This window comes from Salvelinus alpinus, chromosome 28 (genome assembly GCF_045679555.1).
Source record: "Salvelinus alpinus chromosome 28, SLU_Salpinus.1, whole genome shotgun sequence".
NCBI lineage: Eukaryota > Metazoa > Chordata > Actinopteri > Salmoniformes > Salmonidae > Salvelinus > Salvelinus alpinus.
The window spans coordinates 35192480-35263970 of NC_092113.1; the positions used below are offsets into that span (position 1 = coordinate 35192480).

The 71491-nt window shown below is 43.5% G+C and overlaps 4 protein-coding genes across 10 annotated transcripts in view; 2 read left to right on the forward strand and 2 right to left on the reverse strand.

Moving 5' to 3' along the window:
• Positions 1-1218, reverse strand: part of LOC139557751 (probable E3 ubiquitin-protein ligase DTX3) — a 17662-nt gene extending 16444 nt beyond the window's left edge. Inside the window, exons 1-3 of one of the 4 annotated variants that reach the window (XM_071372907.1) lie at positions 1024-1218; positions 690-774; positions 478-519 (exon numbers count right to left, since the gene is read on the reverse strand). In XM_071372907.1, coding sequence (XP_071229008.1) covers positions 478-490 — 13 coding nt within the window. In that variant the 5' untranslated portion in view covers positions 491-519; positions 690-774; positions 1024-1218. Of the gene's footprint in view, positions 1-477; positions 520-689 lie in introns of all 4 variants that reach the window. The other 3 variants (XM_071372908.1, XM_071372906.1, XM_071372905.1) reach the window with 3 other exon arrangements.
• Positions 1219-13879: 12661 nt separating this feature from the next.
• On the forward strand, positions 13880-24341 carry LOC139557752 (nascent polypeptide-associated complex subunit alpha-like). Of its 2 annotated transcripts, XM_071372909.1 has the most exons (9): positions 13880-13997; positions 14932-15000; positions 16434-16904; positions 22036-22115; positions 22488-22565; positions 23102-23248; positions 23564-23695; positions 23836-23958; positions 24140-24341. In XM_071372909.1, the coding sequence occupies exons 2-9, from the start codon at positions 14934-14936 to the stop codon at positions 24152-24154; spliced, it is 1113 nt and encodes a 370-aa protein (XP_071229010.1). In that variant the 5' UTR covers positions 13880-13997; positions 14932-14933; the 3' UTR covers positions 24155-24341. The 2 variants fall into 2 exon arrangements, with proteins under 2 accessions (XP_071229010.1, XP_071229011.1); XM_071372910.1 differs by lacking the exon at positions 16434-16904 and having other exon boundaries at positions 13884-13997.
• Positions 24342-37641: 13300 nt separating this feature from the next.
• Positions 37642-41403, forward strand: LOC139557755 (prostaglandin E synthase 3-like). Of its 2 annotated transcripts, none has more exons than XM_071372914.1 (8): positions 37642-37919; positions 39181-39294; positions 39549-39618; positions 39772-39870; positions 40093-40182; positions 40278-40349; positions 40520-40538; positions 40738-41403. In XM_071372914.1, coding segments are annotated over exons 1-8 (486 nt in total). In that variant the 5' UTR covers positions 37642-37917; the 3' UTR covers positions 40758-41403. The 2 variants fall into 2 exon arrangements, with proteins under 2 accessions (XP_071229015.1, XP_071229014.1); XM_071372913.1 differs by having other exon boundaries at positions 37712-37937.
• A 3070-nt stretch (positions 41404-44473) lies between these two features.
• Positions 44474-50015, reverse strand: LOC139557753 (lens fiber major intrinsic protein-like). 2 transcript variants are annotated; one of them, XM_071372912.1, is made up of 5 exons: positions 48295-50015; positions 46975-47139; positions 46456-46536; positions 45779-45978; positions 44474-45593 (listed from the first exon to the last, which is right to left on the reverse strand). In XM_071372912.1, exons 1-4 carry the CDS (start codon positions 48652-48654, stop codon positions 45793-45795), a joined length of 792 nt encoding a protein of 263 aa, XP_071229013.1. In that variant the 5' UTR covers positions 48655-50015; the 3' UTR covers positions 44474-45593; positions 45779-45792. The 2 variants fall into 2 exon arrangements, with proteins under 2 accessions (XP_071229013.1, XP_071229012.1); XM_071372911.1 differs by having other exon boundaries at positions 44474-45978.
• Positions 50016-71491: the final 21476 nt, after the last annotated feature.

Here is a 71491-nt window from a genome sequence, read left to right on the forward strand (position 1 = left end):
TCCTGCTTAGCTTTGCCCACCTCCTTGCTTGTTCTGCCCACTATGCTTCATACTCCCAAAAATGACACACATTAACTATCTTGGGTTAGTTATAAATATCTTTGATAATACTTTTATTTCCCTTTTGACACACTATTGTTTGCATGAGAAAATGAGAGCTAGCGCCAAATGATTCGCAAACCGTTACAAAGTAACAACTGTGTAGCTAACATGTTTGTTTCCATATGGAGCGCGTGTGTTTAGTGTCAGTGGTCGCAGCACACCTCAAAGCTACAACAGGCTGGCAGACAGTAGTTATCGCGACACTGCTGAAAGGAACGTATCCGCTGTTCTGAAATGCAGACTGAGTAAACAAAGGAAACTGCGCCTACCTCAATCCGATCCTCTATCCATCAACACGTTTAGCTGTTAGCTGTATTTTACCTCTGACAGTCGTATGAAACAAGTGTAAATAAATATGATTTATTAGATGGTTACCTTGCGATCCCATATATTCCCTTCAATCGAGAAAATATCCCCCTGTTGAACACAGAGAAAAACTGAAGTAGTAAACATTGACACACGTCAGATAACATTCGCTTACTTTAGAATTCAGCAGCGAGGAACCAAACGATTCTGTTCAAATTCCTAAGTGGCACGTCCATAATCATTTTACTAAATAGAATGCGGCGTGGGGTAAATTGTCTCACCTTTTGCCGTAGCTGTCAGATGAGTTTTAGAGATTATGGAACTAGCTACACCATCTTCCATTGGACGAGGCCTGAAAATCGTGTACTGCAGTGGATATGTTGATAAGTATTTTGTAGTCAAGACATACTTAATATCCACTCTAAGCTATCCGTAACGTTAGCTAACAATTCATCCGAGTCCCCTGCTCGCTCGCTACTGGAGTTTGACTTCCTATTTCCACGTCCTTGAGACAGACTACTACAACATCAACCCCTACTTACAGACTAGGCTACGATTCCATGTTAGCTGTTTCATTCGGCTTGTGACAGCTGCATACTCAAGACAAATACTTACAGAAATTGTTTGCACTTCCAACCATGTCTTAGCCTTTAAAGTCCATGGCCGTGTTTGAGAGCATCATGTCCACGATGCATTGTGGGTAAATGGTGAACGATTGACTGATCTACAAATAATAATGAGTGTTTTTTTTATGAAGCAAGGTGATTTGTAGACCAGTCAGTCGGTAGTCTTCTGCAATGTCGATCGAGCTCAATGTCTGACAGTTTAATGACGAGCCAAACATAAGCAGGAAGTTCGTCATAAGAACCCTCTGTGATTGGTAAAAAACATTTAGGCAAGGGTGTGATGGGACTGAATCATCTTCTAGAGCAATTCAGGGAAATCCACAGACGCACTTCTAAGCACACATAATGTATTTGTAGCACATGCATTACCTGAGTGAAACGCCCTATTTAACAATGTAAGATTGGGCAAGTCCATGGAGTGGAATTCTCAATTCAATTCAATTCAAGGGGCTTTATTGGCATGGGAAACATGTGTTAACATTGCCAAAGCAAGTGAGGTAGATATTATACAAAAGTGAAATAAACAATACAAATTAACAGTAAACATTACACATACAGAAGTTTCAAAACAATAAAGACATTACAAATGTTATATTATATATATACAGTGTTGTAACAATGTACAAATGGTTAAAGCACACAAGTTAAAATAAATAAGCATAAATATGGGTTGTATTTACAATGGTGTTTGTTCTTCACTGGTTGCCCTTTTCTTGTGGCAACAGGTCACAAATCTTGCTGCTGTGATGGCACACTGTGGAATTTCTCCCAGTAGATATGGGAGTTTATCAAAATTGGATTTGTTTTCAAATTCTTTGTGGATCTGTGTAATCTGAGGGAAATATGTCTCTCTAATATGGTCATACATTGGGCAGGAGGTTAGGAAGTGCAGCTCAGTTTCCACCTCATTTTGTGGGCAGTGTGCACATAGCCTGTCTTCTCTTGAGAGCCATGTCTGCCTACGGCGGCCTTTCTCAATAGCAAGGCTATGCTCACTGAGTCTGTACATAGTCAAAGCTTTCCTTAAGTTTGGGTCAGTCACAGTGGTCAGGTATTCTGCCACTGTGTACTCTCTGTTTAGGGCCAAATAGCATTCTAGTTTGCTCTGTTTTTTTGTTAATTCTTTCCAATGTGTCAAGTAATTATCTTTTTGTTTTCTCATGATTTGGTTGGGTCTAATTGTGCTGTTGTCCTGGGGCTCATTCTCTCTGTCTCTCTCTCACACACACACGGGCCGGTACAGGTACACCATGCCATTAGGTTCCAGACCGCAAGGTAGAGGTTGTGGCATGAACCAACTACTATATCTATTGGCCTTCAGAAAGGTCTTGTTAGGGTTGCGTCAATTCAATCTGGTATAAGGACAAGTATGACGATGAGTCACCGATTGTATACTATATACTTTTTATTAACTAAGCAATAAATGGCAAATGCAACTTTCGTATATACGGGTTCAATATAACATCACGCAGGATGAGACACAGAACTGGGCAACACCCCAAAACCCCTCCCCTATATACTCTAACAGTGTTAGTTCCTGCTTCAGAGCAAGCCTGTTAGAGTAGAGGTCCAGTTTGGTTTAGACTTACTGGCCTATCGCTGGTGTTGGCGCTTAAGCTAGTCCAGCCCCTTAGCGCTTCGGAGGGTCCGCTGATATCTTGATTGAGTGTTGCTGTCTGTCCCCTCATTCCTGTTGTTGCACTCACAGTTCCTGTTATCGTGTCTTTTCAGTACTTTCCCATCCCTGCTACCCCTCGTGATGTGCACCCCTCCTCTCCCAAGATTAGTCAAGTCATGCGATATGTCTAGCCACACTTTGTTGCACAATTATAACACACACACACATATGTTCAATGTACTTATCCCCCCCCCCCCCATACAATCAATAAAACTCAGACCTCACAATCCCCCTTTATACACCCCTATGGGGTGTATCCAACTTAAGTATCTTTATACTGGGTTGCCGTTGAACCCAGGAACTTGAAACCAATGACTTTGGAAAGAGTGTTGTATGTTAACATGTGTTAAGACAAGTACACGTGTGTTTTTTTTTAGATTCCCCCTTTTGACACCCACAAGGGTGTCATCAAAACAAGATTAGTTAACCAAAAACACACAGTATAGATAAAATCCCTCTATACAACCTGTACCAGGTGGGCTCGTCACCACCCGGGAACTTTAAACCCTCCTGCGAAAGCTTGATTCCGTGTCAGCATCTCCCACTGGAACCTCAAGCAATGGCATCATACCAGAGGCCCTTGCCACATCTGTAACAGACTTCTTTAAACAAGGTATGATACAGGCAGCACAGCACATGAGCATAAGAAAAACAACAACTAGGGTCAGAAATCCAGTAACCATCATTGCAGTGTACTTACCAAACCAACCACCCAGCCAGGGGAACAGTCCACTCTCCTCCACACCTGCAAGACCCTTCATCTCCACCGATAACCTTGCCAACCCGCTCAGAGCTTTTGAAATGCTCCCATCCGGACTAGTATTGTTAGGGACAAACGTGCAACATTGTTCTCCGAACATTTTACATACACCTCCCTGGTTGGCCAGAATCATGTCCAGTGCTAGTTTATTTTGTCTACTGGTTCGAGAGGTGGCATCCAATTGTTCAGCCATCCCCGTGAGTGCTGTGTGGGTGTAGTTAACAAATCGCTGTTGATTATAGTAGATATAATTGATCCAGGCATTTTGTTTAGCATCAACAATAGCTGGGCCAATAATGGGCATCAAATGCCACAGGCCATCATTCCTGTTTAATGCCTGGAATTCGTGGGGGACCCCTATTGGGACCCCCAACAGGTTGGTGAGGATGTTATCTGTACCCTCGGACCAAGGAGCGTCACGGTTCTGCCGTCTCCTGGGTTGGTCCCGAGCCTCTGTGTCATGTGTAGCTCCCAGGAGTTGGTTAGCTGTAACCTCAATAATAGTCAATGGTGTTATCAGACTGGCCAAAGCACATGTGCCCTGCCAGTCTCTTTTCAAAATAGGGGTCAACCGCCTGACAGGTTCACACATCCACCATACATCAGCAACACCTCTAGTTTGGTTCAGCCCTTCAACGGGCCAGGTGGCATTAATAGTAACATTAGTGATGCAGTCAGCAGTAGAGAGCCTCCCATAGTCTATACCCCTACCTGTACCAGTGATACAGCTGTAATATCCCCCATACGCCTTAACCCCCCATGGTGCCTTCTGGGGAGGGACTTCTGGGAACACAAGACTCAGAGTTTTACACAGGGTTGAATTTAGCTTATTATGATAAAAACTTTCCAATATGCACATCCAACCTTTCCCATTGCTAAGAGCAAATGGGTGAGTAGCCAGAATAGGTCTGGCATGTCCACATACGACACAGTCCTTTCTATGAAGTGTTTTGGCTGTTTACCTCATATAGGCCAACCACATATTCTCCCTACCCTCTTAACCAGTTTCGGTCCCCAATTGGTCACTATCTGAGATGTCTTTCACATTTATTACCTGTACCGGATTGGAGAGCTTAGGTGATGGTGTGGGACTTGGTCTTGAAGTGGTGGAGGAGTTCGGCTGAACCTGGACCTGGCCTGTTGGAACTGGTGGTGGTTTTGGCAGTACTGTGATGGTAACCATCCCCATCGTATCCCAATCAGATATGACCAGCAGTCCTGTAAAGCCCCACCCTCTCCCAGAGAACACATCATCAGCCAGAGACCAAGCAACACTTTCACTTCTATGAACGCTCACAGCGGGGAAAGGGCGGGTATAAGGGGGTAGGAGTTGGCCCCCAGTACCCTGTTGGTTCTGGTTCTGCTCCTACCCCTGTGATTGTTCGACAGTGTCAGTGTGTCTTACCCTCCTACAAGTGTGAAATGCTCTCAGGTAGCTCTTTCAGCTATTCTCACTGTGAATGCAGTCACAAGGAGTGCTTGGTATGGCCCCTCCCGATGGGGCTGCATTCCATCTATTCTCCTCAGGGACTGGATTGAGTGAATCACCTTCTCCTTTAATTCACCTGTAATGCATAAAATCTTGGACATACAGGTTTGGTTAACAAACAGTTTCTCATTTGTTCTAACTGATTATATCTTTAACTTCTATGCCTATTTGTTTGCTAGAATTTTTTTTTTAAATTAGTTTATCATCCAATAGGCCACATCCTATCCTAGACCACAACTTACCCCTCCCTAACCCTAACCCTAACCCTAACCCACCTTGCCTAACCTAACCAATGACTTGGTAAAATTAGTAAATTATCCTTATGTCTGACATTATCATGTAGGAACGCCCCTTTCATTCGCCGCATGTCAAATTCTCCCTTGGGCGTCCATTCATATCTATCCTTTTCCAATTCTCTGTCAAGTGACTTATCTATTTTAAAATGTATCTGTGCTGCTTATATATGTTAACCCTTTTCTCTCCTATCTTATTTCACAGCCTACCTTGCTCATTTCCTGGTCCCCCCTCTCCACTATGCTCTCAAACCTTCAAGGTCTCAACAGTGCGGGGTAGACCCCTCTGTCTGCCTTTTTCTCATAATAGTCAATAACAACTATGTGTTCCTTTCAAATATTAACTAAGTGTCTCACTGTTTTGGCTTTATCTAAAATCATGGATAAAAATAAATAAAAAAACATGTCTTATAGTGTCAATCTCTAAAGTCCTTACATAACCTTAATCAACCTATCTCCATCCTATCAATAATCTTAAATCATCACATATGTCATATACCCCTGTCAATTTTAATACTATTTAAATAAAAATCTTCTAATGGCCAAAACAAATGCTAACCATATCAAATCCTTTCTTTACTAATAAGCTCTCTCCCCCAAGAGTCCACTATATTTTATTTAACAATAACATTGGTTATCCTTAAACTCAGTCTCATAAATAATTAATATATGTTTTACAGTGTGGATACCTTATCCACAGTAAAATACCACTCCTAAGAACTGAAACTTATTTCTTTTCATTAATAACTTTAATGCTTATGTATTTTCCTGCCCTATTGGCTTAAAATATCTCCTGTTCAAAGGGATTTTTTCTGTTGTAATACCAAATCAATAATAGCCAATTCAAAACCTTCATAGCCAATGTTTAAAAGCAGAATCCTGAACCACTTCCTCTTTCTCCCTAGAGTTTATTCCCCTGCTCCCCATAATTTGTCCTACCTCAATTCCACTTTTTCCTCTGTGGTTCAAACTATAATTATGTCTGAGAGCTATAAACTCCATTATAATTAATTTACCTCAAAACTAGTATCCCAAATGACCACAAATTCATTATCTTCATTATCTCCCCCCCCCCCCCACTGTGGCTGATCAGACCACCTGGGAATGCAATGAAAACTGGTCAAAGGTTACACCACCCCCTTACATTCGTGTTCCATACCATGTCTAGACATACTAAAGAACCCTTTATCTTAAAAAAATTCCCTTGTCTAATTAAAACTCAGAAAATAAAACTCCTAATATTCCATATATGAGTGTACCCCTTTAAGATATCTTGTCTCTGGGAACATGGAAATCCCCTTAACCCAAACGTTTACTACAAAAACAAAACCTAATAATTATGATAATACCCTAAAATCATTCCTTTTAAATTTCCTCGATGTTTCATGTAACTCATTCAGTCTTTCTCCAAATTTTCTCCCCAAAATACTTTATACCCTGCCATTACACTCACACAACTGTGATAACCGTGTACTGTCCCTTTAAAATAAAACACTCCCAGCCAGCCATACCAGTTTGCGGGCCGTTCATTGTTCCCCATAATGAAAACAGATAATGTTTAGAATACGTTTACTTCTTGTTCGAATTCCCTGGTGTTACCTAACCAAAAACCAATACCCGGGAAATAACCACAACTTTTTACGATTCAACTATTCTTACCTCCCTATCTTATAGCCAAATATAGCCCAATGAAACGCCTAGCAATTCTGTTGTTAGCTGCAGCATCTTTTCAGACTATCCTTACAATATTCAGCTACTTAAAAAAAAAAATGTATTTGGAACTTTTAATAACTTCTGAAAAGTGGCTCAAAGCTATAATGCACGCATTCGGGTATTTACCACTCAGGCCTCCATCCGCCATCAAGTTTTTACATTCCTGGTCTCCCATGCACCTGTTGATGACAGCCACCATGTCTCCCATGGTGAGTTCATCGGAAGCGGTTAGACTCTCAAAGGTCTTTACCCACCTACATCCAGACTCTTCAGGTAAAGGTAGGGCCTCCACCAGGGTCAATAGATCTCTGTGGGCCCATGGTTTATAAATGGGTTGTCCACCAGGTTGTTGTCGCAGGGGCAGCATCAGTCCTTTCAGCCCCCACCCCCTTTGCTGCGTGTGTTATGTGCAGGTCCAGTTGGTGCATCACAGAGACCGCCCTCGAATTTTCCGTTCAAGTACCATATTCCATCACTTTGGCAGCTGGGCTCTTCTTGTTCCTCTGCTTCATTGCTGTGGTGGCCTGTATGCAGTATCCCTCTTGTCTTATTGCTTCATCCTGTTGCTTCCTCTTCTCCTCTCTTAGTCTCTGTTCCTCTTTCTTCTGTTCATTGTCCATTCTATCCAGAGTGAATTGCATCACCCTCAGTTCCTCCTGGTCTCGTCGTGCCTTTGACTGCATTATTCTCAGTTCCTCCTGGTCTTGTCGTGCCTTCGACTGCACTTTATCCCCGAGAATCTTCTGCTGCTTTTCTCTCTCACATGCTCGAGTCAGGCTGTCTTCTGACCACTCTTGTCTCTCTCTCAGCTGCACGCTATCTCTATCCACTTCCATGCTGCATATACTGTTCCTACTTCCCTCACTTTCATCACTTACGTGTATCTTGCTTAGTTCAGCTATTCCTTCCCTGATGGCACGGGCTGTTACCAGTAGGGCCTCAATCTCGTCCTTCCGATCCTGTGATACTGGGACCCAATCTGTGTCTTGACTACCCTCTGGTCTCTTATTATAATTAACTGTGGCGCTCAAATCCAGAACTGGTGCCATCATCTTGGGTCCGTCGTATGGAGGAGGTGCACTGGGTTTGGGCAGTTCGGGATAGAGCCTCATCGATTTCTGGGTTCGGTGTGTCTTCAATACACATGTCACGCAATTTTTCCAACATAGCCAGACCGATCCTTTCTTTCAATTCATTGCTCCCTCGCAATTCAATATTGTAAGTCCCTCAAGCAACTCTGGGGCACAGGCACCTATCCCACTCTAGCCTCAACCAGGCTTTTACCTCAACTTCGGGATGAAACAACGTGAGAGAGGCCTGAAAGCCGAGGCTGATCCCACTAACAATAATGTAGAATATGAAGGAGGGCAGCTAGTCCCGAAGTGGCGATGCTTTACATTGTGTATAGCATAGCCATTCACATATACACAGAAAAAAATAACACAATGTCCCTTGTCTGTCACAAATGTTGAATAAAATGATATTTGAACTTACTCTACAGATTGTCCGCGGGGTTGGTCCTTCACCTGGTCGAAATTTGAGACAAAATATCTACAGGAAAGTATTATTAAACCAACTTCAAAACCATTGGTGTAAAGTACTTCAGTAAAAATAATTTAAAGTACTTCTTAAGTCGTTTTTTGGGGCTTCTGTATTTTACTATTTATATTTTCAACAACTTTTCCTTTTACTCCACAACATTCCTAAAGAAAATACTTTTTACTCCATAAATTTTCCTTGACACCCAAAAGTACTATTTACATTTTGAAAGCTTAAAAGGACAGGAAAATGGTCCAATTCACACACTTATCAAGAGAACATCCCTGGTCATCCCCACTGCCTCTGATCTGGCGGACTCAATAAACACAAATACTTCATTTGTAAATTATGTCTGAGTGTTGGAGTGTGCCCTTGGCTATCTATAAATTTAAAAAACAAGACAATTGTGCCATTTGGTTTGCCTAATATAAGTTATTTTAAATTATTTATACTTTTACTTTTGATACTTAAGTATATTTTTGCAATTACATTTACTTTTGATACTTAAGTATATTTCAAACCAAATACTTTTAGACTTTTACTCAAGTAGTATTTTACTGGGGGACTTTCAATTTGACTTGAGTCATATTCTATTATGGTATCTTTACTTTTCTCAAGTAGTATTTTACTTTCAATTTGACTTGAGTCATATTCTATTAAGGTATCTTTACTTTTCTCAAGTATGATGATTGTGTACTTTTTCCACCACTGTTCAAATTGCGGGTCTTTGTGTGTGTGGCAGTCAAGATGTGTTTATTCATTTTTTTATTTTCTATTTTTTTATTTCACCTTTATTTAACCAGGTAGGCTAGTTGAGAACAAGTTCTCATTTGCAACTGAGACCTGGCCAAGATAAAGCAAAGCAGTTCGACACATACAACAACACAGATTTACACATGGAATAAACAAACATACAGTCAATAATACAGTAGAAAAAAGTATATACTGTATACAGTATGTGCAAATGAGGTAGGATAAGGGAGGTAAGGCAATAAATAGGCCAATAGTGGCGAAGTAATTACAATATAGCAATTAAACACTGGAATGGTAGATGTGCAGAAGATGAATGTGCAATTAGAGATACTGGGGTGCAAAGGAGCAAGATGAATAAATAAATACAGTATGGGGATGAGGTAGTTGGATGGGCTATTTACAGATGGGCTATGTACAGGTGCAGTGATCTGTGAGCTGCTCTGACAGCTGGTGCTTAAAGCTAGTGAGGGAGATATGAGTCTCCAGCTTCAGAGATTTTTGCAGTTCGTTCCAGTCATTGGCAGCAGAGAACTGGAAGGAAGGGCGACCAAAGGAGGAATTGGCTTTGGGGGTGACCAGTGAGATATACCTGCTGGAGCGCGTTCTACGGGTGGGTGCTGCTATGGTGACCAGTGAGCTGAGATAAGGAGGGGCTTTACCTATTAGAGACTTGTAGATGACCTGGAGCCAGTGGGTTTGGCGACGAGTATGAAGCAAGGGCCAGCCAACGAGAGCGTACAGGTCGCAGTGGTGGGTAGTATATGGGGCTTTGGTGACAAAACGGATGGCGCTGTGATAGACTGCATCCAATTTGTTGAGTAGAGTGCTAGAGGCTATTTTGTAAATGATATTGCCGAAGTCAAGGATCGGTAGGATGGTCAGTTTTACGAGGGTATGTTTGGCAGCATGACTGAAGGATGCTTTGTTGTGAAATAGGAAGCCAATTCTGGATTAAATTTTGGATTGGAGATGCTTAATGTGAGTCTGGAAGGAAAGTTTACAGTCTAACCAGACACCTAGGTATTTGTAGTTGTCCACATATTCTAAGTCAGAACCGTACGGAGTCGTGATGCTGGACGGGTGGGCGGGTGCGGGCAGAGATCGGTTGAAGATCATGCATTTAGTTTTACTTGCATTTAAGAGCAGTTGGAGGCCATGGAAGGAGAGTTGTATGGCATTGAAGTTCGTCTGGAGGTTAGTTAACACAGTGTCCAAAGAAGGGCCAGAGGTATACAGAATGGTGTCGTCTGCGTAGAGGTGGATCAGAGAATCACCAGCAGCAAAAGCGACATCATTGATGTATACAGAGAAGAGAGTCGGCCCGAGAATTGAACCCTGTGACACCCCCATAGAGACTGCCAGAGGTCCGGACAACAGGTCCTCCGATTTGACACACTGAACTCTATCAGAGAAGTAGTTGATGAACCAGGCGAGGCAATCATTTGAGAAACCAAGGCTGTTGAGTCTGCTGATAAGAATGTGGTGATTGACAGAGTCGAAAGCCTTGGCCAGGACGATGTATACGGCTGCACAGTAATGTCTCTTATCGATGGCGGTTATGATATCGTTTAGGACCTTGAGTGTGGCTGAGGTGCACCCATAACCAGCTCTGAAACCAGATTGCATAGCGAAGAAGGTACGGTGGGATTCGAAATGGTCGGTAATCTGTTTGTTAACTTGGCTTTCGAAGACCTTAGAAAGGCAGGGTAGGATAGATATAGGTCTGTAGCAGTTGGGTCTAGAGTGTCTCCCCCTTTGAAGAGGGGGATGACCGCAGCAGCTTTCCAATCTTTGGGAATCTCAGACGATACGAAAGAGAGGTTGAACAGGCTAGTAATAGGGGTTGCAACAATTTCGGCAGATCATTTTAGAAAGAGAGGGTCCAGATTATCTAGCCCGGCTGATTTGTAGGGTCCAGATTTTGCAGCTCTTTCAGAACATCAGCTATCTGGATTTGGGTGAAGGAGAAATGGGAGAGGCTTGGGTGAGTTGCTGTGGGGGGTGGAGGGCTGTTGATTGGGGAAGGGGTAGCCAGGTGGAAAGCATGGTCAGCTGTAGAAAAATTCTTATTGAAATTCTCAATTATAGTGGATTTATCAGTGGTGACAGTGTTTCCTAGCCTCAGAGCAGTGGGCAGCTGGGAGGAGGTGCTCTTATTCTCCATGGACTTTACAGTGTCCCAGAACTTTGAGTTTGTGCTACAGGATGCAAATTTCTGCTTGAAAAAGCTAGCCTTAGCTTTCCTAACTGCCTGTGTATATTGGTTCCTAACTTCCCTGAAAAGTTGCATATCACGGGGGCTATTCGATTCTAATGCAGAACGCCACAGGATGTTTTTGTGCTGGTCAAGGGCAGTCAGATCTGGAGAGAACCAAGGGCTTTATCTGTTCCTGGTTCTATATTTTATGAATGGTACCTGGTGGGTTCATTGATCATTTGTGTGAGATTGAGGGCATCAAGCTTAGATTGTAGGATGGCTGGGGTGTTAAGCATGTCCCAGTTTAGGTCACCTAGCAGCACGAGCTCTGAAGATAGATTGGGGGCAATCAATTCACATATGGTGTCCAGGGCATAGCTGGGGGCAGAGGGTGGTCTATAGCAAGCGGCAACGTTGAGAGACTTGTTTCTGGAAAGGTGGATTTTTAAAGTAGCTCAAATTGTTTGGGTACAGACCTGGATAGTAAGACAGAACTCTGCAGGCTATCTCTGCTGTAGATTGCAACACCGCCCCCTTTGTCAGTTCTATCTTGTCGGAAAAGGTTATAGTTAGGGATGTACATTTCAGGGGTTTTGGTGGTCTTCCTAAGCCAGGATTCAGACACGGCTAGGACATCCGGTTTGGCAGAGTGTGCTAAAGCAGTGAATAAACAAACTTAGGGAGGAGGCTTCTAATGTTAACATGTATGAAACCAAGGCTTTTACGGTTACAGAAGTCCACAAATGAGAGCACCTGGGGAGTAGGAGTGGAGCTAGGCACTGCAGGGCCTGGATTAACCTCTACATCACCAGAGGAACAGAGGAGGAGTAGATTAAGGGTACGGCTAAAGGCTATCAGAACTGGTCGTCTAGTACGTTCGGAACAGAGAGTAAATGGAGCAGGTTTCTGGGCGCGATAGAATAGAGTCCAGGCATAATGTACAGGCAAAGGTATGGTAGGATGTGAGTACATTGGAGGTAAACCTAGGCATTGAGTAATGATGAGAGAGATATTGTCTCTAGAGACGTTTAAACCAGGTGATGTCACCGCATATGTGGGAGGTGGAACTAAATGGCTGGTTAAGGCATATTGAGCAGGGCTAGAGGCTCTACAGTGAAATAAGACAATAATCACTAACCAGGACAGTAATGGACAAGACATATTGATATTAGGGAGAGGCATGCGTAGCCAGGTGATCATAGGGGTCCAGTGAGTTGTTGGGCTGGCTGGAGACACGGCGATTCAGACAGCTAGCAGGCCGGGGATAGCAAGCTAGCAGAAGGGCCTTAGAGGGACGTCTCGACGGAGGAAAGTCTGTTTTAGCCTGTTTTAGTCTGTTTTAGCTCATGACCTAAGGCACATGCACAATATGGAAGTATATGCATGCAATACATGCATACTAATCAGTCTTGCAGGCGTTTACATGGTTTTGCCAAATGTCAGGTGATTGAAATTTCAACGGCAGTCCCGGTGCTCTAAAAAAATAGCGTCAATAATACTTAACTGTGTCTATTTTTTCTCAAATTTCAACTAGTTAAAGGATCAAACGCTCAGAAAACTGTTAGAGTAAGTTAAAATGGAATTGTATTCAACATTTTGGCTTGTCGGGGACTTTCCAAGTTTTTGCAATGCTTTGTTTCAGACATGTATACCAAGAACTGGTATCACAGTCTGATTTAGGCAAGGTGGTAGCCAGCCATGGGGCCCAAAGGTTCCACAACCTGGTGCAGCAAGGGCTCAAGCCCTTTTGACTTTCTTTCAAGGGCCCACCTCGTAATGAATCTTACCAGACAAACGTTATTACAAACACTTGAATCTAAAGTTAGTTTAAGGTTAATCTCTTGTGGACAAACTACCACAGGAGGTGATTGGTGAGGACGGGCTCGTGGTAATCGCTGGAGCGGAATCTGTGGAATGATATAAACTACATCAAACATGGTTTCCAGCCATTATTATGAGCCGCCTCTCCTGCTGAAACTATGTAAACATAAATGGTACTGACCAATTACACAATACTTTAATTCTGGGTTAAACCGATATTAGGGTAATCGTTTGTGGGTGGGTATAATTTGTGGAACATTCCAACAGGAATCTGGTTCCAAAAACTTCATAAATTACATTGTTGCCAACAAACAACGCATGATCAATTCAACTAGCTGACGAATAGGCATCAACTCACCACGTAGCTTATTCTTAATGTTTGTCCATAGGCTAACATAGTGAGGACAGACATTTTCCAGAATAAAGTGGTAAGTGAAAAACTTAATGAAATCGCCCACTCCCTACCTGGTATCTTATTCTTCCGCTATACAACTTTATATGCGTTATTTGTTGACAACCTTGTTATTTACAAAAAAAATTGAACCGATTCCTGTTGGAACGTTCCACAAACTATACCCAACCGTAGTTTGTCGCTGTATTCTAATTCCAAGAGGGTTATTTGCATAAATCCGGAAGTTGAGTCAGTTATTTCTTGCAGCCAGGCGTTCTGGTACTTGTAGTTCTTTTTTACACCCATCTTAGCTCTACACTCCTATCACAGTAAGTATTTCTCGTGACAATCTGTCGACATCTAACTTAGAATTGTGTGCCACTATATGTGTTAGTTATCGTAAATAGGTATTTTTAAGTTTGGTATTACTGAGGAATTCACATTTTATGGTTATCATCTCGTATGATTTCGCTAGCAAGCTAACTAACAACGCCAGTCTCTTGTCTCGAAACCAACGTGAGCTAGCTGTGTCTCTTTTAGTTAGTTTCCAAATAACATTTGTACATAATACACTATTAAACATTCCATAGGGTGTGAGATGGCCATCTACTTAAATGTGCAACAAGAGTGTGTGAATAAAGTGGGATAGCTAACTAGCAAGCAAACAAGTCAACTTGTTAACAAGCCAGTTGGATAGCTAACGTTAGCTAGCTAAATCAGCAGTATGCCCCATACCTTGTATTGCATCATGAAATTCTAGGTTATATTCCAGGCAGTTCTAACAATTTTCATTTAGAAGACCTCAAGTTACTGTAGTTAACCTTTTTAGTTATTACTTCTGCAGTGTCATATCGTGTTCATGTATGACACAGTTACTTGTACTGTAGCTCAAGTTACACCGATTAGTTGTTCCATATTTCACAGCTTGTCATGTCTTGGCCCATCCAAACACACCTTAGCCAAACCTGTTACCCATTTCAGTCACATTTAGACATTATTACACCCTTTACTCTGACCAGAGGTTTTGCTATTGAATGACTATTGAATGACTAACGTTACCTGCCTGGCTTTCCACATAGCTGTCTGTGCAAGCCTAGCCAATAACCTCTAAATTGCTTATGTTTGTTTAAATTGACCAATAATTTTGTGTGGATGCTAGGTTTTTGTCTTGATTAGAAGGGTTGGTGGTGGTCGACCACACATTTTGTTTCTTGTTATTTGTGAAACTACACAACCAAATTGACTCAATGTTTTTGTTGACAGACATGCCAGGTGAAACCACCACAGAGACAGTCCCAGCAATGGAGCTGCAACAGTCACAGGCAGACACTGGTTAGTATCTTATTTATATTTCTCAATGTGTCTGTGCAGTCCTCGAGGCTGTCTCTTGACCTGGCATGATGTGTTTTTCCACATATGGGGTCCAGGAACTCAACAGCAAAATTACTAAACAATCGGTTTCTCTTTTCTTAATATGGCATTTCTTTACTCTGCTCATACTAGACCAAACCTTGTGTGTGTAATCTCACGTAAACTCTAACATAGAATCCAACAGGGTTTGTTTTGGTTTCCTGGACTCTTAAACATCTAGTGTACTCACCTATACTTTATGAGGTTTCTTTGTACTGTACTCACCTGCACTGTATGAGTTTTGTCTTGGGACTGGGGTGTAATGGACAAACTAATACACCATGATACTTTTTCTTGTGGTGTCTTGCATGGAACATAATCTGTCTCCAAAAAACAGACTGCAAAATGTCTGTGGCGAATACCTATTCAAAAAGGCAATGAGAAAGCATAGTGATGTCCTCACGAATTACAGTTTTCAGAATCTGAGCTATTAAATTTACCGGTAAGAAATATTTGCTAAATTACTGGATTATTTTTATTTTCAATGGACAATGTGCTATATACTTGGATTACCAGTGGTCATTATCCATTCACAATAGTGTAGGCCTAATGTTAAATATAATCTGTAATATTTATTGTAAAATGGCTTGTGAATCACCAATCTACTGGACTTGTTCATGCTAAATAAAAATGCACAACTCAAAGGTTCCTCAACTGCTCTACATTCAGCTACATCTTTCATCAATCTTACTTTCCGTACACTTTCTGGCTGATCTAGCTGAAATATTACACAAGGTAAAGCATGTTCGTTTAATTTCCTCCTTCACTTTCTTCCCTTACGATGAGTAGTTATCACATCTTTTGAACGATAAGCCTAAGTGACCCTATATTTAGTGCTTGTTTCTTCAGTCTGTGTACTGAAAGATGATGGGTCCCAAGGTGTTTCACTTGAATGCGGGGCACTGCATGATAAGACTGGTAGGGGAATACAAAATATTCATTATCTCTGTCACAAACACTCTCACAAAGACTCATGGTTTATACTGTCACCGACTAGACTAACATTGGGCACAACTTGGTGGTCTACATTTTACCGTTCTTCTGTGTGTAGAAACAGTACATGTATTGTAGTTCCATTAGTACATGTTTCAGGAGTTGTTGTTGTCAACAGGAGTATTGGTTTCTCCAATTTCTTGTTAAGATGAATTTGGACTAAATTCAGCCCCAGTTTTGATTCCCATATGGGTATTCTTAAGGAGAGAGACTCTCACTCCATCGTTTGGAACAGTATCCCACTTTACATAAAAAAAAAAAAAATGTTTCCCACCATGGGTTGCAGCTTTTAATGTCGCTGTGACTCCCCCCTACTCTTTCTACTTCCCCTTTCTACTCCTACTCTTTTCCTGGATTCCCAGTGTTGAGAGTCGATGGGAGTTGTATTGACAAACCAGTTTCACTACTTGAGGTTACCAAGGAAATGGCTGATCCAAACCCCACTGTAGCTGCCGAAGCAGTTCAAGATTACACTGAGAAGGTTAAGGACAAGCTGAATGAAGAAGAGATTGTAAGCCCTGTTAAAGAAGAACCATCAACCCAAGACCAACCTACTGCTGTGCCAGAGGAAGACGGAGGGACCGCTGAGGAAGATGTGCCAAAGGTTGCTGTTGAAGAACAAGCTAGGCAAGTAGTGCCAGTTCCTGAAGCCACCATGGAAGAGCAAGAAACTGCTTCAGAATATCTGACGCCACCTGAAGTGGTTAAAGCCCCTGAGGTTGTGAGCGTTGCAGTCCAACAAAACGAAAAGGCCAGTCAGAGCGAGGAACCCAAGGTGAAGGTCCAGACTAATGATGTTAATGGTCATTCCAGGTCATTTGCTATTCATTCAGGTGGGTTATATTTATTACAACTTAATGAAAACTGTCCCTCTAGGTGCTTTTCTTATGCCAATTTGGTTGGTTAAAATGTTTAAGAGGCGTTTCCCCTTTAGCACTAAGGAATCAGCAATGTTCTTTCTGAAAGGGTCACCTTTTTCGGTCTAAACTTGGGACTTTCAATGATCACCAACTACACAATTTCTAAATGTATTGAATGACACGTACCCCTTTGTAAATCACCTCAACCATCAGTCAGGTTTTTTCCTGTCTGGCACAGAGAAGTTTTGACTAGTGTACTGTGGCTGCTGTGGGTCTGTCTTTTAGGAAATGTATAACACTTTTTTTTTTAGAAGCTGGTTGTCCTTGCTAGTAGTTTGCTTAGTAGTTTGCGTTGCACAATAATCTGTATGTACCTCCATGTTTTTTGCCTGTGCTTTTTTTTTACTGTTGTATGTGAGTTAAGTGCATCTAATATGCGTTGCCACAGAAACCACTCCCTTTGCCACTCCTCCTCCAAAAGCCTTTTGTGAACTAACACACACACTTAACTTTGCCCCCCTTACTAGCTCTGACTCTACATCTGCTAAATGTGAATGTTGTAGTTCTTGAGATTGAACATTCTCTTATGATGTTGTCAATCGCTGTATAGTGTGACAATGTTTTTGCACCAACTAGTCGGATTTTGTCCTTGACATTTTGAATTGATTATGGATTCCTGTTAGCTGCTGTTAGTCTACTAGGGCGAACATTCAACATTCTCTTATGACATTGTCACTGTCGTCCAAATCCAACTGACATCCTGTCTTCCCTTTAGACTCTGCTTCCAAGGTGCTCTACTCCTTTACCCTGTGCTCTTCTACCAGACACCCTAGCCCCCTAAACTAACAAGACTTAGTGGGACCACGCCTCCTCTGTCCTCTTCGCCCAAAGCTGTGCCTTCTTTCGACACCAAGCGCCCATCTCCAACCAACCCTACCTCCTAAGTCTCTCGCCATTCTTTACTGCTCCTCCACTACCCCCTCTTCACACTTGGCTTCGCCCCCTGTCGGCTCTCATTTTGGTGGCAAGGACCAGGCCACCCCACAACCCAAGGTAATAAAATCCGGGGAGCCAGGGAATACTGAGAGGTTTACTAGGTCTAATGTTCTTCTAAACCTGTCCCTCTGGCTGACGCTGCTAACTGAATCTAACAATATTGCGCTGTTACCTGACGCTCTACTACCAGCCAACTCTAACCCCGCTGCCCCAGTTAATGCCAGACCATTGCCTCCCACCATGTCTGAGAGGGCCCCAGACACCACTGGAGCAGCTTCACACATTCACAAACCCCCTGCTATTCCTATCCTCACCGGAACTATCCTCTGCCTCGTACGTTCAGCAAGTGGATGTCACTGCCGCCTCGTACGTTCAGCAAGTGGATGTCACTGCCGCCACCCTCCTAACTGAAGACGCTGTCCTCTTTTCCCCAGCACCTCCTGCCATAGCTGTAGTAGCCTCCAAGGCTGAAGTTGTCCATCCAGAGAATTCCACAACCACTAAACCTACTGCCTTTCCAGTTCAGGTCTCATTGTCAGAAGTGACGGCTGTTCCATTGGCTACGTCGCCTGTTAAAGCCTGCCCTTTCTCTTTTCAAAGTGTTTTGCGAACATGCTGCTCCTGCACCTATGTCATTCTCCACTGCTTTGCCCCGGAAGGTCAAGCGAAGGACCAGGTGCATAAGGCTAGAGCTGTATCTGCTGAGGCTTCTGTTGTGAAGAATGAACTGCCCTGTGAGTCTGCAGCAGTTGACGACAGAGCTGAAGAGGTGTCCGTAGACGTGGCTGCTGAAGAACCAGCTGAGAAGCAGGTTGATATGCCTGCTGTTGCCTCTCTCCAAGCTTCTGCTACTGAGCCTCCTGCTTTTGAAAATATTCCCACCACTACTCCAGTTTCCTCAATCTCCATTTGATAAGGAAACTCCTTACTGCCCCCGCTGGTGTGGTGTTTGTCCCTCCTAAACCACCAGCACCTCAAGCGTCTTTTCCCAGGCTGTCACCTGTCCATGTCACCCCTCTGATTCCACTAGACGAACCCGGCGGCGGCTCACCCGTATTCCCCCGTCGACCCACACCAGTGGAGTCTCCCTCCCGTCACCTCCATCTTTATCACTGAACCCTAGGGCTGGGCGGTATACTGTATTTTATGATATACTTACCTTCTATACCGGTATTTTAATGTTTTTGTTTGTTAAATGTGATACGCCAAGTGTAATGTCAATTTGTATAGTTTACTTGAGTCATCTCTCTCCGCTCTTTCTCTCCGTGCCACTTTCCACATAGACCTAGCCACACCCCTGTCACTCAAGGGGCGCATTTGATGTTCCTCATCCACGGGACACTTGCGTTTAGTCTGCATGGCCAATGCAGCACATGCAACAATGCTGTTTTCTATTTGCTTCTTAATATAAATCCACTAGAGTTCTATAATGACACTTAGTTTGTGTTTCTTACATCAGCAAACAGCAAGTTTATTTTCTTAGCGACTTGCCCTAAATCTTGTGAGACGCTAATTGTTAGCCACTAATAGCTAGCTAGCTAATAAATGTACTGAGTAAGAGCAAACGTAGCAAGCTAATACAGCCTGATTAATACCAGTGATGGTGTAGACTTGAATCAGCATGTTTGTGCAACAGTATCTTCTAAATCAAATAGGAAAATGCAAAGCAAATGTTAGCTACAGGAAGTAGCTAAGAGAAAACATGCAATGTAGCCAGAGCTTATAGGGTCCCCTCGGAAACACTTATCAACACTTTAGCTCCTACCCTGTCGCAATAACTCCTCCCTGGCAATTTTAATTCATTGTCATCTCAAACAACACTGTATTAAAGTGCCCACTATTGTATTCTAACTATAGAATTAGAATAGTCACTCTATTTCCATGATTCCAACAGTTTTGCTCTAATTCGCAAAGTAAAATCGCAATTGCAACATTTGGTTAAAAATAAGTCCTAGATTATTTGCCCATGTCGTGCAGCCCTACGTGGTAGTGTGGAAATTCTCAATTGAGCAGAGGTGTAAAAATACTTTAAAGTACTTTACAAAAAAAAAATTGGGGGCAACTTTTACTTCACTACATTCCTAAGGAAACTGTACTTTTTACTCCATGCATCTTCCCTGATACCTAAAACTACTCGTTACATTTTGAATGCATAGCAGGATAGGAAAATAGTCCAATTACGCACTTGTCAAGAGAACATCCCTGGTCATCTATTGCCTCTGATCTGGAGGTCTCACTAAACACATGCTTTGTTTGTAAATTGTGTTGGCGTGTGCCCCTGGCTATCCATAAATAAATAAACAAGAAAATGGTTTGCTTAATATAAGGAATTAGAAATTAAGTACATTTTTATCAATTTAACTTTTGATACTTAAGTATATTTTAAACCATGCTTTTTAGACTTTAACTCAAGTACTAATTTTCTGTTAACGATTCTTTACTTTTACTCAAGTATGACAATTGGGTACTTTTTCCACCGCTGCAATTGAGTGCAGGAAATGCAGAAATTATGAAAGTGCTGAAATTCCTTTTGGTTGAATTGAACAGTATAAAATAATCAGAATGGAGAAAGACTCATCGAAATCACTTAGAATGTATGTGTCGCCACATTTTAGGATAACTCACTACTCATAAAGAACCCTGGGATCACTCACTACTCATAAAGCACATGTACAACTTTTATTATTCAAAAACTAAAAATACTGTCAATTTTTATTTTTTATAAATACCGTGCTATAATATTTAGTCCATATCGCCCAGCACTACTGATTCCCCCACCAGATCCAGAGCCCATTGTGGTCAACAACAAGAAGGGTATAATGAATCCACATTGGCCTGCTTCGCATGGCAATTTTAAAGTGTCACTAACAATATTAGTTTGCATCATTTAGGGTCCGGTCATTTCTATAGGTGAAGTTTCTTCATTGAATACATCGGGGTAAAATGTAAGGCTTTGTTCAGTCACTGACATTGTACAAACAGGATTATATATATATTTTTTTTTATAGCCGATAAAATATAGACAATTCTGACTTTGTGAGGGTCTCTTATGCTGAATTTAAAAAAATATATATATAATTTTTTTTATTTTTCCTCAGACCACACTTTCTGTCGTAGTGGGATGTATTAATGCTTATGTGAATGGTTGTCTTAACTACCTTTTATACCTACAGTCTATGTTTGGTTCATCCTCACTCTAGAAAATCCACCCTTTGCTTGGCTTCTGTAGTAGCAACTATTTAGTGCTGACCAAAACCTGACCAATGGCAAAATGTGTATTTGAGTTGTTTCCCTACACCCAGGTGCCACCAGGGGGTGGTGTTCTCCTACACCCAGGGGCCAACCTCAAACAGTTTTTTTCGTCCAGCAACCCCATTTTTATATAATTTCATTTTATTAGGGCTATGACCGTTTATTACGTATCAGTCTGATATAATTATTGACAGTACTTCAATTTGAAGGAAGTATAGTTTGAAGCGAAATGCATCAGAAAGGAAATAGGACGTTTTGTATGATTGGTGTAGAAAATAATGTCATTGATGGTCTTTTTTCCCCCCAGTCTGATTAAGTGCCTGGTCTTGTCCACTCTGTTCTGTGTCCTGCCGCTTTTGGGCATTGTAGAAGGAAACAGAAGACGTGTCCGGGTTCCTGAGAGTCTCATCTTTCATTGATGGGGTCATAATATTTTGTAGCTTAAACCGTTCAAAACAGAGCCATGTTTTTCGGAAGAAAACAGAAAACGCTCTGTTTATTACAACCATGCCTAGTGGCCATCGGAGGTTACTGACGTAACCGCAGTTCTATGAACCAAGCGCAATGTATTTTATTTCAGTTTCTCTCGCGGCCTCATTTTCAAATCAGTGAGACCTCTGTATTTGTGCAGCGTTTCCCGAACTAATCTCCTGCAACTGTCCCGGGGAAGTTTATAAATGTATTTTGATGTGTTTGTAACCAGGTTGACTCTTTATATTACCACATAATTACGTTCCCTTATAGATGCCTTTTCTGCTTACGTAAATTGTTTTGTTTATGTTATACTAAAGAACTGATTCTGTGATATGTTGTGAGATGTTACATTTTCTAATGGAATGTATCTGGTGGTGTCTAGGGTCTGGCACAGATTCTGACAGTGATGACTCCGTACCAGACTTGGAGGAGCAGGACTCAACACAGACACAGCAGGCACAGGTACAGTATGGCCATTGGCCACCAGGGGGTGCTGCTCCCCTACACCCAGGGGGTCAAGTCGAGGGGGGTTGTATTCGGTGCATGTGACAAATGACAACATTTGATTTGAACTGAGCAATTTCCGCTAGATGGGCCAGCTTCAAAGTCTAAATTGGCTATCGAAAAAGTAATGTTTTGGTCTTAATTTCGGGTTTAGTGTGGTTAAGGTTAGGTTTAAAATCAGATTTTATGACTTTGTGGTTGTGCCAGCTAGTGACCCCTCTGCAGAGGTGCCTCTAGTACGTGAGTCATGACGATAAATGACAACCTACTGGTAAATGTGTCCAACTTACAGAATAAGTGATTTTTAAAAACCTGTTGTTCTCTCCTCAGCTTGCTGCAGCAGCTGAGATCGACGAGGAGCCAGTCAGCAAAGCCAAACAAAGTAGAAGTGAAAAGAAAGCTAGAAAGGTCAGTTATGTTCATTCACATGTTCCTATAGTACATTGAATTGGCCACAAGTACCACAACAATCACTTTTTTTACCCCAAAACCCATTTGAATACCTCAAAGCCCTGTTCTCAACTTTTTCTCTGTGGACCAGCTACTTCTAATGATTTTTATTAATCGGATTACTTTTTTTACTCTGAGGTGCTGAAAATGAGCTGCTATACGACACACAAGTACCATCATAATGAAAGCATCATTCCCCAAACATAAGAAATAATGACCTAATAACTTTAAGTCTATGGGGAAATAATTTTTTTACTCAGTGTCAAAACACTTGTTTTTCAGTTGTAATGACTTTCAGTTCAGTTTCCTTTGGACAGTGTTTCCTACAGACAATCTGTTGATTAGCTACTGTAGTTTTCTGTGGACAGTGTTTCCTACAGACAATCTGATTAGCTACTATAGTTCTCTGTGGACAGTGTTTCCTACAGACAATCTAATTAGCTACTATAGTTCTCTGTGGACAAAAATGTAGTAATCTTCTCTGTCAACACCAGGCCATGTCCAAGCTGGGCCTCCGTCAGGTGACGGGCGTAACCAGGGTTACCATCAGGAAGTCCAAGAACATCCTGTTTGTCATCCCCAAGCCAGACGTCTACAAGAGCTCCGCCTCCGACACATACATCGTTTTCGGAGAGGCTAAGGTTGGAATCTACGCCATTTTATAACAGACATGTGCATTGTCTTTGGGGAAGCCAAGGCACGTGATGCTATTTTAAGTGGTAACCAGAAATGCTAGAAGAATCATTCATCACTTTCATCTTGGTTGGCTCTGACAGTGCAGCTTTTCATTTCAGATGGGACCTGCTATACTTTCTAATAGTTTATAAATGCCTTTTTAAAGCTGTTGTAAGCCATTTATTTCACAAGCATGTTAAGTTCTCTATGAATTACACCAAGATATGCTTGAAATATTCTTGCAGTTCTGTTTTCTGAAAGTTAATTTCTGTTTGTTCCAGATTGAGGACCTGTCCCAACAAGCTCAACTGGCAGCAGCAGAGAAGTTCAAGGTCCAGGGAGAAGACAGAATGTCTAGCATCCAGGAGAACACACAGACACCCACCGTACAGGAGGAGAGTGAAGAGGAAGAGGTGAGGGTCAAGGAAAGCATTTATTTACAATGACTGTGATGTGTGATTGTCTCACCTAGCTACTTATATACATACACACAAAAGTATGTGGATTTGGCTATTTCTCCCAATTCACTTCTGTGTTCCATCATGCTTTGCAGGTTGATGAGACTGGCGTGGAGGTGAAGGACATTGAGCTGGTGATGTCACAAGCCAACGTATCTCGAGTGAAGGCTATACGAGCGCTCAAGAACAACAACAACGACATTGTTAATGCCATCATGGTAAGAATATTTCATTGGTTGTCACTTGTGTTGTGAATGTAATATCAGGTGTAATTGACATTTTACCTTTGATTGCTATGTTCTGAGGTGATGACAGGCACATTTCCATCTGTACAATAAAGTTGTAGATTCAATGTTGACACCTCCTCCTAAAATACAAACCACTTTTTCTTTTTTGCAGGAGCTGACCATGTAGATGCCCAAGAACCTCGAGGACCAGGTCCAGTTCAGCATTAAACACTAGTAGATGTGGTCTATTCAATTAATTCCAAGGATAAAAATAAAAGTTGTGGATTAAAGGGGATGGAAGATTTCTTCTTCTGGTTACCGTGTGTATTTATGTTTTCCCATTTGTTGGTAAATAAAATGTTTTCCTCACATTATTTCTGTTTGTAAGATTGTGCTTACACTAATCAGCAGCGGTGGGTGTAGTGCCATTATAGTCAAGGGAACACAAAATGAAAATGTAATTGACGTTATCATTTCCTCAATCAAAGTTTGTATCAACAGATGTAGCCTGTTGAATACATCATTCTAGACAATATATTTCGATGTCGTTATAAATATGCATAATGCATCCTCCAATTGAATGCCTCATCCTTGAATGTAAAATGGATCCTCCGTCTGCCCCTATACCCACACACATTTTCTCAAAATGTTATATTTTTAATACCTTCAATCACAAAGTTAGACATACTTAATTACAAAATAGGCCATCATCACTGTCAATCTTGAATTATCATTATTTGTTATACCAGTGAAATGTCCAAACTGCCTCTGCATGCCAATCATTTGATCTAATCATTTTTTATTTAACTAGGCAAGTCAATTAAGAACAAATTCTTATTTACAATGACGGCCCAACCCTTCCCCTAACCCGGACAACGCTGGGCCAATTGTGCGCTGCCCTATGGGACTCCCAATCACAGGCCGGTTGTGATACAGCCTGGAATCAAGCCAGGGTCTGTAGTGACGCCTCTAGCACTAAGATGCGGTGCCTTAGACGGCTGCGCCTCTCGGGAGTTTCATGGGAATATGAATTTAGATGTCCTTGAATTACTGTTCTGTGAGTGAATTACAGCAGATGGTGTTAAACTAGTAGCCTTGTATTTTGTTTGAATTAAAGTATATATCCAGCCCTGGTGCATGAGAAGAAGGGGGAAAAAGAAGCTTCAACTAACCATCCTAAAATCTCAAATTAGGTGTTTTTGGTGTAATAGTAAAGTTATAGGCCTACTGTGCTATGCTGTTGTGTTGATGTAAAATGATTAGTTATGTGATCTTGCGTGACATTGATTCAGCTTTGGTGTAACTTTACTAGACAAGCACCATTGTGAGAATGTTCTATTTGAAATAACAAGTGATGAGTACGACTATCATGCGTAGGCAACAGATGTTCAAGTGTTTTAAGTGATTGAAGCCCCCTTCCTGGTGCTGAAAGGACAGCGTCAGTGTCGTGCAATGATGTTAAAAAAAAAGTTGAACCAGCTTGTGGTGCTGTAGGATAGCGCTGCCTTTCGGTCATTTCAGGAACAAACAACCATTTGCAGTATAGCCTAATAGACCTACGACTACGTGGTATATATCTATTTGTAGGCTGTAGCCTAATGTACAGTGGGGAGAACAAGTATTTGATACACTGCCGATTTTGCCGATTTTCCTACTTACAAAGCATGTAGAGGTCTGTAATTTTTATCATAGGTACACTTCAACTGTGAGAGACGGAATCTAAAACAAAAATCCCGAAAATCACATTGTATGATTTTTAAGTAATTAATTAGCATTTTATTGCATGACATAAGTATTTGATACATCAGAAAAGCAGAACTTAATATTTGGTACAGAATCCTTTGCAATTACAGAGATCATACGTTTCCTGTAGTTCTTGACCAGGTTTGCACACACTGCAGCAGGGATTTTGGCCCACTCCTCCATACAGACCTTCTCCAAATCCTTCAGGTTTCGGGGCTGTCGCTGGGCAATACGGACTTTCAGCTCCCTCCAAAGATTTTCTATTGGGTTCAGGTCTGGAGACTGGCTAGGCCACTCCAGGACCTTGAGATACTTCTTACGGAGCCACTCCTTAGTTGCCCTGGCTGTGTGTTTCGGGTCGTTGTCATGCTGGAAGACCCAGCCACGACCCATCATCAATGCTCTTACTGAGGGAAGGAGGTTGTTGGCTAAGATCTCGCAATACATGGCCCCATCCATCCTCCCCTCAATACGGTGCAGTCGTCCTGTCCCCTTTGCAGAAAAGCATCCCCAAAGAATGATGTTTCCACCTCCATGCTTCACGGTTGGGATGGTGTTCTTGGGGTTGTACTCATCCTTCTTCTTCCTCCAAACACGGCGAGTGGAGTTTAGACCAAAAAGCTCTATTTTTGAATCATCAAACCACATGACCTTCTCCCATTCCTCCTCTGGATCATCCAGATGGTCATTGGCAAACTTCAGACGGGCCTGGACATGCGCCTGCTTGAGCAGGGGGACCTTGTGTGCGCTGCAGGATTTTAATCCATGACGGCGTAGTGTGTTACTAATGGTTTTCTTTGAGACTGTGGTCCCAGCTCTCTTCAGGTCATTGACCAGGTCCTGCCGTGTAGTTCTGGGCTGATCCCTCACCTTCCTCATGATCATTGATGCCCCACGAGGTGAGATCTTGCATGGAGCCCCAGACCGAGGGTGATTGACCATCATCTTGAACTTCTTCTATTTTCTTCTATTTTCTAATAATTGCGCCAACAGTTGTTGCCTTCTCACCAAGCTGCTTGCCTATTGTCCTGTAGCCCATCCCAGCCTTGTGCAGGTCTACAATTTTATCCCTGATGTCCTTACACAGCTCTCTGGTCTTGGCCATTGTGGAGAGGTTGGAGTCTGTTTGATTGAGTGTGTGGACAGGTGTCTTTTATACAGGTAACGAGTTCAAACAGGTGCAGTTAATACAGGTAATGAGTGGAGAACAGGAGGGCTTCTTAAAGAAAAACTAACAGGTCTGTGAGAGCCGGAATTCTTACTGGTTGGTAGGTGATCAAATACTTATGTCATGCAATAAAATGCAAATTAATTACTTAAAAATCATACAATGTGATTTTCTGGATTTTTGGATAGATTAGATTCCGTCTCTCACAGTTGAAGTGTACCTATGATAAAAATTACAGACCTCTACATGCTTTGTAAGTAGGAGAACCTGCAAAATCGGCAGTGTATCAAATACTTGTTCTCCCCACTGTATATACATATAGTTTATCATTGCACGAGGAGAGCTTTAGATGCGAGTAGGCATTTCATTGTAGCTTACACTACGCTGTATCATTCAACTTCCATTTGATGAGTTTGAACACATGGTTACGATAAACCATATTAATCAAATGTATTTATATAGCCCTTCTTACATCAGCTGATATCTCAAAGTGCTGTACAGAAATCCAGCCTAAAACCCCAAACAGCAAGCAATGCAGGTGTAAAAGCACAGTGGCTAGGAAAAACTCCCTAGAAAGTCCAAAACCTAGGAAGAAACCTAGAGAGGAACCAGGCTATGAGGGGTGGCCAGTCCTCTTCTGGCTGTGCCGGGTGGAGATTATAACAGAACATGGCCAAGATGTTCAAATGTTCATAAATGACCAGCATGGTCAAATAATAATAATCACAGTAGTTGTCGAGGGTGCAGCAAGTCAGCACCTCAGGAGTAAATGTCAGTTGGCTTTTCATAGCCGATCATTAAGAGTATCTCTACCGCTCCTGCTGTCTCTAGAGAGTTGAAAACAGCAGGTCTGGGACAGGTCAGGGTTCCATAGCCGCAGGCAAAACAGTTGAAACTGGAGCAGCAGCACGGCCAGGTGGACTGGGGACAGCAAGGAGTCATCATGCCAGGTAGTCCTGAGGCATGGTCCTAGGGCTCAGGTCCTCCAAGAGAGAGAAAGAAAGAGAGAATTAGAGAGAGCATACTTAAATTCACACAGGACACCGGATAAGACAGGAGAAGTCCTCCAGATATAACAAACTGACCCTAGCCCCCCGACACATAAACTACTGCAACATAAATACTGGAGGCTGAGACAGGAGGGGTCAGGAGACACTGTGGCCCCATCCGATGATACCCCCGGACAGGGCCAAACAGGAAGGATATAACCCCACCCACTTTGCCAAAGCACAGTCCCCACACCACAAGAGGGATATCTTCAACCACCAACTTACCATCCTGAGACAAAGCCGAGTATAGCCCACAAAGATCTCCGCCACGGCACAACCCAACGGGGGGCGCCAACCCAGACAGGAAGATCACGTCAGTGACTCAACCCACTCAAGTGACGCACCCCTCCTAGGGACGGCATGAAAGAGCACCAGTAAGCCAGTGACTCAGCCCCTGTAATAGGGTTAGAGACAGAGAATCCCAGTGGAGAGACAGCAAGGGCGGTTCGTTGCTCCAGAGCCTTTCCGTTCACCTTCACACTCCTGGGCCAGACTACACTCAATCATATGACCCACTGAAGAGATGAGTCTTCAGTAAAGACTTAAAGGTTGAGACCGAGTCTGCGTCTCTCACATGGGTAGGCAGACCATTCCATAAAAATGGAGCTCTATAGGAGAAAGCCCTGCCTCCAGCTGTTTGCTTAGAAATTCTAGGGACAATTAGGAGGCCTGCGTCTTGTGACTAGCGTACGTGTAGGTATGTACGGCAGGACCAAATCGGAAAGATAGGTAGGAGCAAGCCCATGTAATGCTTTGTAGGTTAGCAGTAAAACCTTGAAATCAGCCCTTGCCTTAACAGGAAGCCAGTGTAGGGAGGCTAGCACTGGGGTAATACAGGATCAAAGAAAACCGAGAGGTGAACTATCAATTAATATTTATTTGCATATAAACTCAGCAAAAAAAGAAATGTCCTCTCACTGTCAACTGCGTTTATTTTCAGCAAACGTAACGTGTAAATATTTGTATGAACATAAGATTCAACAACTGAGACATAAACTGAACAAGTTCCACAGACATGTGACTAACAGAAATGGAATATGTCCCTGAACAAAGGGGGGGTCAAAATCAAAAGTAACAGTCAGTATCTGGTGTGGCCACCAGCTGCATTAAGTACTGCAGTGCTTCTCCTCCTAATGGACTGCACCAGATTAGCCAGTTCTTGCTGTGAGATGTTACCCCACTCTTTCACCAAGGCACCTGCAAGTTCCCAGAAATTTCTGGGGGGAATGGCCCTAGCCCTCACCCTCCGATCCAACAGGTCCCAGACGTGCTCAATGGGATTGATATCCGGGCTCTTCGCTGGCCATGGCAGAACACTGACGTTCCTGTCTTGCAGGAAATCACGCACAGAACGAGCAGTATGGCTGGTGGCATTTTCATGCTGGAGGCTTATGTCAGGATGAGCCTGCAAGAAGGGTACCACATGAGGGAGGAGGATGTCTTCCCTGTAATGCACAGCATTGAGATTGCCTGCAATGATAACAAGCTCAGTCCCGATGATGCTGTGACACCGCAACAGACCATGACGGACCCTCCACCTCCAAATCGATCCCGCTCCAGAGTACAGGCCTTGTTGTAACGCTCATTCCTTCAACGATAAACGCGAATCCGACCATCACCCCTGGTGAGACAAAACCATGACTCCTCAGTGAAAAGCACCTTTTGCCAGTCCTGTCTGGTCCAGCGACGGTGGGTTTGTGCCCATAGGCGACGTTGTTGCCGGTGATGTCTGGTGAGGACCTGCCTTACAACAGGCCTACAAGCCCTCAGTCAAGCCTCTCTCAGCCTATTGCGGACAGTCTGAGCACTGATTGAGGGATTGTGGGTTCCTGGTTTAACTCGGGCAGTTGTTGTTACCATCCTGTACCTGTCCCGCAGGTGTGATGTTCGGATGGACCGATCCTGTGCAGGTGTTGTTACGCGTGGTCTGCCACTGCGAGGATGATCAGCTGTCTGTCCTGTCTCGCTGTAGCTCTGTCTTAGACGTCTCACAGGACGGACATTGCAATTTATTGCCCTGGCCACATCTGCAGTCCTCATGCTTCCTTGCAGCATGCCTAAGGCACGTTCACGCAGATGGGCAGGGACCCTGGGCATCTTTCTTTTGGAATTTTTCATAGTCAGTAGAAAGGCCTATTTAGTGTCCTAAGTTTTCATAACTGTGACCTTAATTGCCTACCGTCTGTGAGCTGTTAGTGTCTTAACGACCGTTCCACAGGTGCGTGTTCATTAATTGTTTTGGGTTCATTGAACAAGCATGGGAAACAGTGTTTAAACCCTTTACAATGAAGATCTGTGACGTCATTTGGATTTTTACGAATTATCTTTGAAAGACAGTGTCCTGAAAAATGGACATTTCTTTTTTTGCTGAGTTTATTAATGCTCTCAAATCAATTGACCAAGTAGTGAACATAACTCATAAAATCTACAATTGCAGGAATTTAGTTTTAAAACAGACAAAATCAATATTTTGGTGTAATGTATTCATGCATCTCAATAAACTAAAACCTTAATGGATTATTACCTTCAACTTGGCCCAATTCACATTTCCAATTGCCCACCCTGACATACTAAACTAGAACGGGCCCTGGGTCTCAGCCAATAGCCTATATAGGCTAAATATCCCAAGCATGGTGCAGGGCTACAGCAACTTCCAGAGAGAGTCAGGCTCCTTTTGCTTTGCAGTTGCCACTCTGGTTTGGGTTAATCGGCAGAACGGTGTCGCCTTAACCAACTGGTCACATATCGTTCTGGGTTCCACTGCTCAAGTGGGGGTCTGTGGAGTTTTGGGAACATCAAGGCAGACACACTGAATTTGGATCCTAGATCTCATTGGTGTGATAAGGTCCATGTGGCTAACCCCCCTCTCACACTCCGCTTAGCTGCAGGGAACAGTGCTTGACTTCTTTATTTTTTTAAATATTTTTTACAAATTTAACCTTTATTTAACTAAGTCAACTCAGTTAAGAACAAATTCTTATTTACAATGACAGCCTACCCCAGCCAAACCCAGATGATGCTGGGCCAATTGTGCACCGCCCTATGGGACTCCCAATCACGGCCGGATGAATAACAAAATGGCGCCGACCGAAATGGCCGCCTCGCTTCGCGTTCCTTGGAAAATATGCAGTATTTTGTTTTTTTACGTGTTATTTCTTACATCGGTACCCCAGGTAATCTTAGGTTTCATTACATACAGTCGGGAGGAACTACTGAATATACGATTAACGTCAACTCACCATCGTTATAACCAGGAATATGACTTTCCCGAAACGGATCCAGTGTTTTGCCTTCCACCCAATACAATGGATCTGATCCCAGCCGGGGACCCTATGCGACGCCGTAAAAGGGGCAAACGTAGCGGTCTCTTGGTCAGGCTTCGGAGACGGGCACATCGCGCTCCACTCCCTAGCATACTACTCGCCAATGTCCAGTCTCTTGACAATAAGGTTGATGAAATCCGAGCACGGGTAACATTCCAGAAAGACATCAGGGATTGCAACGTGCTCTGCTTCACGGAAACATGGCTAACTCAAGAGACGCTAACGGAGTCGGTGCAGCCAGCTGGTTTCTTCACGCATCGCGCCGACAGAAACAAACATCTTTCTGGTAAGAAGAGGGGCGGGGGGGTATGCCTTATGATTAACGAGACGTGGTGTGATCATCATAACAACACACAGGAACTCAAGTCATTCTGTTCACCTGATCTAGAACTCCTCACAATCAAATGTCGACCGCATTATCTACCAAGGGAATTCTCCTCGATCATAATCACAGCCGTATATATTCCCCCCCAAGCAGACACATCGATGGCCCTGAACGAACTTTATCTGACTCTTTGTAAACTGGAAACCACACACCCTGAGGCTGCATTCATCGTAGCTGGGGATTTTAACAAGGCTAATCTAAAAACAAAACTCCCTAAATTCTATCAGCATATCGATTGTGCTACCAGGGCTGGTAAAACCCTGGATCATTGTTATACTAACTTCCGCGACGCATATAAGGCCCTCCCCCGCCCTCCTTTCGGAAAAGCTGACCACGACTCCATTTTGTTGATTCCAGCCTACAAACAGAAACTAAAACAACAAGCTCCCGCGCTCAGGTCTGTTCAACGCTGGTCCGACCAATCTGATTCCACGCTTCAAGACTGCTTCGATCACGCGGATTGGAATATGTTCCGCATTGCGTCCAACAACAACATGGACGAATATGCTGATTCGGTGAGCGAGTTCATTAGGAAGTGCATTGACGATGTCGTACCCACAGCAACGATTAAAACATTCCCAAACCAGAAACCGTGGATTGACGGCAGCATTCGCGTGAAACTGAAAGCGCGAACCACTGCTTTTAACCAGGGCAAGGTGACCGGAAACATGACCGAATACAAACAGTGTAGCTATTCTCTCCGCAAGGCAATCAAACAGGCTAAGTCCCAGTACAGAGACAAAATCGAGTCGCAATTCAACAGCTCAGACACAAGAGGTATGTGGCAGGGTCTACAGTCTATCACGGATTACAAAAAGAAAACCAGCCCCGTCGCGGACCAGGATGTCTTGCTCCCAGACAGGCTAAATAACTTTTTTGCCCGCTTTGAGGACAATACAGTGCCACTGACACGGCCCGCTACCAAAACCTGCGGGCTCTCCTTCACTGCAGCCGAGGTGAGTAAAACATTTAAACGTGTTAACCCTCGCAAGGCTGCAGGCCCAGACGGCATTCCCAGCCGCGTCCTCAGAGCATGCGCAGACCAGCTGGCTGGTGTGTTTACGGACATATTCAATCAATCCTTATCCCAGTCTGCTGTTCCCACATGCTTCAAGAGGGCCACCATTGTTCCTGTTCCCAAGAAAGCCAAGGTAACTGAGCTAAACGACTACCGCCCCGTAGCACTCACTTCCGTCATCATGAAGTGCTTTGAGAGACTAGTCAAGGACCACATCACCTCCACCCTACCGGACACCATAGACCCACTCCAATTTGCTTACCGACCCAATAGGTCCACAGACGACGCAATCGCAACCACACTGCACACTGCCCTAACCCATCTGGACAAGAGGAATACCTATGTGAGAATGCTGTTCATCGATTACAGCTCAGCATTTAACACCATAGTACCCTCCAAACTCGTCATCAAGCTCGAGACCCTGGGTCTCGACCCCGCCCTGTGCAACTGGGTCCTGGACTTCCTGACGGGCCGCCCCCAGGTGGTGAGGGTAGGTAACAACATCTCCACCCCGCTGATCCTCAACACTGGGGCCCCACAAGGGTGCGTTCTGAGCCCTCTCCTGTACTCCCTGTTCACCCACGACTGCGTGGCCATGCACGCCTCCAACTCAATCATCAAGTTTGCGGATGACACTACAGTGGTAGGCTTGATTACCAACAACGACGAGACGGCCTACAGGGAGGAGGTGAGGGCCCTCGGAGTGTGGTGTCAGGAAAATAACCTCACACTCAACGTCAACAAAACAAAGGAGATGATTGTGGACTTCAGGAAACAGCAGAGGGAGCACCCCCCTATCCACATCGACGGGTCAGTAGTGGAGAAGGTGGAAAGTTTTAAGTTCCTCGGTGTACACATCACGGACAAACTGAATTGGTCCACCCACACAGACAGCGTTGTGAAGAAGGCGCAGCAGCGCCTCTTCAACCTCAGGAGGCTGAAGAAATTCGGCTTGTCACCAAAAGCACTCACAAACTTCTACAGATGCACAATCGAGAGCATCCTGTCGGGCTGTATCACCGCCTGGTACGGCAACTGCTCCGCCCACAACCGTAAGGCTCTCCAGAGGGTAGTGAGGTCTGCAGAACGCATCACCGGGGGCAAACTACCTGCCCTCCAGGACACCTACACCACCCGATGTCACAGGAAGGCCATAAAGATCATCAAGGACAACAACCACCCAAGCCACTGCCTGTTCACCCCGCTATCATCCAGAAGGCGAGGTCAGTACAGGTGCATCAAAGCAGGGACCGAGAGACTGAAAAACAGCTTCTATCTCAAGGCCATCAGACTATTAAACAGCCACCACTAACATTTAGCGGCCGCTGCCAACATACTGACTCAACTCCAGCCACTTTAAAAATGGGAATTGATGGAAATTATGTAAAAATGTACCACTAGCCACTTTAAACAATGCCACTTAATATAATGTTTACATACCCTACATTACCCATCTCATATGTATATGTATATACTGTACTCTATATCATCTACTGCATCTTGCCATCTTTATGTAATACATGTACCACTAGCCACTTTAAACTATGCCACTTTATGTTTACATACCCTACAGTACTCATCTCATATGTATATACCGTACTCTATACCATCTACTGCATCTTGCCTATGCCGTTCTGTACCATCACTCATTCATATATCTTTATGTACATATTCTTTATCCCTTTACACTTGTGTGTATAAGGTAGTAGTTGTGGAATTGTTAGGTTAGATTACTTGTTGTTATTACTGCATTGTCGGAACTAGAAGCACAAGCATTTCGCTACACTCGCATTAACATCTGCTAACCATGTGTATGTGACTAATAAAATTTGATTTGATTTGATGTGATACAGCCTGGATTCGAATCCGGGACTGTAGTAATGCCTCTTGCCCTAAGATGCAGTGCCTTAGACCGCTGCGCCACTCATGTGCCCGACTATATGTAAGGTTCCTCAGTCAAGAAGTGAATTTTTAACACAGATTCAACCACAAAAAACAGGGAGGTTTTCCAATACTTCACAAAGAAATGCACCTATTGGTAGATGGGTACAAATAAAATAAAAAAGCAGATATTGAATATCCATTTGAGCATTATTAATTACACTTTGGATGGTGTATTAGTACACTAGAAAGATACAGGTATCCTTCCTAACAGTTGCCAGAGAGGAAGGAAACCTCTCAGGGATTTCACCAAGAGGCCAATGGTGACTTTAAAACAGTTACAAAGTGCAATGGCTGTGATAGGAGAAAACTGAGGATGGATCAACAACATTGTAGTTACTCCACAATATTAACCGAATTGAAAGAGTGAAAAGAAGGAAGCCTGTACAGAATAAAACATATTCCAAAACATACATCCTGTTTGCATCAAGGCATTACTGCAAAAAATGTGGCAAAGCAATGAACTGTTTGTCCTGAATAAAAAGTATGTATGGGGCAAATCTAATACAACACATTGCTGAGTACCACTATCCATATTTTCAAGCATAGTCTTATGGGTATGCTTGTAATCATTAAGGTCTAGGGAGTTCTTCAGGATAAAAAATAAAAGTAATGTAGCTAAGCACAGGCAAAATCCTAGAGGAAACCCTGCTTCGGTCTGCTCTCCACCAGACACTTGGAGATTAATTCACTTTTCAGCAGGACAATAACCTAAAACATGAGGCCACTGGAGTGGCTTACCAAGAAGACAGTGAATATTCCTGAGTGGCAGACTTACAGTTTTGACTGAAATCTACTTAAACATCTATGTCAAGATCTGAAAATGGTTGTCTAGCAATGATCAACAACCAATTTGACAGAGCTTGAAGAATTTTAAAAAGAATAATAGGCAAACGTTCCAGGTGTGGAAAACTCTTAAAGACTTACCCAGAAAGACTCACAGTAATAGCTGCCAAAGGTGCCTCTACAAAGTTTTGACTCAGGGGTCATGAATACCTATGTAAACGAGACATTTCTGTATTTCATTTTCAATAGATTTGTCATTATGGGGTATTGTGTGTACAGTCGTGGCCAAAAGTTTTGAGAATGACACAAATATAAATTTTCACAAAGTCTGCTGCCTCAGTTTGTACGATGGCAATTTGCATATACTCCAGAATGTTATGAAGAGTGATCAGATGAATTGCAATTAATTGCAAAGTCCCTCTTTGCCATGCAAATGAACTGAATCCCCCCCAAAACATTTCCACTGCATTTCAGCCCTGCCACAAAAGGACCAGCTGACATCATGTCAGTGATTCTCTCGTTAACATAGGAGTGAGTGTTGACGGGGACAAGGCTGGAGATCACTCTGTCAGGCTGATTGAGTTAGAAAAACAGACTGGAAGCTTCAAAAGGAGGGTGGTGCTTGGAATCATTGTTCTTCCTCTGTCAACCATGGTTACCTGCAAGGAAACACGTGCCGTCATCATCGCTTTGCACAAAAAGTGCTTCACAGGCAAGGATATTGCTGCCAGTAAGATTGCACCTAAATCAACCATTTATCGGATCATCAAGAACTTCAAGGAGAGCGGTTCAAATGTTGTGAAGAAGGCTTCAGGGCGCACAATGAATTCCAGCAAGCACCAGGACCGTCTCCTAAAGTTGATTCAGCTGCGGGATCAGGGCACCACCAGTACAGAGCTTGCTCAGGAATGGCAGCCGGCAGGTGTGAGTTCATCTGCACGCACAGTGAGGTGAAGACTTTTGGAGGATGGCCTGGTGTCAAGAAGGGCAGCAAAGAAGCCACTTCTCTCCAGGAAAAACATCAGGGACAGACTGATATTCCGCAAATGGTACAGGGAATGGACTGCTGAGGACTGGGTAAAGTAATTTTCTCTGATGAATCACCTTTCCGATTGTTTGGGGAATCCGGAAAAAAGCTTGTCCGGAGAAGACAAGGTGAGCGCTTACCATCAGTCCTGTGTCATGCCAACAGTAAAGCATCCTGAGACCATTCATGTGTGGGGTTGCTTCTCAGCCAAGGGAGTTGGCTCACTCACAATGTTGCTTAAGAACACAGCCATGAATAAAGAATGGTACCAACACATCCTCCGAGAGCAACTTCTCCCAACCATTCAGGAACAGTTTGGTGACGAACAATGCCTTTTCCAGCATGATGGAGCACCTTGCCATAAGGCAAAAGTGATAACTAAGTGGCTCGGGGAACAAAACATTGATATTTTGGTTCCATGGCCAGGAAACTCCCCAGACCTTAATCCCATTGAGAACTTGTGGTCAATCCTCAAGAGGCGGGTGGACAAACAAAAACCCACAAATTCTGACAAACTCCAAGCATTGATTATGCAAGAATGGACTGCCATCAGTCAGGATGTGGCCCAGAAGTTTAATTGACAGCATGCCAGGGTGGATTGCAGAGGTCTTGAATAAGAAGGGTCAACACTGCAAATATTGACTCTTTGCATCAACTTCATGTAATTGTCAATAAAAGCCTTTGACACTTATGAAATGCTTGTAATTATACTTCAGTATTCCATAGTAACATCTGACAAAAATATATAAAGACACTGAAGCAGCAAACTTCATGGAAAATATTTGTGTCATTCTCAAAACTTTTGGCCACGACTAGATGGGTGAGCTTTTTGATTTTATTTAATCCATTTTGAATTCAGGCTGTAACACAACGTGTGGAATAAGTCCAGGGGTATGAATACTTTCTGAAGGCACTGTACCTCTAGGCTGCTATACATACTTATTTGGTTTGTCATTCTATCGTTTTTCATGGGATTTTAGTGGTAATTACATTTATTTAGAATTATTTATCAGAATTAACTTTCCAGAAATAGTTTAACCAGCTCAGTGTATTCTCAAATTGAAAAAAGTGAGGGTGCGCCACTCCTTGCGCTCCATCAGCACTACAACCCTGCTAGTAACGCCTGTTCATACAGACTTGTGTTAAACAAGGGAAATAGTTGATATTATGTGATACAGATCAACTATTTTTAAAATTTTATTATACAGATCAACTCTCTCTCTGTGTGTGTTGCCACGGTAACAGCGTAGCTTACTTCAGGTAAAGCGCGTGCAAGAGACTTGTCCCTGCACGAGCGAAAGATCCAGAAACTTCTTTCGGACAGCGCGAGCGAGGCCACGGTGACTTGATTCTAGATGCGTCATTGCGCACAACAACGAGGAAAAGCAGTTACTGGTCTAGGATTGATATTTACATTTTGCCCTGTCGTTTTTCGCTACAGAAGAGAATATCCAACAACACATCGTGGCTAATACTGCGGACTGGAGTGGGAAGAAATAGATAGCAAGAGATGTACGTTTGGAACGGAGGGTAGGGGGGAGCTAACGTTAGCGTGCAATGCATGGGATGCATATTCTTGCAAATGCGGGGTAGCTTGCTAGCTAGCTTCAAGCTTAAACAGCGTTTAACTAGGGCTGTCTGTGTCTGGCATGCCCAAACCTTTATACGTGTATAGCAACGCTGCAATGATAGTTTCCATATTGTCCATGGGACACAAAAATGCAACGTTAATGTTATAACATACTAGCGGGTGCCAAATGTAGCTAACTAACTAGCTAGGCCTGCTCTATGCTCCTTCATATGCATGGGGACGATTAGTGGGAACGAATGGCGCGCTTGTCAGTTTACACTAGACGAAATGTCGGCTTTACACTCGCGCAATGGCACTCGTCCATATCATCACGAGCCATGGTGATACTTTAATAATAATACAACGCTGAACCTTGGCTTCATAGCTAGCTAGTTATTCCTTTATTCACGTGGACTAGCTAGTTTTAGCTAGAGCCATATAAACAGGTATTAGCGAGCCATTTCCTTGCGAAGTGGCTCTCTTAGCCACTGGCTTGCTAGTTGGAGTTATGACATTCCATGTGGCCTGCTAGCTAGCTCATGAAATAATACATGGAAGGGTGTCAGAGCTGGTTAGCCAATAATACCTATTAGGCTTGGCCACCAAACCACTGAATTCAAGGAAGCCTTATCCCTTGAGACCTGACGAAGTATGACCTTGGATTAAATAAAGTTGATGGGTGGAGCTACACTCCAGCTGATAAATTAATGTTCCTGATGTAGTGTCTGAATGAACCAAACAATGTATTATCTTAGCTAGCTAATCAATGCTTAAAGCAAATTTGCCTGCTTTTCTGTTTCACCATGCATGTAGCAGATGAGTAGACAGCTTATTAAGTGGCACATTATTCAGTTTTGCATCTAAAATGAATGGCTGGAACCAGAGTGATATATGGATGGAACCAGCCCCCTATCCTTCCCACATTTTATCCCTTCATAGATGTATCCCCTATTCCCTAATGATGGTAGTCTTGGTAACTGTCTGTTAAACTATCATTCCCCTCATTGCCACTCCCTGTCATGCTAAACATTTGGCATAATGACACGGAGTACACAGAGTGGTATGTTAGCTAAACAGACTGGTACCCAGGCTATAATGATGGGGTGCAGTTTCCCAAATATGGATGGATTTCATAATCAAAAACTAGAAGACATTGATCACTGCTTTGTATTGGACTAATCAGTCTTCTCTATCGTCCTATAGGCAGCCAGCAACAGCGAAGTGGTATGACAGAAGGGACTCTGTCTTTATTGAGTTCCTGGTAGAAGACAGCAAAGATCTACAAGTGAAGTTTGAAAAATCAAAACTTGATTTCCGGTAAGCTGCTTCACCTTCACCCAGTACACACTGTAGTTTAAGTGAGATGGATTTTAGGCTAAATTGTGAGCTGTCTATAAATTAGGCCTACTGCAGACACACTTGGGGGGGGGCAGTTTCCTGGACACAGATTTAAACCTAATCCTAGACTAAAAACCATCTTCATCTTCCTTTTAGCCCATGAATAAGATCAATCCTATTGGCCCTTTACTGTCTGAGTGAACAAAACCATCTATTTTACATTGTCTTTTCAGTTGTGTTGGTGGGATTGAAACCCTCAAACACCATAATGAATTGGACCTTTTCGACTCAATTGATCCCAATGTAAGTATGTTTTTCATTTAGCTGCAGAATCACTATCTGCAATGACCCAGAAAAACCGCTGCAATGACCTGGATGTTAAATATGCTGACAAAGAAGATCCCTCATCCAAAATCACTTGTAATATACCGATTATCTCTCTTCCTCTCATTACAGGCATCCAAGCACAAACGTACAGACAGATCAGTGTTGTGTTGTCTAAAGAAAGCAGAGGCAGGAAGAGCATGGCCACGGTTAACAAAAGACAAGGCAAAAGTAGGAACTGTTTCAATGCACAGTACTATGTATTCTACCTTACTTTTTCTGCCCTGTATTTCTGGGCCTCCCGTCCATGTATCTTATTCCTAAAAGGCCAAACTGATTAGCACCCCTATCCTGAGACGATTTGAGTAGGCTCAGATCACATAAGAAGGGGATTTTGTCTTGAATGTTGGTTAAAATAATTTTGATTTGGGATGTCTGTTTTCTTTCCCACAGTTTCAATGGCTGGGTGTCGACTTCAACAACTGGAAAGACTGGGAAGATGATTCTGATGAGGATCTGTCCAGTTTCGACAAGTTCTCAGAGGCAAGCATGTCACGTTGCACAAAGTGTGTAATGTATTAAATGTGTTAAATTATATATATTTTTATGTTGAAACAATGATTGTTGCTTATTTTCAGATGATGAATACGATGGGAGGAGAAGACGGCATGCCAGATCTGGGGATGGGTGGTATGGAAGGTCTCGAAGAGGTCTGTGTTTATTTTCTGTCATTTCTAAATTAATTTTACAGCCAATATATCAAGGCAAATGCAAACATTTACCAGTGTACTATATACGGTGGCTGCAAGAGAAACTACTTGCTTTCTTGCTCTGAGTTTTCCAGTTTTGACACTAAATCTCATATTGTTTTTATTTCCAGCACGACAGCGATGATGAAAGTAAGTTGTGATATCATTTTAGCACATGGTTAAAAGCAAGCAGACAATTTCTATAGCATTTATGGTACATTTCATTTGAATGTTCATAAGTCTCATACCACCCACACATGAGCCATGTTGTAGACTTGGTAGATTAGCTTTTTACCTTTTTTAATCTTTTTTGTTTTTATTAACATTTTAATATTTGTAATTTTTTCAGAGATGCCAGACCTGGAGTAATGATGCATATAAAGTCTTGTAACCGATGACGACGAGAAATTAAAGCCTCAAAGGTCGGTTGAAGAGAGAGACGAGTTGAGTTGGTAGCCATATTTGAAAAAGGAGGAAATATCACCAGTTTTCCAAACACACGTCAGAGGAACCTCACTGAGGAGAGACTGTATCTGTCGTAATGGCATCACAGCAGAGCATTCTCCAGCCAATGTCTTAGTGCTGTGCTTTGCTGTTCTAATTCTGCATGGACAATTCAGTTGTTTCCATGATGTGTTTGTTGTGGGGTTCAGTTATACCGTGCTTTAACTTAACAACCAGGGGTGCCTTCAGCAAGGAACAGCGTTATGGAACGTTCAGATAGAATTACGTCATGTAGAACAAAGGTGCCACTGACATGTAGAATTAAGGAATCGCGTCGGCTCATCGTATTTCAATCTGCAACGTTTGATAATGTTTTCCTACTGAATGTGGCCCTGCTCTGATGGGATAGTCTGAAAGTTACACCCCACCTCTCCACCTTTTTTATTTGATAACGTTAGTGAGGTTACGTATTGAATATCAACATAATTGTAAATTCTAACCGGGGGGAAAAAACATGTTTTAAAACAACTGCCTATTTTCAATAAAGTTGTTTCTTTTTTTTAATGAAAAATGTCCCCTTTTGTTCGTACTGTACATTTTGTTGTATTTTTGTTAATATATTGAAACAAGTTTTAGCTCGGAACAAATATTCTCTCAATGTATGTTAACATCTGGAAATGTTACCGGTAATAGTTCATTGATTTTTAAATAATGAGTTATTAGAAATTAATGAATGAAATATGCATGTTAAACTTATTTTACAGTATAGCATAAATTGTAAGTTATAATGGAAAAACCTTTCAATCACATTTTGCAAGGATGCTTTTGCTTTAGTTAACATCGTACATACAGAACATTTTAAAAGTATATACCGTTAGTTTACTCTGTATTTATTGCACGCTGTTTTGTATAAAACAAGCAGCAAATTATTTCTTCCATATTCAAAGGGGTGCAGAAACGCAACAAAAATAACTTGTCATTAAATGACCAAGTTTAATTTGCACTCGCAGTACAAAAAATAAATGCACTACTAGGTTTCGCCAACCTATCTCTTTGATGAAATTTCAGTTTAAATGCTGTGGGAATTTGTCCACATATTTCTAATAAACTATCTCCGACTAAGTTGTTGTCCGGTTTAAAAGTGTCTTGGCACGTAGTGAGAATAATATGTCTTTGACCTAAACAGATTAAAGGGATATAATGGGCATGACAACATGAACAATGGTCATCTGTTATTACAGCATGTGAGAATGAGTCTGTTGAATGCTAGTACATGCTATGACCACCAGGTGATGTTGATGGTCTATATACCATGGCTGCATACCTAGATATAACCATTGATAAATTATTGGATATTACACAGGAGTAGGGTACTGAGAGCATCTATACACATTAGGAACCAACATAGCAATATGTTCTTCCAGAGAATGTACCTTTTGGACAGTCCCACTTGAAGTTTTAATTTCCTCTAAACAAAATGATTGTTGGTTCAGTTTAGGAGCATGCTAAATGTCAACACTGCGCACCATTCACAGACTAAAATGAGTAAACACTCGATTCTGCTGATTGAGGCTTTTGTGTTGTGTCAGTAATAGATGGCAATATTCTCCTTTTCAAAGAATTATGCACAAACCATTCATTCCAAATCTTTTTTGAATTTGTTTATATACATAAATGTAATTTCCCTGTCCATGGAGTTCTATCACATTTATATTTGGGTTAGATTTTACAATTGGATAAGAAATAATGTATATTATACAGGTGCAAGGAATGGGAGCCAAGTAGCCTACGTTAATTCAGGCCCGTTAATATTGCATACTGAAAATCAGTAAATCAGTCCAAGTATGATGGACAACCAGTAGCCAAGATACCATGTCATCATGCAGTAAGTAGGCAGTCTGACCACGCTGGTGGAATTGAAGAGAAAACCCCAGAGAGACCAGTCATTATTGTGGCTGTACCCATCGTTTTCCAACAGAAATAATGGTGTGAGCATCTTAATAAAAAGATATTTGGTATTGGTGCAATAAAAACAATAACTTGTATTAACCACAAGTTTTGTGAAGGAAAAAATATGTAAAACCCAAGTGAAAATATGTTGTGACTGAATGGCACACCTGTCACCCCATTGGTAATAATGAACCTAAAACCATTCCAGTGTTCTTTTCCACAGTTCAATCTAGAAGAAAACAGACAAAGACAGAAAAATCTGAATTTTAGGAAGTTTTTAACATAAAAATTATAAATCCAGGATTCTCTTGATTATTAAAGTATATAATATGTTCTTGATAGGATCTAAGCGTATTGTTATTACATATTCTCCCCATACCTTTCATAACTAAATGGTCAAAGAGGAGAAATTGTATAGCTTTGAAATTATATTGTCTATCCAGTTTCAACAATCATGGTAAAACATTTAAATATGAAATTGTACACTGTACATCACAAAGCTTTTCAATGGAATACAAGCATCATTATTTTAATTTAAAAATAATTCATAAGTCCGTTACAGAAATAAGGAAAGAAATCTATCATATCCATCGCTGGGGGAATCAAGCGGAATAAAAATGAATGTAAAAGTAAAAGGAGAATCAGCTTACATGTCTGGTTCAGTTTAATTCTCTACCAAGCAGTGGAAACGGAAAGGGGGTGTAATAGCGCAGTGAGCTGGTTCAACAATGCAGTACCCCTCCCTCCATCCCATCAACTGTCCTGTCATCATTAGATCAGAACACAAAATGTCCGCCTTGTAAACAGAGGGAGGAGGTAGGGGGGTAAAGCAGGAATGGAGGGAAGAGGGGGACCAAGGAGTCAGGGGGGGTCATACAAGTGCACGTTCAGTTTACCTCACATCCTCACCCAGCCAGTAACACAAAGCTAAAGCATTTAGTCGCCTCAGTTAACATGATCCTCTTCTCTCTTTTTCTCCTCAGTTTTTACCCCCCATGTATAAGAACCATAGCCTGGTTTCAGATCTATTTGTGTTGTCTTGCTAACTTAATGGAACCATAGCACAAACTGATCTGCAACCAGGCTATAAGAACCTGAGTTTGGAGGGAAAAACAGACCCTAAACCGAACCCTCTCCCCCTAGAGAGAGACGAGAACCTCTCCCCCTAGAGAGAGACGAGAACCTCTCCCCCTAGAGAGAGACGAGAACCTCTCCCCCTAGAGTGAGACGAGAACCTCTCCCCCTAGAGAGAGACAAGAACCTCTCCCCCTAGAGAGAGACGAGAACCTCTCCCCCTAGAGAGAGACGAGAACCTCTCCCCCTAGAGAGAGACGAGAACTTCTCCTCCTAGAGAGAGACGAGAACCTCTCCCCCTAGAGAGAGACGAGAACTTCTCCCCCTAGAGAGAGACGAGAACCTCTCCCCCTAGAGAGAGACGAGAACCTCTCCCCCTAGAGAGAGACGAGAACTTCTCCTCCTAGAGAGAGACGAGAATCTCTCCTCCTAGAGAGAGAAGAGAACCTCTCCCCGGCCTAGACAGAAGACAGATTTAAAGGATATGTATAAGAAAGAACTACAATCAACTAATAAAATGAGCTTGATCCACACGATAAAGCCAGTTAGGGTTTGATTTTTTTTGTTATTAAGTAAAATGACACAAAATAAAAGCCAATCCAGCTATCACACGCCTGTACATGAAACCGCTGTAACAGCAAAATCTTTAATGAAAAAAAACCCAGCATTCCAGAAACTGAGTAAAACGTAAAACAGTCTGGCACAGATAATACTGGTACTGAACTGCATACAGTAGAAACCCTTTTATATCTTCAGGCACTTATCATGGCTGTAAAAAGTCAAAGTTGACGAGAGACATCAGGTCAAAGAAGTGGAATTTTGTAATACTAAATGAAAAATAATATACAATTTCAAGATTATGTGTTTAAATAGAAATGGAGATTGAGTTTTTTTGTGTGTGTGTTGTGTGTTTATTTTCATATAAATCTGACTGTTTGTGCTCCCCTAGAAGAGACAGTCTACAATTAGACAGAACAATTTTTAAAAAGACGGCTAAAATTTAAGAGATTTTGGACAAAAGGGGAGCACTCTAAATATGTTGCTAGTAATGAATCAGAACTTTCATTGAAGGAAGAGGGGGACAAAAGATGCTTCTTTCCCTTAGAATAGGCTGCAGTCTAACAAGGTAAACATCTGTTGTTCTGTCACTGAACAAAGCAGTTAACCCACTGTTCCCCGGTAGGCTGTCATTGTAAATAAGAATTTGTTCTTAACTGACTTGCCTAGTTAAATAAAGGTAAACTATGTACTGTAAAACAGCATGATGACGAACAAAGGAATTGTTAATGAAAAAAAATTAAATAACAATGGTCTTCTTAAACACGCACAAACAACACAACGCATGAAAATATAACTAGAGTTGAAAAAAATCCTCAGAAATTCTTCAAGGGCATAATAATTACATACACATCAGGTACCAGAAGTTTCATAAAAAATGGAAAAAGCATGAAGTTAACTGCTCTACTGTAGCTTCACTCCTAGCAGACTACAAACTATAGATAGAAAAGAAGAGAGAGAGATGCCCCTGTCCTGAGCAGTTACAGCCACCTGGTCAGCCAGGAGTGACCCACTCCATACACAACAGGCCGCAGCAGGGTGCTTTCTTCAGTGGCAGCTAAGTCCTCTTCTTACCCGCCATCTTTGTCCTGCTGTCCAAGTGGGGGGGAGGGGGTCATAGTTCACAGGTCGGAGGAGGGTTAGGGCTTTGGCTGCCCAGTAATTCAGCATGTACTGTTTCTGGATCAGCAGAGTAAGGATGAGGAGGGTGAGAAAGGTGGAGTTGTCGTGATGGTCTGTGTGTACTATGTGGGTGTGTTGGTTAGAGAGGAAGAGTAATGTGTGTGTATGTGTGTTGGGTAGGGTTGAGGGTTCGGAGGAGGTTTGTGTACGGAATAGGGAAATATGGGATTCAGAAAGCCAACCTTCTTCACCAGGCTTATAGGGCCTGAGTCTTGAGCTCGATGGGCTCTCCTCTGGTGTCCTGCTGGCTCTCAGCCTCTGGGGGCCTGGTACCCTTCAGGATGGCCATCCTCTCAGAGAGACTGCGCATGCGGGGGAACAGCATGAAATCATAGATAATAGCTCCCATAGCACCGCCAATCATCGGACCCACCCAGTACACCTGCCACAGGACCAGAACAAAGAGAGGAAGACAGAGACACACAGAGAGAGAGAGGGGGAGGGAGAGAGAGAGAGAGGGAGAGAGAGGGAGAGGGGGAGGGAGAGAGAGAGGGAGAGAGATAGGGAGAGAGAGAGAGATAGGGGGGGAGAGAGGGGGGAGGGAGAGAGGGAGAGAGAGGGAGAGAGAGAGAGAGAGAGAGAGATAGGGAGAGAGAGGGGGAGAGAGAGATGGGGGAGAGAGAGGGGGGGGAGAGGGAGAGGGAGAGAGAGAGAGAGAGAGAGGGAGAGAGAGAGAGAGAGAGAGAGAGAGAGAGGGGAATGTGTTGATGAGTTCATCTAGCTATATGTCACATTACACAGTTCTACACAGCTCAAAACAACACATTGCAACTTGTTTTTAAATTGCAGTAAATTGTTGTAAAATCTTTAACGTGCTGTAAATGTTGTGGCTTTATAAGGTGTGAACAAAGGGTCTTACCCAGTGGTTGACAAATTTTCTGACCAGCACAGCGGGGGCGAAGGACCTGGCAGGGTTCATTCCAGTACCAGTATAGTACATCTACAGGAATGACAGTGGATCAGGGTTATGTTTAGGTAGCAGTGTGTAGAGTATGCAGTGGTCAAAAACCTCTGCTTTCTAATACACTCTTATTGCTCTCTCTACTGTCCTGACCAACCCCATAAAAACAATGGATTACACACTCCTTCTCCCTTATAGTCACAGGGATGGATTAATCAGCTTTTACTGCTTCTGACATCATCATCTAATCATTCATCATTTAAATTGACCGAACCCTAAATCCCCAGCTTTTGTCTATTGTATATGCTGTTGTGATCATATTGTTGAGTCATAATGGCCTCTATCTCCAAGACTATGTTTCTTACCCCGTCTTCATCCCAGCTGACCCTGTGTCTAAACCCATTTTCACCCGATACAATTCCCTATATAATCCATGGTCTATAAATATATATTTGATATATTTGTAATATGTCTTACCCCCAACAGATGTCCTATGAGAACAGAGAAGCCGATGGCCAGGGCAGCAGAGCCCAGGCGTCCGTTACGCCTCTCGTCGGTCACAGCGAAGATGCAGACAACCAGCTGCAGGGTGAGGAACACCTCCACGGTGGTGGCCATGCCCAGGCTGATACCTGGCTGCAGCTGGAGAAAGGGTAAGAGATAGAACACAGCTTAGTGAATGGTTCCAGTTCACTTTTTGAAGTCATATCGGCTCCACTGGCCGATATGAAAAACTTCAGCAGTCAGTCAATCAATCAATCAACAGGTTGAACCTTAAACACATCAAAATGGCTCACTGAGAAAAGATCATGAGTAAATCTTACATTGTCCGTGCATTCTAAAGAGTGGTGGTTTTGTATTATTACCTATTCATAACGTCTAACATTGTAGAAGAAAATACTAAATGTATCCACAACACTGGCCATGTTTAATTAAAGACTGTTGTACAGATTCAACTGCTGTATAGCCAACACATCTGCAGCGGGTCTTCTATTAGGAACCTTAAACTGAGCTGCTATACTGTCTGATACTCACAATGTTAGAAAGACTGAATTGGAGATTCTAATAGACCACCTAATTGTGGTTACACACACAGATGTTCTTTATCCCCTGTCAAGTTCATTTCATTCATTCAAATGGCAGATGAAAATTGAACTCTGAAAGGTGTGATAAATACTTTCCTATCAGGGTTGGGATCAATTCCATTGAAATTTAACTGAATTGACTGAATTCACCTGTCATTGGTCAAGTCGTCCAAAGATTGTCTATTATATTGACAAGATAGTCAACTGACTGCTCTAACAATGGAAATATTGTCCTCAAAGATGGAAGTCAGGCGGGAGGAGGCGAGATAAGGTGGGACAATTCTAGCCAATGAGAGAGCAGATACGAGTGTGAATAACAGGCCATAGAGATAGTGGACTCATCTTTGTATCTGTGCCATCATAGCGTCAGCATGGGCTCATCTCCATTTTAAAGTACTCCATTTTCTTCTTCTTTGACTGATTGCTCCCAACTCATAGGAGTCCCCACCCAGTTGACTACTTTAAAATGGTGGAATCCCTTAATGGAAAAGCCCTCTGTCTCTATGACAACAGACAATACTCTGATATAGTCATTTTTTTTTTTTAAGTTGCCGAAATGCCTCATGCGTCCACTTATATATCAGTGCATATGTTTTTGTGTTGACCAAATTCGTCACTCTCATTTACCTCACTTCGTGGGCTTATTTTCGTGGATACATTTTGGGCGGAGTAAAACCTCTCGCTTCGCCTCTTTCTCTCTGGCTAATCTTACCATGTTGAGTGCCAGGTTGCCCCTCATGTTGTTGGGGGTGACCCCGTAGAGCACAGCGGCCCCAGCCAGCGCCCCCAGACACTGGGCCACGATGTAGAAGACAGCGCGGAACAGGGACATCTGGGAGCCAATCAAGTAGGCAAAAGTGACAGCCGGGTTGATGTGTCCACCACTGATGTGACCGATGGACTGGATGAGGGTGGCAGCGGCCAGGCCGAAGCAGAAAGCCACGTGGAGAACGTTGTGGGACCCGGTGGTCCAGCGCAGAGCCGCCCCCAGACCGAAGAACACAAAGAACATGGTGCCATAGAACTCAGCGAACACCGCCCGCCAGAACGACATGGAACGGAACTCCCACATGGTGGCCAACAAGTCAAGAGGCTAGCCCAAATGGCTACCCCAAATGTGTATTCTCCTTTAGAGTGAGCTAGCTCTGCTCACCGTATCAATAATGACTATCTCAGTGATGCCTTCAAGGTAAGATTTTAAAAAACAAGAGAGCAAACTTCAAAGCAAAATTGGCCACTAAACCTAAAGATGCTTCCGCACGTAAACAACAGTTCCACATGCAACTCTCTAGGAGTCACTGACTTTACTGACTTCCAATGATCTGAAATGTTGCTTTCTGTAAGCTGTTTTCAGTCCAGTTATAGAAAACCGCGTCCTGTTTGTGTGGAGCGGAGCCTGGGTCTCTGTGCGTCTATATGCCAACCCTGCTGGTCCTGTCTGTGTGGAGCGGAGCGTGGGTCTCTGTGCGTCTATATGCCAACCCTGCTGGTCCTGTCTGTGTGGAGCGGAGCCTGGGTCTCTGTGCGTCTATATGCCAACCCTGCTGGTCCTGTCTGTGTGGAGCGGAGCCTGGGTCTCTGTGCGTCTATATGCCAACCCTGCTGGTCCTGTCTGTGTGGAGCGGAGCCTGGGTCTCTTTGCGTCTATATGCCAACCCTGCTGGTCCTGTCTGTGTGGAGCGGAGCGTGGGTCTCTGTGCGTCTATATGCCAACCCTGCTGGTCCTGTCTGTGTGGAGTGGAGCGTGGGTCTCTGTGCATCTATATGCCAACCCTGCTCGTCCTGTCTGTGTGGAGCGGAGCGTGGGTCTCTGTGCGTCTATATGCCAACCCTGCTGGTCCTGTCTGTGTGGAGTGGAGCGTGGGTCTCTGTGCATCTATATGCCAACCCTGCTCGTCCTGTCTGTGTGGAGCGGAGCGTGGGTCTCTGTGCGTCTATATGCCAACCCTGCTCGTCCTGTCTGTGTGGAGCGGAGTGTTGGTATGCCAACCCTGCTGGTCCTGTCTGTGTGGAGCGGAGTGTTGGTATGCCAACCCTGCTGGTCCTGTCTGTGTGGAGCGGAGTGTTGGTATGCCAACCCTGCTGGTCCTGTCTGTGTGGAGCGGAGTGTTGGTATGCCAACCCTGCTGGTCCTGTCTGTGTGGAGCGGAGTGTTGGTATGCCAACCCTGCTGGTCCTGTCTGTGTGGAGCGGAGTGTTGGTATGCCAACCCTGCTGGTCCTGTCTGTGTGGAGCGGAGTGTTGGTATGCCAACCCTTCTGGTCCTGTCTGTGTGGAGCGGAGTGTTGGTATGCCAACCCTGCTGGTCCTGTCTGTGTGGAGCGGAGTGTTGGTATGCCAACCCTGCTGGTCCTGTCTGTGTGGAGCGGAGTGTTGGTATGCCAACCCTGCTGGTGGTTAGTAGAGAAAAGGATGTCCTGCAGACATTCAGCCTCTCTGTCAGAGCAGGGAGAGCCCACGGGACTATTTATAACAGCCCAGGGCCCCGGGCCCCCGGGGGAAGGGGCTGGGAGGGTTCACCGTACAACACAACAGATCAACACAACAAAAATACTTAACCCTTCTCTCACCCTGACTTCTCGCTGCCCAGTGCCCATGGCAGGGATCATCATCCTAACGCTAAACCTGAACTATGAGGTTCATATAGTCCATATAGTTCATATAGTCCATATAGTTCATATAGTTCATATAGTTCATATAGTTCATATAGTCCAGGACACAGATAAAAGGTTGAAGGAGGACATTTTTGAAAGGTTATAGGTTTGAATAGACATATTTTACTTTGATCATGTGTAAACTCAGGAAATTCCTATTGAACAGGTACCAGCAGTTTGGGTGGTATTCTGTTAATATTGGTCATGTTAGACGTTGAGGTCGGTAAGGCCAGATACTTCACATTCTGCTACTACCAGTAGTGAATCGCTTTAGACAAATAGCAAATCACATTTTATTCGTCACATGCTTCGCAAACAACAGTGAAATGCTTCCTTTTCCAACAAGATATACACACATATATATATAAATAGTGAATAAATACACAGTGAAAAACAATAACGAGTAAAAATGACTTGCCTATATACAGGGAGTACCAGTACTGAGTCGATATATATAAGACCTATGGTCTGATGCTTCCCAGTTAGCCTTTCCAGAGTCCTATTGGGCCCATCTCATCTCTCCAGTGGGGTTAAAAGGGTCTGTCCTCCTCTCTCAACATGCTTCAAGTGCTGACAGACACCAGAGGACAATCCCAGTATTCATAACACCATAGAGCAAGGGAGGCCCCATAACAGAAACCAGCCTGAACTCACAACCTGCTGCCAATAGAAAGACTGAAATAATGTGTGGTTATGCATGCAGTATTCTCATCTCACTATGACCTGAAAGACAGGACGAGTTCAGGAGATTGATTGACTTACTGTCTGTTATCACAACATCAATGTAACTCTGACAATATTCTTTGATTATTGAGGGTTTATAATATGTGTTGCTTTAAAATCAATGCAAATCAGTGATATGAACTATATCCATATTAAGAAGCCGGTTTGCCTCTACAATGGTGTTCTCAACGGTTAGTATTTTCCAAAGTCGATCTCTAACACTGCCTTGAATATGTAACTGGGTTTTGAACCTTCAACCTTACCCTCAACCTTTAACCCCCTCAGAGTAGCACACTGCATCCAGAGGGATACCTCACTATCAACCGGTCTTTCTCAATAGTCTTCTGATTGTCTCCTTTTGTACCACACGCTAAGCTATTCTCATTCTCACACATCCACTCTATGAAACCCTTCAATGGAAACTCCTAGTGAACGATCATTACATTGATTGCAATACATGTATTGCTTTATTCTCCATAGGTAGCTCTCTCCCTAGTATTCTGGATGGGTGCAATGCAATTCAAGTTGGTTCTGCTCAGCCCCATATTTGATTAGGCAGACTTTTACATTGTATGTGGCGGCTAGGCGGAGAGGCTCGGGCTCAGGGCAGATAAAGCGACAGAGAGGAGGAGGAGAGGGGTGGGGGGGGGGGGGGACTACAGGGGGTTTGTTATTGAGCTTCTGCACTGGAGCGTCCAGCATCGCGCTGATCAGGCTAGCCCGCTAGAGAGGACAGACGGACGGAGCGGTGAAAGGATAGTGCTGTGCTCAGGGACATTTTCCTCCCTTCCTTTCATACGCCAGAAACAAAAGGTTCAGTCACAGATTCTGTTGCTTTCTATGTTCTGTTTGTCTTGCTGTCGAATGTATAAGAGCTGCCCTTATCCGTGGTGGAGCAGTAGCTACTCATATAGCTGCCCTTATCCGTGGTGGAGCAGTAGCTACTCATATAGCTGCCCTTATCTGTGGTGGAGCAGTAGCTACTCATATAGCTGCCCTTATCTGTGGTGGAGCAGTAGCTACTCATATAGCTGCCCTTATACATGGTGGAGCAGTAGCTACTCATATAGCTGCCCTTATCCATGGTGGAGCAGTAGCTACTCATATAGCTGCCCTTATCCGTGGTGGAGCAGTAGCTACTCATATAGCTGCCCTTATCCATGGTGGAGCAGTAGCTACTCATATAGCTGCCCTTATCTGTGGTGGAGCAGTAGCTACTCATATAGCTGCCCTTATCTGTGGTGGAGCAGTAGCTATTCATATAGCTGCCCTTATCTGTGGTGGAGCAGTAGCTACTCATATAGCTGCCCTTATACATGGTGGAGCAGTAGCTACTCATATAGCTGCCCTTATCCATGGTGGAGCAGTAGCTACTCATATAGCTGCCCTTATCTGTGGTGGAGCAGTAGCTACTCATATAGCTGCCCTTATCCATGGTGGAGCAGTAGCTACTCATATAGCTGCCCTTATCTGTGGTGGAGCAGTAGCTACTCATATAGCTGCCCTTATCTGTGGTGGAGCAGTAGCTACTCATATAGCTGCCCTTATACATGGTGGAGCAGTAGCTACTCATATAGCTGCCCTTATCCATGGTGGAGCAGTAGCTACTCATATAGCTGCCCTTATCCATGGTGGAGCAGTAGCTACTCATATAGCTGCCCTTATCCGTGGTGGAGCAGTAGCTATTCATATAGCTGCCCTTATCTGTGGTGGAGCAGTAGCTACTCATATAGCTGCCCTTATCCATGGTGGAGCAGTAGCTACTCATATAGCTGCCCTTATCCATGGTGGAGCAGTAGCTACTCATATAGCTGCCCTTATCTGTGGTGGAGCAGTAGCTACTCATATAGCTGCCCTTATCTGTGGTGGAGCAGTAGCTACTCATATAGCTGCCCTTATACATGGTGGAGCAGTAGCTACTCATATAGCTGCCCTTATCCGTGGTGGAGCAGTAGCTACTCATATAGCTGCCCTTATACATGGTGGAGCAGTAGCTACTCATATAGCTGCCCTTATCTGTGGTGGAGCAGTAGCTACTCATATAGCTGCCCTTATCTGTGGTGGAGCAGTAGCTACTCATATAGCTGCCCTTATCCATGGTGGAGCAGTAGCTACTCATATAGCTGCCCTTATCCATGGTGGAGCAGTAGCTACTCATATAGCTGCGCTTATCCATGGTGGAGCAGTAGCTACTCATATAGCTGCCCTTATCCGTGGTGGAGCAGTAGCTACTCATATAGCTGCCCTTATCCATGGTGGAGCAGTAGCTACTCATATAGCTGCCCTTATCCGTGGTGGAGCAGTAGCTACTCATATAGCTGCCCTTATCTGTGGTGGAGCAGTAGCTACTCATATAGCTGCCCTTATCCATGGTGGAGCAGTAGCTACTCATATAGCTGCCCTTATCTGTGGTGGAGCAGTAGCTACTCATATAGCTGCCCTTATCTGTGGTGGAGCAGTAGCTACTCATATAGCTGCCCTTATACATGGTGGAGCAGTAGCTACTCATATAGCTGCCCTTATCCATGGTGGAGCAGTAGCTACTCATATAGCTGCCCTTATCCATGGTGGAGCAGTAGCTACTCAGATAATCTACTCTTTCCACCCCATCTCTATATGCACTCACTGTATAGCATACCCTTTACCAGAGTGCTTATACTATAGTACCATGGGACAGAAATTCCATAAGAATACTTTGATTTTGGGGTGAGCCATGTCTGTTATCAATCACATTCATTTAAATCAATCAAATGTATTTATAAAGCCCTTTTTACATCAGCAGATGTCACAAAGTTCTTATACAGATAACCAGCCTAAAACCCCGAAGAGCAAGCAATGCAGATGTAGAAGCACCATGGCTAGGAAAAAATCCCTTTGAAAGGCTGGAACCTAGGAGGAAACCTAGAGGAACTAGGCTGGAACCTAGGAGGAAACCTAGAGGAACCTAGGCTGGAACCTAGGAGGAAACCTAGAGGAACCTAGGCTGGAACCTAGGCTGGAACCTAGGAGGAAACCAGGCTCTGTGACGTAGCTAGTCCTATTCTGGCTGTGCCGGGTGGAGATTATAAGAGTACATGGCCAATAAGGCCAGATCATTCAAACTTGATGTTCAAACTTTCATAGATGACCAGCAGGGTCAAATAATAATCACAGTGGTTGTAGAGGGTGCAACAGGTCAGCACATCAGGAGTAAATGTCAGTAGGCTTTTCATAGCCGAGCATTCAGAGGTCGAGACAGCATGTGCATGTGCATGGGAGGGGGGGTTGAAACAGCTGGTCCGGGACAAGGTAGCACGACCAGTGAACAGATCAGAGTTTCATAGCCACAGTCATGGACAGCAGAAACTGGATCACCACACGACCAGGAGTCATCGGGCCAGGTTGTCCTGAGGCCAGGAGTCATCAGGCCAGGTTGTCCTGAGGCCAGGAGTCATCAGGCCAGGTCGTCCTGAGGCATGGTCCTCCTGGAGGGTAGAGAGAGAGCGAGAGAGATGGCAGAATTACAGGGAGCATACCTAAGACCACACAAGACACCAGTTTTTGACGACTGACCCTAGCCCCCCGGCACATAGACTGTTATAAATGATCATGTGTAATAAAAGGAAAGGGATGTTTAATTTTTATGATAAAGATCAGCGTAACTTAAAGCTATTCTCTCATACCAGTCAGCTGCACACTTCAATGTAATTTCCAAGCCCACTCTTACATGGAGAAATGGAGGAAATTGAGCTGTGCATGTTGATGTTATCACCAACAATTTTAGTAAGTTAACAAACAACTGAAATAACCGAAGAACACAGAGTTCTGTATTATCTCAAAGTCTGAGCCGACCAAATGTGTAATAATCAAGCTTTGCCTGTATGGCTGTAGGCCTTAATAAGGAAGAGGCAGGCCAGGCTCAGAATGAACTCGTTGGGTGGTGGGTTGTTGTGTCTCTATTGTGGTCTGTGCGTTCTGCCCCCCTCCTGACCAGTCCTGCATTGGTAAGCCCTCTATTGTGGGTGTAAGCCTGTTTTACAGGGACGGGGTTAAAACCTGCTAGAGTGGGGAATTTATTTTCTATCACCTACCTCTCTGCTTCAGACTGCTGACACCAACACAACCAATCAATCCACAGCCCCTCTCTCTACCATCCAACCCATATAGCTCGCTACCATCTATCTAATACTGTTTCGCCTGGCTATCTTAAGATTAATGCACTAGCTGTGGGTCGCTCTGGATGTGAGCGTCTGCTGAATGGCTGAATTGTAATGGAAATCTAGTGCTGTGTATATCATGTTATGTTGTTTCCTGTTTGGATCCCAGGAAGAGTAACCATTGCCTTGGCAACAGCTAATTGGGGATCCTAATAAGTACTAAATCCACCCCAGCCCTGCTACTGTGTGGTAGAATCACACACTACAGCATACAGAAGCCTAGACCATCTCCTTCTCTCCGCAATACCAGCTCCGAGCTAACTCACAGGCACTACACAGTGGTAGAAACACTCATTACGACAAGGGTTGCAAAATTCCAGGAACTTTCCAGAAATCCTGGTTGGAGGATTCCGGATTTTCTACCTATCACGTGTCTTGATTTCGGGAATCCCCCAACGTCATTGTTAGATCTATGAATTTGAATTCAGCATTTAGGGCTCCCGAGTGGTGCAGCGGTCTAAGGCACTGCATCTCAGTGCTAGAGGTGTCACTACAGACCCTGGTTTGATCCCGGGCTGTATCACAACCAGCCGTGATCGGGAGTTCCATAGAGCGGCGCGCAATTGGCCCAGTGTCGTCCGGGCTCGGGGAGGGTTTGGCCGGGGTAGACCCTCATTGTAAAAGGTTAAAGGTTAAATAAAACATTTAAAATAAATGACGTGTAGAAACTAAAGGTTTGCATATTTGCTGTGTCAGTAATTTTCCTCATAGTTGATTTCATTGGTTTCGTGTATCGTCATGTATCGTCATCATAAGTAATGCGGGATAATCAACGAGGGGCTCTTGAAAATAATGAATGATGTGGAAGGTGTGTTCCATGGCTCGTTAGCAGGGTGGACCTGACCTTCCACGGAGTTGCATTATTTTCTAGAGAACGCATAGAGCCCTGTTGATTATCTCTTTTATACCATGGCTATAATTTAACACATTTACTGCTAGAAATGTGTTCATTTGCAGGTAGAAATGAGTTTATTTGCAGGTTGAAACGTGTTCATTTGCAGGTAGAAATGTGTTCATTTGCAGGTAGAAATGTGTTCATTTGCAGGTTGAAATGTGTTCATTTACAGGTTGAAATGTGTTCATTTGCAGGTAGAAATGTGTTCATTTGCAGGTTGAAATGTGTTCATTTGCAGGTAGAAATGTGTTCATTTGCAGGTAGAAATGTGTTCATTTGCAGGTTGAAACGTGTTCATTTGCAGGTAGAAATGTGTTCATTTGCAGGTAGAAATGTGTTCATTTGCAGGTTGAAATGTGTTCATTTGCAGGTAGAAATGTGTTCATTTGCAGGTAGAAATGTGTTCATTTGCAGGTAGAAATGTGTTCATTTGCAGGTAGAAATGTGTTCATTTGCAGGTAGAAATGTGTTCATTTGCAGGTTGAAATGTGTTCATTTACAGGTTGAAATGTGTTCATTTGCAGGTAGAAATGTGTTCATTTGCAGGTTGAAATGTGTTCATTTGCAGGTAGAAATGTGTTCATTTGCAGGTAGAAATGTGTTCATTTGCAGGTTGAAACGTGTTCATTTGCAGGTAGAAATGTGTTCATTTGCAGGTAGAAATGTGTTCATTTGCAGGTTGAAATGTGTTCATTTGCAGGTAGAAATGTGTTCATTTGCAGGTAGAAATGTGTTCATTTGCAGGTAGAAATGTGTTCATTTGCAGGTAGAAATGTGTTCATTTGCAGGTTGAAATGTGTTCATTTGCAGGTAGAAATGTGTTCATTTGCAGGTTGAAATGTGTTCATTTGCAGGTAGAAATGTGTTCATTTGCAGGTAGAAATGTGTTCATTTGCAGGTAGAAATGAGTTCAACATCCACTGAAGTAGGTAGCAAGTTTTTGTTTTCTTGCAGCTTATTTGTGGAACAATCTTCAAAATGTTCATAAATGTGATGTTCTAGTGTCTCTGGGGTAATTCAGAACGCTGATTGAGGACCTTATTACTGATGAATGTGCTTGTTCTTTATGACCATGTTTTTCTTTCTGCTTGCATTTTGTATTTATATTTCGATGAGTGTATTTTCTGTAATTCAGGGCTCATTATGACTCCCTGATAAAATAAATACACTGAATGTACAAAACATCTTTCCATGACACAGACTGACCAGGTGAATCAAGGTGAAAGCTATGATCCCTTATTGATGTCACTTGTTAAATCCACTTCAATCAGTGTAGATGAAAGAGAGGAGACAGGTTAAAGAAGGTTTTTTAAGCCTTGAGACAATTGAGACATGGATTGTGTATCTGTGCCATTCAGTGGGTGAACGGGCAAGACAAAAGACGTAAGTGCCTTTGAACGGGGTACTGTAGTAGGTGCCGTGTACACCGGTTTGTGTCAAGAGAAGACTGGTGTGCGTCTGTGTGTGTGTCTTTGTGCGTCCGTGTGTGTGTGTGTGTGTGTACCTTGTTGAACTGAGCCCATGACACCAGCATGTTGCTGTAGTCTCCAGTCTGGCTTGTCGAAGATCTTCTGGACCAGGAAGTGTTGGATGTAGCTGTCAAAGCAACGCTCTGTCCCGACCTTCGACGTGAGCTTACTGTTCAGGGTCCGCACATCTGCTTCCAGGGCACGCGCTCCGGAACCACAAACGGAATCCTGTCCTGATGACGTCATTATAAGGTTAGAGGTCAAAAGGTTGATGTTGTGAGAAAAGTGAGCAGACATAATGTTTAGTCCACTGTGTTGATAGTGGGTGTGATATGAGTAGGAAGTGGGTTTAGAGAGAGAGAGAGAGAGAGAGAGAGAGAGAGAGAGAGAGAGAGAGAGAGAGAGAGAGAGAGAGAGAGAGAGAGAGAGAGAGAGAGAGAGAGAGAGAGAGAGAGAGAGAGAGAGAGAGAGAGAGAGAGAGAGAGAGAGAGAGAGCAAGACATGGAGATGGATAGATGAGAGAGAGAGGAGGAGGAGACAGATCAACAGACAGACAGACATAGAGAGAAACAGAGGCAATGAGCTTGAGAGATAGGCAGTCACTGGTTCAGAGAAAGCACAGTCCCAAATGATGGTTGCTAGGGTGCCGTTATCCTGACTCCCATTAACTATCACCATCACGGGAACAGAGATCATCTACAATCACACAGATCATCTACAATCACACGGAGATCTACAATCACACACAGATCATCTACATGTCAGTACAGCCATACTATTCACTGATCAACAAGATTACTGCTCACAGTTTCAATTGATGATCTAAACTATGCTTCTGTGTGTCATGAGTTATACGAAGTGGCAGACGACAAGTCTTTCTGTCTGCTCTCTTGATCTTCTTTATAGACTGGAGGAAACGACAGAACAAGATAGATGACTTTATGAAGACTATAGACTGGAGGAAATGACAGAACAAGATATATGACTTTATGAAGACTATAGACTGGAGGAAACGACAGAACAAGATAGATGACTTTATGAAGATTATAGACAGGAGGAAACGACAGAACAAGATAGATGACTTTATGAAGACTATAGACTGGAGGAAACGACAGAACAAGATAGATGACTTTATGAAGACTATAGACAGGAGGAAACGACAGAACAAGATAGATGACTTTATGATGACTATAGACAGGAGGAAACGACAGAACAAGATAGATGACTTTATGAAGACTATAGACTGGAGGAAACGACAGAACAAGATAGATGACTTTATGAAGACTATAGACTGGAGGAAACGACAGAACAAGATAGATGACTTTATGAAGACTATAGACTGGAGGAAACGACAGAACAAGATAGATGACTTTATGAAGACTATAGACTGGAGGAAACGACAGAACAAGATAGATGACTCTTATGAAGACTATAGACTGGAGGAAACGACAGAACAAGATAGATGACTTTATGAAGACTATAGACTGGAGGAAACGACAGAACAAGATAGATGACTTTATGAAGACTATAGACTGGAGGAAACGACAGAACAAGATAGATGACTTTATGAAGACTATAGACAGGAGGAAACGACAGAACAAGATAGATGACTTTATGAAGACTATAGACAGGAGGAAACGACAGAACAAGATAGATGACTTTATGAAGACTATAGACAGGAGGAAATGACAGAACAAGATAGATGACTTTATGAAGACTGGAGGAAATGACAGAACAAGATAGATGACTTTATGAAGACTATAGACAGGAGGAAACGACAGAACAAGATAGATGACTTTATGAAGACTATAGACAGGAGGAAACGACAGAACAAGATAGATGACTTTATGAAGACTATAGACTGGAGGAAACGACAGAACAAGATAGATGACTTTATGAAGACTATAGACTGGAGGAAACGACAGAACAAGATAGATGACTTTATAAAATGTATTTTTTTTTCATCACAAATTCATAATTGTACATAAGAATTGGACTTCCTCTATTCTTACATTTCTTTATGACATCTGAAAATTCATGGAAGGATTTACATAAGGACATCTCTCCCAAATCTGGTTGATTAAAATACTGTCCATGCACATAAACTCATTTTTCAGGACCCTGTCTTTCAAAGATAATTCGTAAAAATGGCATGAGGCATGAGGACTGCAGATGTGGCCAGGGCAATAAATTGCAATGTCCGTACTGTGAGACGCCTAAGACAGCGCTACAGGGAGACAGGACGGACAGCTGATCATCCTCGCAGTGGCAGGCCACGTGTAACAACACCTGCACAGGATTGGTACATCCGAACATCACACCTGAGGGACAGGTACAGGATGGCAACAACAACTGCCCGAGTTACACCAGGAACGCACAATCCCTCCATCAGTGCTCAGACTGTCCGCAATAGGCTGACAGAGGCTGGACTGAGGGCTTGTAGACCTGTTGTAAGGCAGGTCCTCACCAGACATCACCGGCAACAACGTCGCCTATGGGCACAAACCCACTGTCGCTGGACCAGACAGGACTGGCAAAAAGTGCTCTTCACTGACGAGTCACGGTTTTGTCTCACCAGGGGTGATGGTTGGATTCGCGTTTATCGTCGACGGAATGAGCGTTACACCGAGGCCTGTACTCTGGAGCGGGATCGATTTGGAGGTGGAGGGTCCGTCATGGTCTGGGGCAGTGTGTCAAAGCATCATCGGACTGAGCTTGTTGTCATTGCAGGCAATCTCAATGCTGTGCGTTACAGGGAGGTCTACACCTGTTGTATTCGGCGCACGTGACAAATACATTTTGATTTGATTTTGAAGACATCCTCCTCCCTCATGTGGTACCCTTCCTGCAGGCTCATCCTGACATGACCCTCCAGCATGAAAATGCCACCAGCCATACTACTAGTTCTGTGCGTGATTTGCTGCAAGACAGGAATGTCAGTGTTCTGCCATGGCCAGCGAAGAGCCCGGATCTCAATCCCATTGAGCACGTCTGGAACCTGTTGGATTGGAGGGTGAGGGCTAGGGCCATTCCCCCCAGAAATGTCTGGGAACTTGCAGGTGCCTTGATGGAAGAGTGGGGTAACATCTCACAGCAAGAACTGGCAAATCTGGTGCAGTCCATGAGGAGGAGATGCACTGCAGTGCTTAATGCAGCTGGTGGCCACATCAGATACTAACTGTTACTTTTGATTTTGACTTCCCCTTTGTTCAGGGACACATTATTCCATCTCTGTTAGTCACATGTCTGTGGAACTTGTTCAGTTTATGTCTCAGTTGTTGAATCTTGTTATGTTCATATAAATATTTACACATGTTAAGTTTGCTGAAAATAAACGCAGTTGACAGTGAGAGGACATTTCTTTTTTTGCTGAGTTTATGACATTACAGGAACCTGACAGACGTGGTGAAAACCTGGTTGCAGTACATACCATATTCCGGAAGGTGGCACATGTGCTCTTACTGGAGATGTGTTCCAAAATGGCTGTGTTATTGATCAACTCGCCAACATTCTGACTGGAATAGTCAGAACAAAAACACTTATTTAAACACTTGCAGGCCTGCAGTCTAATAGTGAGTGATATCCGTGTCTGTTGTACATTAGGCCTACTGCTTTCTGTACAACTATAGATAGCTAAAAGGAAGTTGCTCACAGAAATGTGCTAATCAGATTGTGAGAAGAAAGACTCTTCTTTGGCCATCTTATGAACATGGGTTTACTATCTAGGCCTATGGTAATGTCTTGAGTATAGATATTTGTATGCATTTGTTCTAAGGCTGCGTTTACACAGGCAGACCAATTCTGATCTTTTTTTCTACTAATTGGTCTTTTGACCAGTCACATCAGATCTTTTCACATCAAATCTTTTTCAGAGCTGATCTGATTGGTCAAAAGACCAATTAGTGAACAAAAATATCAAAATTAGGCTGCCTGTCTAAACACAGCCTAAGTGACTGAGTGGGCTACATGTAAATAAGTATTAGAGTAGTCCAAATGCTAACAGTCATATGTAAACAAAGCGATAGCCTTACATTAGTCTGAGTAAACCCTCTAAATCCCTAAATCCCTCTGGTGATAACTGATGTAAGACATGTTGTATATTTGCCAGGAGCATTAACGGACCAATTCCTCTGTATAGCTTTTCTCTGTCATGGCAATCCTTGGTCCAGGACGATAATACTTCATGTCTCTTAGTTCAGCAAGACAGTAGACAGCCTGTCTATGTGCTCTTGAACACCTTAACCGTAATTGCTTCTGTAAATAGCTCTGGATAAATGACTAAAATGTCAAATGTAAATGGTCTGCAACACAAGACAGACTAGACTGTAGCTTGCCTGTCCCTTGTACAAAAAAGGTTGAGAAGCACGCAGTTACATCACTGACCTGGGTACAGTGCCTAGCTGTCTGAGGTTCCTAGCCTGGGCCTCTGTGATGATCTGAGCCTTGATGAGGACTGGTTTCCCGGGTGCAACTTTTCCCCCCAGCAGGTAGCGCACCGTGGTGGAGAACTTAGACTGGGTCTTAATCACCTGGGGAGGCTGCTTGTCTACCATCAAATCAAATGTTATTGGTCACATACACATGGTTAGCAGATGTTAATGCGAGTGTAGCGAAATGCTTGTGCTTCTAGTTCCGACCATGCAGTAATATCTAACAAGTAATCTAACAATTTCACAACAACTACCTTATACACACACAAGTATAAAGGAATGAGTAAGAATATGTACATATAAATATATGGATGAGCGATGGCTGTGCGGCATAGGCAAGATGCAGTAGATGGTATAGAGTACAGTATATACATATGAGATGAGTAATGTAGGGTATGTAAACATTATATAAAGTGGCATTGTTTAAAGTGATTAGTGACACATTTATTACATCCACTTTTTTATTATTAAAGTGGCTAGAGATGAGTCAGTATGTTGGCAGCAGCCACTCAATGTGCTAGTGATGGCTGTTTAACAGTCTGATGGCCTTGAGATAGAAGCTGTTTTTCAGTCCCTGCTTTGATGCACCTGTACTGACCTCACCTTCTGGATGATAGCGGGGTGAACAGGCAGTGGCTCGGGTGGTTGTTGTCCTTGATGATCTTTTTGACCTTCCTGTGACATTGGGTGGTGTAGGTGTCCTGGAGGGCAGGTAGTTTGCTCCCGGTGATGCGTTGTGCAGACCTCACTACCCTCTGGAGAGTTTTATGGTTGTGGGTGGAGCAGTTGCCATACCAGGCGGTGATACAGCCCGACAGGATGCTCTCGATTGTGCATCTGTAAAAGTTTGTGGGTGTTTTCAGTGACAAGCCAAATTTCTTCAGCCTCCTGAGGTTGAAGAGGCACTGTTGCGCCTTCTTCACCACGCTGTCTGTGTGGGTGGACCATTTCAGTTTGTCCGTGATGTGTACGCCGAGGAACTTAAAATGTTCCACCTTCTCCATTACTGTCCTGTCGATGTGGATAGGGGAGTGCTCCCTCTGCTGTTTCCTGAAGTCCACGATCATCTCCTTTGTTTTGTTGACGTTGAGTGTGAGGGAGCTGCAACCATAGAAATAGAATTACTAGAACGATCAATGGGTCTGTGATGGGTGGACTGGCAGCCACATTGTCCCCATCAGAGAGCTGCAACCATAGAAATAGAATTACTAGAATGATCAATGCGTCTGTGATGGGTGCACTGGCAGCCATATTGTCTCCCATCAGAGAGTTGCAGCAGGAGAGGAAACATGACTTAATACTAGTGAGTCAGTACAATGTTGGTATGTCCAAAATACTAAAGGTGTCTATGGTAATGCGGTGCTTGTCTGTGTAAACATAGTAGATTCTAAGTTTTCCTAAAAAGGAAAAAAATACCCAAACATGACCGTAACAATGACAACAACAATATGACTCAGACATAACGCTAGGTGTTAGAGAGGCCCGTCCCACTGGCCACAAACTGGTTGAATCAACATTGTTTCCAAGTCATTAAAAAAATCTACGCGATGATGACGTTGAATCAAAGTGGAAAACTGATTGTATTCGCAAAAAGTCATCAATGTAAAGGAATTCCGGAAATGTTTTTCATTTTCCACCCAAATTTGACTTAAATCTGATGACGTGGTTCAAATGTTTGTTGATTTCACGTTGAATTCACGTCAGTTGACAACTCAAGCAAATGTAAATCAAAACTAGATGTTGAACTGACGTCTCCGTCCAGTGGGAATGACGTCTCCATCCAGTGGGAATGACGTCTCCGTCCAGTGGGCATGACGTCTCCATCCAGTGGGAATGACGTCTCCGTCCAGTGGGAATGACGTCTCCGTCCAGTGGGAATGACGTCTCCGTCCTGTGGGAATGACGTCTCCGTCCAGTGGGAATGACGTCTCCGTCCTGTGGGCATGACGTCTCCGTCCAGTGGGCATGACGTCTCCATCCAGTGGGAATGACGTCTCCATCCAGTGGGAATGACGTCTCCGTCCTGTGGGAATGACGTCTCCGTCCTGTGGGCATGACGTCTCCGTCCAGTGGGAATGACGTCTCCGTCCTGTGGGCATGACGTCTCCGTCCAGTGGGAATGACGTCTCCATCCAGTGGGAATGACGTCTCCATCCAGTGGGAATGACGTCTCCGTCCAGTGGGAATGACGTCTCCGTCCAGGGGGAATGACGTCTCCGTCCAGTGGGAATGACGTCTCCGTCCTGTGGGCATGACGTCTCCGTCCAGGGGGAATGACGTCTCCGTCCAGTGGGAATGACGTCTCCGTCCAGTGGGAATGACGTCTCCGTCCAGGGGGAATGACGTCTCCGTCCAGTGGGAATGACGTCTCCGTCCTGTGGGCATGACGTCTCCGTCCAGGGGGAATGACGTCTCCGTCCAGGGGGAATGACGTCTCCGTCCAGTGGGAATGACGTCTCCGTCCAGTGGGAATGACGTCTCCGTCCAGGGGGAATGACGTCTCCGTCCAGTGGGAATGACGTCTCCGTCCAGGGGGAATGACGTCTCCGTCCAGGGGGAATGACGTCTCCGTCCAGTGGGAATGACGTCTCCGTCCAGTGGGAATGACGTCTCCGTCCAGTGGGAATGACGTCTCCGTCCAGGGGGAATGACGTCTCCGTCCTGTGGGAATGACGTCTCCGTCCAGTGGGAATGACGTCTCCGTCCAGTGGGAATGACGTCTCCGTCCTGTGGGAATGACGTCTCCGTCCAGTGGGAATGACGTCTCCGTCCTGTGGGCATGACGTCTCCGTCCAGTGGGCATGACGTCTCCATCCAGTGGGAATGACGTCTCCATCCAGTGGGAATGACGTCTCCGTCCTGTGGGAATGACGTCTCCGTCCTGTGGGCATGACGTCTCCGTCCAGTGGGAATGACGTCTCCGTCCTGTGGGCATGACGTCTCCGTCCAGTGGGAATGACGTCTCCGTCCAGTGGGAATGACGTCTCCGTCCAGTGGGAATGACGTCTCCGTCCAGTGGGAATGACGTCTCCGTCCAGTGGGAATGACGTCTCCGTCCAGTGGGAATGACGTCTCCGTCCAGTGGGAATGACGTCTCCGTCCAGGGGGAATGACGTCTCCGTCCAGGGGGAATGACGTCTCCGTCCAGTGGGAATGACGTCTCCGTCCAGTGGGAATGACGTCTCCGTCCAGTGGGAATGACGTCTCCGTCCAGGGGGCATGACGTCTCCGTCCTGTGGGAATGACGTCTCCGTCCAGTGGGAATGACGTCTCCATCCAGTGGGCATGACGTCTCCGTCCAGTGGGAATGACGTCTCCGTCCAGTGGGAATGACGTCTCCATCCAGTGGGAATGACGTCTCCGTCCAGTGGGAATGACGTCTCCGTCCAGGGGGAATGACGTCTCCGTCCAGGGGGAATGACGTCTCCGTCCAGTGGGAATGACGTCTCCGTCCAGTGGGAATGACGTCTCCGTCCAGTGGGAATGACGTCTCCGTCCAGGGGGCATGACGTCTCCGTCCTGTGGGAATGACGTCTCCGTCCAGTGGGAATGACGTCTCCATCCAGTGGGCATGACGTCTCCGTCCAGTGGGAATGACGTCTCCGTCCAGTGGGAATGACGTCTCCGTCCAGTGGGAATGACGTCTCCGTCCTGTGGGAATGACGTCTCCGTCCAGTGGGAATGACGTCTCCGTCCAGTGGGCATGACGTCTCCGTCCTGTGGGAATGACGTCTCCGTCCTGTGGGAATGACGTCTCTGTCCAGTGGGCTGTCTGACAGGAATGTCTTAATAGTCAGTGACTGAAGTAGATTCCCAGAAGGGACTACAAACACATTTTGTTTTGTTTTCAAACTGAAGACATTGCAATGAAGGCAAATTCATTTTCTAATACATAATTAACAAATTAGATAACTACCCAACATATGAAGAAAACACTAAACTGTTTTAATAAGCCTACAGTTTGGGTTAAAAGAACAGTCAATGAGGGATAACTTCAGTGTCACTGACTAAGATAAGATTTTCTTGTCTGGTTCCACATACATTTGATTATCATCTTTAGAACACACAATATAACATAGAACATATGAAACCAATGAAGGACAGGGGACTTTTCAGCGGACTATAAAAGCGATTGACATCATTGAACTAACAGTTTTCCCTATACTGAGCTTCAAAAGTATTGGGACAGTTATCATTTTTTGTTGTTGTTTTGGCTGTGTACTCCAGCACTTTAGATTTGAAATGATACAATGACTATGAGGTTAAAGTGCAGACTGTCAGCTTTAATTTGAGGGTATTTTCATCCATATCAGGTGAACCGAACAAGTCCCCCCATTTGAGAACAATATGTTTCTCAACACTTCTACATTAAAATGGATGTTTCTATGATTACAGATAATCCTGAATGGATCGTGAATAATAATGAGTGAGAACACACAAATATCATACCCCCCCCCCCCCCTAAAATGCTAACGTTCCCTGTTATTGTAATGGTGAGAGGTCAGAATGTCTTGGGGGTATGATATTTATGCGCCTCTTTCTCACCTCTAACGATTCATTATTCACAATTCATTCAGTACTATTTGTAGTCATGGTAGCATCCACATGAATGTAGAAGTGTTTAGAAACATATTATACTCTTATTTACAATAAAAGTTACTCAAAAATGACAAAATACATTATTTAGCATTCATTTCTATTGGGCACAAAATAATCTGAAACACAACCAAAACAAACAGCAAATGCATCCAACACATTTGTAGAGTTACAAGCTTGATGTAGTCATTGCATGCTAGGAATATGGGGCCAAATGCAACATTTTTGACTACTTTATTACACATGAATTTGTGAAGAAGTGAATTTGTCCCAATACTTTTGGTCCCCTAAAATGAACAAAAAGGGAGGGAGAGAGAGAGAACATTTGTGAGTAGAATGTTTACTGTTAATTTTTGGTTTATTATCTATTTCACTTGCTTGGCAATGTAAACATATGTTTACATATGAACCAGGACATAACACCAGGACATAACACCAGGACATAATATACCAGGACATGATATACCAGGACATGATATACCAGGATGTAAAATGGGGCAGCAGGTAGCCTAGTGGTCAGAGTGTTGGACTAGTAATTGAAACGTTGCAAGATCGAATCCCTGAGCTGACAAGGTAAAAATCTGTTGTTCTGCCCCTGAACAAGGCAGTTAACCCACTGTTCCCCAGCAGGCTGTCATTGAAAATAAGAATTAGTTCTTAACTGACTTGCCTAGTTAAATAAAGATTTTAAAAATCTCCCAAACTAGTGATATGTTTTCTCTTTCCTGCTGCTGCAGAGTGCCTCACTAGCAGGAAATATAATTGAGAGAGAGAGAGAGAGAGGGAGAGAGGGAGAGGGAGAGGGAGAGAGAGAGAGAGAGAGAGAGAGAGAGAGGGAGAGGGAGAGGGAGAGGGAGAGGGGGAGAGGGAGAGGGAGAGGGGGAGGGGGAGAGGGAGAGGGAGAGGGGGAGGGGGAGAGGGAGAGGGAGAGGGGGAGGGGGAGAGGGAGAGGGAGAGGGGGAGAGGGAGAGGGAGAGGGAGAGGGGGAGAGGGAGAGGGAGAGGGGGAGAGGGAGAGGGGGAGAGGGAGAGGGTGGAAGATAGAGAAAAATGATTGGGATGTGTTTGTGCATCCACTTTCCCAGTTTTATTTGTGCAAATTCACATTGTATGTGCTTGCTTGGGTGCGTGCCTACATGTATTCTTGCATGCTCGTGTGTCTCATACCATCTCTGGTCTTCGATCCAGTTGGCCAGGTAGCACCTCAAGGGGAAGGAGGGGGGATAGAGATGGTTGAGGGTCTGTGTGGCCAGATAAGCGATCAGCTGTTTCATCTGTATCCACTGTGCCATGGTGAAGCAGAGCTGGAAGAGACAGGAATAAAGGACATCTGATGAAGAACTAACGCCGACCTAAACGGCACCATATTCCCTACATAGCGTACTGCTTCTGGCTCAATTCAATCAAAACCACATTGCTGTATTAAGAAATCACAGTTGGTTTTGGTTACTGTAAAAGCCTTCTGCTGCCAGTTAGGGTCACGTTCATCTACCTCTCATGCAGATGCTTTCAATTAATGTGTCAGCTATGTTGCTTTGATTGAGTTCCAGCCGAAGCCAAAGGGGCCTGAAGAGGGAATACTTGAGATAAATCTGTGAATATAAATCCCTTATAAAGAGGTTATTTGTAAGAGCAGATTGTCAGGAGGTCAATGTTAGTTCCATGCATCATACAGAGACAAACACCAGAGGTCTATACCACAAAGGAGGGTCAAGGAGCTAGTCAGCTAACTTGAATAAATATTCTGGTATAACTTTTTATTTTTTAGAAAGATAAGCTTGAAATGGGTATGGTCTCATTGATTCAACTAACAAAAGCACATGTCTAAGTTGAGCTTTTTTAATGAACCAGAAAAGCAATAGTAATTTCTGGTTGCTTATTAAAGTTAGCTGGCTAACTCCTTCATCCTACTTTGAAGTACACCCCTCAGAACAGTCATTAGGTCACTGTGTGACAATCACTTCCGGTCATGTAAATTACCACCCTGACTCAGTAATGAGAATAAGATAAAAGATGCAAGTCCTCAACAGGACAGTGGAGGGACTTAGACAAACAAAAAGGTTATCATTTGCTACCTTGTTGTTGTCATGTTGTGTTGTCATGTGTTGTTGCCATGCTGTGTTGCTGTCTTAGGTCTCTCTTTATGTAGTGTTGTAATGTCTCTCTTGTCGTGATGTGTGTTTTGTCCTAAAAATATTTTTTTTATCCTAGCCCCCGTACCCGCAGGAGGCCTTTTACCTCTTGGTAGGCTGTCATTGTAAATAAGAATTTGTTCTTAATTGACTTGCCTAGTTAAATAAAAATACAATTAAAACATTGTCCATCTATTGTTATGTTAGTAATGCAATGCCATCATCCCTAAACAAATGAATGCAACAACATAAAACAGCATTCAAAAACATTGCTATGAGAACTATGGAAGAAATACTGTGCAAATGCCAGACATGCAGAAAACAAATTAAAATGTTCCAAGTAAAGAATATGGTATAGAGCTAAGAACAAGACAGAACTGTTGAGACAATCTACACTATATATACAAAAGTATGTGGACACCCCTTCAAATTAGTGGATTTGGCTATTTCAGCCACACCCATGGCTGACAAGTGTATACAATCGAGCACACAGCCATGCAATCTCCATAGACAAACATTGGCAGTAGAATGGCTTTACTGAAGAGCTCAGTGACTTTCAACGTGGCACCGTCATAGGAAGCCACCTTTTCAACAAATCCGTTTGTAGAGCTGCCCCGGTCAACTGCAAGTGCTGTTATTGTGAAGCTGAAATGTTTAGGAGCAACAACGGCTCAGCAGTTGGCAGTCCGACGGACAAATCTGGTTTTGGCGGATGCCAGTGGAACGCTGCCTGCCCCAATGCATAGTGCCAACTGTAAAGTTTGGTGGAGGAGGAATAATGGTCTGGGGATGTTTTTCATGGTTTGGCTAGGTTCCAGTGAAGGGAAATCTTAATGATACAGCATACAATGACATTCTATACGATTCTGTGCTTCCAACTTTGTGGCAACAGTTTGGGGAAGGCCCTTTCCTGTTTCAGTATGACAATGCCCCCGTGCACAAAGCGAGGTCCATACAAAAATGGTTTGTCGAGATTGGTGTGGAAGAACTAGACTGGCCTGCACAGAACCCTGACCTCAACCGCATCGAACACCTTTGGGATGAATTGGAACACCGACTGTGAGTCAGGCCTAATCGTCCAACATCAGTGCCCGACCTCACTAATGCTCTTGTGGCTGAATTGAAGCAAGTCCCTGCAGCAATCTTCCAACATCTAGTGGAAAGCCTTCCCAGAAGAGTGGAGGCTGTTATTGCAGCAAACGGGGGACCAACTCCATATTAATGCCCATGATTTTGGAATGAGCTTGTTGACAAGCAGGTATCCACATACTTTTGGTCATATAGTGTGCTTAATACACCTAGCCTATAGTTTAATACACCTAGCCTATAGCTTAATACACCTAGCCTATAGCTTAATACACCTAGCTTATAGCTTAATACACATAGCCTATAGCTTAATACACCTAGCCTATAGCTTAATACACCTAGCCTATAGCTTAATGCACCTAGCCTATAGCTTAATACACCTAGCTTATAGCTTAATACACATAGCCTATAGCTTAATACACCTAGCTTATAGCTTAATACACCTAGCCTATAGCTTAATACACCTAGCCTATAGCTTAATACTCCTAGCCTATAGCTTAATACTCCTAGCCTATAGCTTAATACATCTAGCCTATAGCTTAATACACCTAGCCTATAGCTTAATACACCTAGCTTATAGGAGGGAATTCCGACCCTAAGCACATAAAGAAAGATCTAGTTACACTGCAGCTTGCCCAGAACAGAGCGGCACGTCTTGCTCTTCATTGTAATCAGAGGGCTAATATACTATGCATGCCAGTCCTTCTTGGCTGAAAGTTGAGGAGAGACTGACTGCATCACTTCTTCTTTTATAAGAAACATGAATATGTTGAAAATTCCAAATGGTTTGCATAGTCTACTTACACACAGCTCTGACACACACACTTACCCCACCAGACATGCCACCAGGGGTCTTTTCACAGTCCCCAGGTCCAGAACAAATTCAAGATTCAGATAAAGCAACACCTCACCGCACAACGCCTCTCCCCTATTGACCTCAATATTTTGTGTGTATGTATTGATATGTAGGCTGTGTGATGTCCTTGAGCTGTTCTTGTCTATCAATGTTCTGTATTATGTCACGTTTCATGTTTTGTGTGGACCCCAGGAAGAGTAGCTGCTGCTTTTGCAACCGCTAATGGGGATCCTAATAAAATGGCAATAGCATGCTATTCATTCGAAATGAAGGTGTGGTGGAGGTGTGTCTACAGATATGCCATATTCGGACTTTGACTTAATTCTCCCGTAATTCCACCACCTTTACGAGTGATAAAACAATGAACAAGGTCGAGCAACCTGTCGGTTACAAATGGAACAACACCTACTTTATGTTTTCCAATAGAAATAACACCATTCTCCTGTCATTTACAAATTGACAAGAGCTATTGATAAGAGCTAAGAAAATGAGTAAGCCGTTTGGATGAGGGGATTGTAAATATAAATGACAATTGTTTTAGATCTATTTTACCTTATGATCAGTGGAGACCAATGCGAAACAAGTCATGTGGCAGCAAATTGAAGCCTATCAACACATCACATTTTCCACAGGGACGTTTATGAAAGGCTGGACTTATAACCTTTTTAGTGATGACATTTAGAGACCCTTCACTATAGGCTTCTGTAGACATGCACAAATGAAAATACGGCACCAAACCTACCGGGGATTAAAAAAAACCTGGAACCTGGCACACGGTTCACGACGTCTGGACCGTTATCATCACAGTTCCATGATTAGTGAGGATTATTAGTGTAGATTTATAGGACTACTGTTCCACCCCTATTGTACACT

What these genes read in the sequence shown, in the direction of transcription:
- LOC139557752 (XM_071372909.1), top strand. Translation starts at nt 14,934, where the DNA reads ATGCCAGGTGAAACCACCACAGAGACAGTCCCAGCAATGGAGCTGCAA. An exon ending in ACAGTCACAGGCAGACACTG is followed by an intron (nt 15,001 to 16,433) that starts GTTAGTATCTTA and finishes CTGGATTCCCAG; the next exon opens with TGTTGAGAGTCGATGGGAGT. An exon ending in TCGTTTTCGGAGAGGCTAAG is followed by an intron (nt 23,249 to 23,563) that starts GTTGGAATCTAC and finishes TGTTTGTTCCAG; the next exon opens with ATTGAGGACCTGTCCCAACA.
- LOC139557755 (XM_071372913.1), top strand. Translation starts at nt 37,918, where the DNA reads ATGTACGTTTGGAACGGAGG. An exon ending in TCGACTCAATTGATCCCAAT is followed by an intron (nt 39,619 to 39,771) that starts GTAAGTATGTTT and finishes CTCTCATTACAG; the next exon opens with GCATCCAAGCACAAACGTAC. An exon ending in GTTTCGACAAGTTCTCAGAG is followed by an intron (nt 40,183 to 40,277) that starts GCAAGCATGTCA and finishes GCTTATTTTCAG; the next exon opens with ATGATGAATACGATGGGAGG.
- LOC139557753 (XM_071372912.1), bottom strand. Translation starts at nt 48,654, where the DNA reads ATGTGGGAGTTCCGTTCCATGTCGTTCTGGCGGGCGGTGTTCGCTGAG. An exon ending in TCATAGGACATCTGTTGGGG is followed by an intron (nt 46,537 to 46,974) that starts GTAAGACATATT and finishes TCATTCCTGTAG; the next exon opens with ATGTACTATACTGGTACTGG. An exon ending in GAAAATTTGTCAACCACTGG is followed by an intron (nt 45,979 to 46,455) that starts GTAAGACCCTTT and finishes GTCCTGTGGCAG; the next exon opens with GTGTACTGGGTGGGTCCGAT.